Source organism: Marmota flaviventris, chromosome X, assembly GCF_047511675.1.
Source record: "Marmota flaviventris isolate mMarFla1 chromosome X, mMarFla1.hap1, whole genome shotgun sequence".
NCBI classification, from domain to species: Eukaryota; Metazoa; Chordata; class Mammalia; order Rodentia; family Sciuridae; genus Marmota; species Marmota flaviventris.
The window spans coordinates 65,468,043-65,540,131 of record NC_092518.1 but is presented as its reverse complement, the minus strand read 5'-3'; the positions used below and the strand labels follow the sequence as shown (position 1 = coordinate 65,540,131).

General features: G+C 33.3%; 1 protein-coding gene across 2 annotated transcripts; it reads right to left on the bottom strand.

Annotated features, from left to right (window-relative positions):
* Positions 1-21,390: 21,390 nt before the first annotated feature.
* On the bottom strand, positions 21,391-30,680 carry Tbx22 (T-box transcription factor 22). 2 transcript variants are annotated; one of them, XM_027934135.2, is made up of 9 exons: positions 30,503-30,680; positions 29,857-29,915; positions 29,669-29,793; positions 28,755-28,856; positions 27,163-27,337; positions 26,057-26,221; positions 25,624-25,688; positions 25,189-25,274; positions 21,391-22,004 (listed from the first exon to the last, which is right to left on the bottom strand). In XM_027934135.2, the coding sequence occupies exons 1-9, from the start codon at positions 30,678-30,680 to the stop codon at positions 21,391-21,393; spliced, it is 1,569 nt and encodes a 522-aa protein (XP_027789936.2). The 2 variants fall into 2 exon arrangements, with proteins under 2 accessions (XP_027789936.2, XP_027789952.2); XM_027934151.2 differs by having other exon boundaries at positions 29,669-29,798; positions 29,871-29,912.
* Between the last annotated feature and the right edge of the window lie 41,409 nt (positions 30,681-72,089).

Sequence of the window (72,089 nt, the reverse complement as noted above, 5' to 3'; positions counted from 1 at the left end):
CAACAGACACTAGTATGACAATATGTAAATCAATGGATGTGTAACTGATATGATTCTGCAATCTGTATATGGGGTAAAAATGGGAGTTCATAACCCACTTGAATCAAAGTGTGAAATATGATATATCAAGAACTATGTAATGTTTTGAACAACCAACAATAAAAATTAAAGAAAAAAGAAAAAAACAAACAAACAAACATAGAAATCTGGGGATGTGACTCAGTAGTTGAGTGCCACTGGGTTCATTCCCTGGTACCAAAAAGAAAAAGTCCCTCCCATTTGGCCCGCATTTTGGCACTTGCTTGTAATCCCAGTGGATTGGAGGCTAAGGCAGGAGGATCAACAGTTCAATTCCAACCTCTACAACTTAGTGAGGTCCTAAGAAACTTAGTATGACTTTGTTTCAAAATAAAAATAAAAAAGAGTTGGGAATGTGAGTCAGTGTTGAAACACCCTAGGGCCTATTCCATAATACCCCAAACAAAAACAACAACAATAAAGATGTTGAATAACCTAGTGCCTTACATTTCTACAATTTTGTGTATAGTTTACTGATCACAGTTATATGTATTATCTCACACAATTAAGTCTGACTTCTTCTGAAGTACTTAGTGTTCTATTTTTAGAGTTGAGAGGACTGAACATCAGTGGTTAAGTGTCTTACTGCTTATTCAGGCAAAACCACATCCAAACCCCACTTGTTTTCCTATAATTCCAAAGCTTTAGCTCTAATATTTCACTCTTTTCTGGTAAACCATTTAATTCTACCCATTGTTAACAATCATATTTTAAAGTATTATTAAAAATAGCTGAAAACATTATGTCATGCAACATTTTCTCATATAGAAAATCTAAGAAGCTGTCTTATGGAAAATATCACAAAGCAGCTATACTTGTTTTTCTATTTAAGTGAATATTGTAATGATTTGGGGGATGGGTTTATAGGAGAAAGTTTGTTTGGTTAATATTGTTTCTAAGGTAAGAGAATCCTTTCACTATTTATGTTTTGAAAATCAAATGCTTCGAATTAACACCAAAGTTAAATGGGTGTTGAGTTGTTGCCAAGGGATGATGTATCTGAATTTAACAGTTGCTTGAGGAATCTTTTCTTTTTCTAAAAAGAGGAACTATTTTTCACAGGATCATCAAATCATTTCTGCAGCTAAAGAGTAATATAAATGTCATACTTTCTTATATAATTCATAAGGAAAAACACTATGTGATAGACCTATGGATAATGGTGAATTTCCTGGAACATCTCCAGTGGCATTTAGCAGAAAACCTTGGACCAGTCTATCTACTACTCTTTACCTTAGTTTTCCCATCTGTAAAATAAAGGATAGAATTTACTAAATAACATTTAAATGGGCCATCCAGTTCTGATATACTATATTTCATTGAAATTCAAGCAACAGGCTTACTAAAGAGTTCTTTCTTTGGATATAAAAAGTGCCCAGCATTTATGCCCAGCATAATTCAATTTGAAAATTTAGAAAAGGTGAAAGAGCAGAGCTATCTTTGGCTTAGGCAGAGGTAGAATTAACCTTGTGTCATTTCTGGCCTTGAAATTTAATGGGGAGCACCTGGACCTTACATCAAGCCAGGCAGTCTACCTCTGAATCTTACTAATTCTAGGCAAGGGACCCTAGGATTTCCTCTTTGATGTTAGTGAGTTAACAATTGGGCTCACTTATATAAGGCTATTATAAAAAGGGATGAGTGAATGAATGACTGTGAAAGGGCTGAAGGTTCTCAATTGTGTAGGTGTTTTAAAAATAGTAGGTTCTTCTTCAATTTATGCATGGCTATATGTAAAATGCATTTCATACTTACTAACTCCTCATAGCTCTTGTGGGATAACAAGGCTTTTATAGGTTGGGTGAGGTTTTAAATGTTTTTATCAGATTTCAACTTCTACACAGAAGTAATGTGAAACAATACCAAATGATGAAAATAAGAGTATAAGCAAGTTATGCATTTTCTATCTTAGCTCCAGAGCTGACTAATGTCCTCAAAAATCTAATTCTTAAAATAGTAATGACAAAGGCCCTACTTTGTTCTACTGTGATCTTCTCAATTTCTTTATTTATTCCTAATACAATGTTAGTTTCATTTTAGATATTTAAGACATATCTTTCTTTTAAAATATTTAGCATTTATTTTAGTTACATGATAATTACTGCCATATTAAAACATTTTCATAAATATTTCCTATCTTTAAATTTTTTGACCTAGAATTTTTATTTTGATTTTTAGCTAATATTTTCTTGATATTAGTTTTGGAATCTATATCCATCTTTTCTGGTTGATACTGTAGTATTTATTGCCAACTATAGGATAGTCATTTGGTGCCATAAATATTCATCAAAGTAAATGTGTCTTCTAAACCTTCTGTACCTTGAATCACGCTCAAAATAGCTTAAAGTAATCTTGCAATTTCATTAGTTCTTTTACCTTTAAGACTTTTAGGGGAAAAAAAAGAAAATAAAAAACCCTGACTCAAAGCAGATGGTGCTGCCAAGGATCACTCACACAGGTGAGCTGAATTGAGCTGATTAGTTGTTAAGTGCTTACAGCTGTTAGGTTAAACTTTGAGGAAATTGTAGAAGATCACATATCCCAAATTTTACTGGAGAAGATTTGTAGAAAGCATCATAAAGGAAAATAGAATGGTTGTGAGAATTTGAATTCTTTGAATTTGAAAAAAAAAACTGTGAAAGACTTCATCAATTAACAAGTATAGCAAGACAGTTTAAATAGCTTTTCTTTAAAGCAAGTTTACGGTGTGAAGTAATTCAAGCATCATAAAGCAGACCCAGTGAAATATAGAGTGCTTTTGTGAAATTGCTAACATTTTACCTCTCAAATTTTGATGACAGCCTGAAATATAAAATGTCTCACTGAATATGGAAATATTGAATATTTTATACAGATGCATTGTGGCCTCCTAAAAAGTGATATACAGAATCCTGTGTGTAATAGATAGCTAATAAATATTAGGCCTATGAGGCATGTGGATGAGTTTGTTGAAAAGTTAAAAAAGAAAAAAAATAAAGCTTAATAATCTTATAACTTTCTCTGACCATACAAGTTTACTGCCTAGAAACAGAAATGAGCCTAGTAAAGTGAAAGTGACCATCTATTATTCAATATGTCCTGCATAGTTGCCACATAAAATACTGCTATTGTTGCAGTCTTCTCTTGCCCACACACTTCCAGTGGTTCTTAGACTTGACATCTAAGCCTTGTTTCAATAGACAAGACCCTCAAAGATCTTCAAACCACCTAATACTATTTTTCAGACACTGATAGCCCAATCAAACTGAAGAATTTGTCACTATAAGTAATTTTGTATTCATAAATTGAACAATTTTAAATAAATGGATCAATATTTCTAAAATTACAAAACATGAAAACCAAACTCAAGATAAAGTATATAGTGAAAATAATTACATAAACATAATAGAAACTGGATTTATAATTTAAAAGATCCTAATGAGAAGAACTTCCTTAATGGTAGAATAAGAGTTCCAAAAATCCACTCCTCCATAAACTGACAAGGACCCTGGAAAAAAATTATCAAAATAAACTTTCAATAATTCTCAAAAATAATCAAAAGCTTTCAATAATCAGAAGAACATTATTCTTTAATTTTCTGTCTACACACACACACACACACACACACACGCACTGGGAGAGTTAATGATTCAAAGTATTTAAGGAAATCACTGTCAATCACTAACTGAGCAGACTTCAATGGCAGTATAGAAAAAAAAAATAGAGACTTCACCAAATTAGTCCCTAAAGCACTAAGCCAACAGGTGTAACAGTAACAACAGACCGAATAAGCCATGGGAAAAGGGAAGGACTTTGATCATTAGAATTGCCACATTATTAAACATACCCAGTTATTAACAAAAGTGTATAACCAATGAAAAGAAATGCGAAATTGTGGTATATACACAAATAATTACTTAAAGAAAATAATAACTTAAAGAAAACATCACTGAGGTGACTCACATGTGGAATTTAGTAGATATTGTCTTTAAGTAAGCTAACATAATCATTAAAAAGAGCCAAAGAGGAATTATGAAGATGAAAAGCACAATAATTAAATGGAAAAAAATCATTATGGAAACTCAACAGAGTACTTGAAATGGGAGAAGAACAGTAAATTTTAAAATACAACAATTAACAAGTATATGGTCTGAGGAATGAAATGACCAAAGGATAAAGTGAAATGAACAGAGACTCAGACCTGTGGGACACCATCAAGTATAACAGTAGATGCATAATGAAAGTACCAAAAGGAGATGAGAGAGAGGTAAGAACAAAATAATATTTTTAAAAGTCATTGCAAAAAAATTTCCTGATTGAAAAAAGAATGTCATCTGTATGTCCAAAGATACTCAGTGAACTACAGAAAGGATTAGTGCAAGTAGATCTATATGAGGGCACATCATAGTCAAATTTTTGAAAGGCAAAGGAAAAGAAAATATTTTGAAAATATCAAGAAGCAAATTATTACATAGAAGGCCAATTTAATAAAGTTAAAGATGATGTCCTCATAGAGGAAATATCAGCATGTTTAAAAAGATTATAGGATTTTCTTCACATTTTTCCCTAAGATTCATTGATCACAGATATTATCATCTAACTAATCAAATTTTTGCATATAATTTGTAATTCCACCATCTGATAAAGATCTATAAAAAGATTGAGATTATAAGACTTAAACACGCCAAGATATTTACTGAAAATTAAGCTATATGTAAAACCAAATAAAATTATAATATAACAGTTTGAATATGAAAAGAAATAGCACAGTTGCAGAACTTTTTTTTCTTTTTAGTTATATATGAAAATACAGTATGTTTTGATATATTTGTACAAACATGGAGGATATCTTATTGTATACTTAGCATCCCAGTATTGTGATAGTATATGATGTGGAGATTCACCGTGGTGTATTAATATATGTATATAGGAAAGTTATATTAGATTTATTCCACTTCTTTCCCATTCCTGTCCCCGCACCTTTCCCTTTTGTCTAATCTTCCCCTACCCCTTGCTGTGTGTTAGTATTATCCTTGTGTATTTTGAACCAACAAAAATGCAGTGTAGAGTATGTCCAAACAACATTAACTGTGCAAAGTATAATGCTTAATAACAATAGGGCGCACTAGCAATTTTTAACACTTTACATACTGCTCAAATTTGGATCTGAAATGTCCACCAAAGACCCATATGTTAAAGATTTAGTACTCAGTGCATAGGGCTATTTAATAGGGTAGAACTTTTAACAGGCGGGCCCATTTGTTTGTGAGTATGTCCTTGAAGGGTGTTATGGGACAGTAGCTCATCTTACTCTCCTTGCTTCCACAATATAAATAAGCCTCCACCATCATGCACATGTGAGATGCAGAGTCAAATAATGAAAGACTGAAACCTCTGAGACTGTGAGTCCAAATAAACCTTTCTCTTACTAAGAAAAAAAAATGAAATATCATCAGAATCCATAGAGTCCAAAAGGTTATAGGATGATATATCCAAAGTGCTAAAATAAAAATATTTTAAACTAATGATTCTATCTCCCTAAAATTATCCCTCAAAAATTAAAGAAATGATATTACCTTAATTAAAAAAAATAAGTACTAAGATATGTCCATCAAGCTTAAATAAGTCATGAGACAAGAACTCAAATTTATACAGAGAAATGAAGAGTGTGGGTACAGGTAAGTACATATGTAAATATTAAGAGTGGATTTTTTTTTTTGGTACCAGGTATTGAAATCAGAGGTGCTTAACCACTGAGCCACATCCCCAGCCCTTTTCTATATTTTATTTAGAGACAGGGTTTCATTTCACTGAGTTGTTTAGAGCCTCCCTAAGTTGCTGAGGCTGGCTTTCAACTCCTGGCTTTGATCCTCCTGCCTCAGCCTCCCAAGCCACTGGGATTAGAGGTGTGCAATCACCATGCCTGGCATATTTTTTTGAAACTTTTGTTTTCCTACGTGATTTAAAAGATACCTCCATGAAGTAATATTTACAAAACTATGTTGACAGGCTAATAATGTATAAAGATGTAAATTATATGAAAATAATACCACTGAGGACTTTAAAAGGCACATAAGTATACCTGAGAAAAGTTTTGCCTGCTTTTGAAATTAAGTGAGTATTAGTTCAAACAAGATGATTTTAAGGTATTAAATTCAATTTCAAGGGAAACTGCTAATAAAATTAATTTTTGGTCAAAGATATAAGGGAATTAAAATGGGACAGTAGAAAACATCTAATTAACAAAAAAGAAGGTTTTAATGGAGTGATAAAGAATAAAAATGATGTCAGCTGTATAAAAAACAAAATAATATCCATATCTAATTATTACATTAATTTTAAATAAATAAATATTTAAATTGAAATAAGATACACAAAATGGTTTAAAACATAATCCACATGTCTGCCATCTATGGAAGTCATACTTTAGGGGCTGGGCTGGAAAATCATCTCAGTCGTAGCGCACTTGGTTAGCATGCACAGACTCTGGGTGTGCTCCCCAGCACTGCAAAGTCAACACCAAACCAAACACACACACACACACACACACACACACACACACACATATATATATATATATATATATATATATAGAGAGAGAGAGAGAGAGAGAGAGAGAGAATAAAAAACCCAAATAGAAAGAAAAGGATGGAAAAAGAAATATTATACAAATTGTGAAAAAATAAAATTTCAGTGTCTACACTAGCAGCAAAAACATACTTTAAGACAAAAAGTATTACTATAGTCAAAGAAAAATATTGTATAATGAGTAAATATCCATTCCATGAAGAAAATAAAAAAAATATAATCATAAATGCAGCAAAAACAGAGTTCCAAAATACAAAAAGTCAGAACTGGTAGATTTGAGGGGAGAAATAGTTGATTCAACAATATTATTTGAAGAATTCTATGCTTCTTTTCCAGTAATGGACAAAACAACAAGATGAAAGATTAACAAGAAAATTGAAGACATGAAAAACACTATGAGCCAGATAGACTTACAGATTTCCACAGAACTATCCATTCAGCAACAACCTAATACAAATTTTTCACATTTTTCTCAAGTAAACATGGAATTGGTTCTAAGATAGACCATATGCTAGATCATAGAAAGCACCTCAATAAATTTAAAAAGATTCAAATTGCACAAGGTATGGCCTCTGATCAAGACGAAATGAAATTAGAGAGTTGTAATAGAAAGAAAGTTGGGAAAAAGCAGAATATATTAAAATTAAATAACATTCTCTTTAAAAAATAAGTGGATCAAAATAAACAAATTCAAATTAGGACATACTCCAAGGATTCCATTCTTGTAGATATACATGGTGGTGGGGATCACTGTGATGTTTTCATGTATGTATATTATTTTGGATTCATTCCACTGTCTTTCCTTTTCCTATCCCCCTCCCTTCCCTCCATTCCTCATTGCCTAATCTATTGAAATATTCTTCCTCTCCCCACTTATTGTGGGTTAACTTCCACATATCAGAGAAAACATTCAACCTTTGGATTTTTGGAACTGACTTATTTCACTTAGCATGATAGTCTTGAGATGCATCCATTTACAGGCAAATGTCATAAAGTCATTGTTCTTTATGGCTGAGTAATATTCCATTCTATGCTTGTGTCATTCCATCAAAATGGATTCTACTGTCATGTACAACTAAAAAGAACCAATAAAAATAAATTTGAAAAAAATACATCAAGTTTAATGAAAACTAAACAGCATAATTAAACTTACAGAATACAGCTAAATATATATTTAGAAATTCATGACTGTAAATATATTATAAATGAAGAGAGAACTGACAGGGGCCATCTCATGGGTAAGGTCTCTGCCTTCAATACCAAATACCAAGAAGAGGAGGAAGAGGAAAGAAAGAGAAGGAAGAGAAAGAGGAGAAAAAAAATAAGTGGAAAAACAAAACGAGGAGAAGAAAGAAAGAAACAAGAAGGAGGAGGAGGAGGAAGGGGACCCAAGTAAATAATGTAAATTTCCCACCTTAAAAGAATGGAAAGCATATATGAACCCTAAAGAAAATAGAAAGAAGAAAATACTGAAAATCACTGCAGAAATAAATGGAGAAAAAGAAAATCGTGAAAATCAGTAAAACCAAAGTTACTTCTTGGAAAAAAAAAGATTTAAAAAATGATGATATTTTAACTAGACTAACCAAAGATAAAAGAGAAAATATATACATTGATGAAACCTAAAACATTACTATCAAATTTACAAAAAAAAAGTCATTATGGGGAATACTGTGAATAACTTTATGCCTGCCAATGAGACAACAAATATGAAGTGTTCAAAGTCAAGAGGAAATACAAAGTCCTAATAGAGTTATAAGAGACAAAGGGATTAAAATAGTGAAGAAAAAATGAACTACAAATAAAAGTTCAGTACCAAATGGCTTCCCTGGTGCTTTCCACCAACTATTTAAGGAAGAAATAACAACATTCTTAACAAACTCATCTATGAAATAGGAGGGAACATTTTCCAACTGATTCTTTAGTACTATTCTAATACCAGAACAAAAACTTCAAGAAAAGAAATACCCTTTATGAATATAGATGAAAATATTACCTCAAGAAAATGCTAGCAAAAGAAATCCATTGATATTTAAAGGGAATTAAGCACAATAATCAAGAGAAATTTAGCTGAGGAATGCAATGCAAGATCCAATAAAGATATGAAAATAAATCAAGGAACATACCATAATAAGACAACAGCCATATAGCAATAAACCTGAAAAATGTATTTGAAAACCTCTAAAAATTTCCATGAAAGCACTCAAGAAATGAGCTATGAACTTTCTCAATGAAAGATGACAAACATCATACTTACTGGTAAAAGAATAAACGCTCAACCCTTAAGATCAAGAATAAAGAAAAGATGCCTGCTCTCTTCAATTCAACTTGACATTGTACTGGAAGTTCTAGCCAGGGTATTAGGCATAAAAAAAAGCAATCCAGAGTTTATAGGGAGAAATTGAATTATTTGAGAACAATTAAATAGATCAAAAGTCACATGTTCATGCTTTGGAGAACTTAATATTGTTAATATGACAGACCAATGTCTTTCATGAAATAATATTTTACAACCCTCAGTAAAGTATTGGAAATAAAATCCATCAATATTTAAATGAATTATAACTGATAAAATGGGATCAATTTAATGTATACTAAGCTTACTCAACATTTGAAAATCAATTAGTGCAACTATCCATATAAACAAACTAAAGAAGAATAATCATATGATCTTTAAAAATTGACTCAAAGAACATTTTAAAAAATCTAACAGCAATTTATGAATTAAAACAATACTCTCAAAGGAACAAAAGAGAGGGAAAAAAAGAACTATAAAACAACAGAAAACAAGTAACAATGTAGCAATACCACATTTTGACCTATCAATAATTGCTTAGAGTTTGCCTGGGGGGAAGATGAAGGGACAAAAAAAATGTGAGATATATATATATATATCATATATATCCACACACATATATACACATATATATAATGTAATTTTGATTATATATATGATTATATGATATATACCTATATGTGATATATAATGTTTGTTTTCCATACTCAGCCATAAATAAGAATAAAATTATAGCATTTTCATGCAAATGGAAGGAACAGGAGAACATCATGCTTTGTGAAATAATCCTGACCCCAGAAAGTCAAGGATTAAATGTTTTCTCTTGTATATGGAAACTAAAGAGAAAAATAAAATATAAAAAAAGGGGCCCCTGAATATAAAAGGAAGAGCTCTAAATTAGAGGAGGGGAATTAGGAAAGAAGGACAAGAGGAGAACATGTGCAAGTACTGGGGAATTAAATCTGACATATTATACTATATCCATATACAAAAAAAACAAATTATGATGTGTTCATATTCATGTTTAAATATAATGTACCTATAAATTTACTAAAATGTATATTTTAATGGATTAGATCACCCTAGATAAAAATAATTACCTATAATATAAATAGAATAAATTCTCCAATTAAAAGACATAAGTAAAGAAGAGTTTGGAGGTTCCTAACATATAAAATGATAATATTTGAGGAGAGGGAAATGTTAGTTACCCTGGTTGGATCATTACATGATATATGCATGAATCAAAATATGGCACTGTCCCAATAAGTAAGTGTAAACATTATGTACCAAAAATGTTCAAAGATACAGAGTAGCAGAATGGATAGAAAAACAAGACCCAATTATATGCTGGTTATAAAAGATGCATTTTACCTGTAAGGACATGCATAGACTGAAAGTTAAGTGATGGAAACAGATATTCTATGCAAATTGAAATAAAAAGAAAACAGAGCTGAGTACAGTGATGTACACCTGTAATCCCAATGACTCCGGAGGCTGAGGCAGGAGGATCACAAGTTCAAAGTCAGCCTCAAGAAAAGTAGGCAGTAATCAACTCAGTGAGACCCTGTCTCTAAATAAAATACAAAATAGAGCTGGAGATGTGGCTCAGTGGCTGAGTGCCCCTGAGTTCAATCCCTGGTACTCCACCCAAAAAAAAGAAAAGAAAAAAAAAAAAAGAAAAAGAAAACAGGAGTAACTATTTTTAGGTAATACAAATTTTCAAAAAAATAAAAAGACCAAATTATGTTTTATGCATATATAAATATATCATGATGAATAACACTTTTATGTGTAATTATAATGAACCAACTACACACATAATTACATACATAATTACATGTATATAATTATAATGCACCATATATTATTTAATCAGTACATTATATTTATGTATGTGTGTATGTATATGTGTATAAACATACACATACATATATTTATGTGTGTGTGTGTGTGTGTGTATTCAGTAGAGTAGAAGAAAGGGATCAAGAGAAGAAAGGAAGGTAGTGAAAGTAGAAATATTGGGAACAAAATGGAATAAATTATATTACATGCGTATATAAATATTCTGCACCAATAAAAACACAAAAAATGTAAAAAAGTGAAAAGTGCCAAAATTTCATTCTTCTTTGTAGCTGAGTAAAACTCCATTTTGTGTATATACTACATTTTCTTTTCTGGTCAATGAGTGGAACTGTCATATAAACCAGACTCAGAATGTCAAGAGTTAAATGTTTTGTTTTTTTCTTCTCATATGCAGAAGCTAGATCACAATAAAGAAAAAAGTGGGGTCCCATGAAAACAGAAGGGAGATCATTGGAATAGAGGAAGGGGATGCAGAGGAAGAGGGAAGGGAGAGGAAAAGCAAAGAGCAGCAGAGTAAAATTGACAAAACTCTTCTGTATACATATATGAATATACTGTAGTTAATTTAATCTTTATGTATATCTGTAAAATACTAATTAAAAATTATAAATAAATAGAGAGAAGTCCAATAAAGTAGAGGAAGGGGGTGGTTGTTGTGAAAAGAAGAGGAGAGAAAGAAGATGTACTGGGGATTGATGGAACAAATTATATTCTATGCATATATGATTAGTCAAAGTGAACCCCAGTATTATGTAGAAGTGTAAAGGAACTAATAAAAAAATATATGACAAAAGGCCATTTTGTAATTTCAAAAGAGTCAAAATAACAGGAAGATATAGCAACCACAAATATATATACCCAACATCAAAAAGTCTAAATATGTATGGCAAATATTAATTAATCTAAAAAAAGAGGCAGCTGACAATGAAATACTACGAACTTCCACACCCTGCTTTCTGCAACAGATGGTTATTCAAAACAGAAATACTACAAGCAAATATCAGATTTAACCTGCACTTTAATTCAAATAGACCTAACAGACAATTACTGGGCATTACATCCAATATTGAAAAATTAACATTCTTCTCAACTGCACAAAGAATATTCTCCAGGATAGATTATACATTAATACACCACACAAGTTATAACAAATGTTTAAAAATCAAAACCACACCAAGTGTCTTTTTGAATACAATGAAATAAAGCTAAAAATCAATGACAGGAGGACTTTAGAAAACAAATACATGACAATTAAATAGCATGCCCCTTAGCAATGAACAAGTCAATGAAGAAATTGAAAAGATAAATTTAAAAACATTGACCCAAATCAAAAAGGAAACAAACCAAAACTTACAGGATATAACAATAGCAATCCTAAGAAAGAAGTTACAGCAATAAATTCTTGCATCAGACAAATATTAAATACCTCAAATAAACCACTTATTATTACATCTCAAGGATCAAGGAAAATGAAAGCAAAGTAAATCCAAAATAAGTAGAAGAAAATAAAGATCATGGTGCTAATAAACAAAACTGGAGCAAAAATAACTAAAAATAAGGGCTGGGGTTGTGACTCAGTGGTAGAGTGCTCACCTAGCACGCATGAGGCACTGGGTTTGATCTTCAGTACCACATAAAAAAATTTTAAAAATAAAGATATTGTATTTATCTAAAACTAAAAAATAAATTTAAAAAACTAAAAATAAAAAAGATGAAGAGTTGGTATTTGAAAAGATAAAATAAATAAATCTTTAGACAGAATAAGAAAAAAGAGAGATAAAGAGAAACAATCAGACATGAAAAAGGAGACTTTGTGACTGATATCACAGAAATACAATGGATCATAAAAAACTGCTATAAACAGTTGTTTCCTGACAAATTGAAACACCTACAACAAACAAGTAAAGTACTGGCTGCATACAACCCACCATGATTGAATCAAGAATAATAAGAAAATCTAAACATTAAAGAAAACTCAGTACTTGATAGCTTCACTTATGAAATCTACATAAAACTTAAAGAAAAACAAGTTCTGATTTCCCTTAATTATTTCAAACAATTGAAAAAGAAAGGGCTCTTTTAAACTCTTTATACAGTCCAGCATAACCTTAATACCCAAACCAGATAAGGACCCAACAAAAAGAAAACTACAGGTCAATGTACCTAATTAATATATGTGTAAAAATAATCCTTAACAAGCCGGGTGCTGGGGTACAAGCTTCTAATTCCAGTGGCTCCAGAGGCTGAGGCAGGAGGGTCACCAGTTCAAAGCCAGCCTCAGCAAAAGCAAGGTGCTAAGCAACTCTGTGAGACCCTGTCTCTAAATAAAATACACAAAATAGGGCTGGGGATGTGGCTAAGTGGTCAAGTGCCCTTGAGTTCCATCTCTGGTACCCCCCCCCAAAAAAAATCCATAATGAAACTCTAGCAAACAGAATTCAGCAGCACGTTAAAAATGTCTTTCATCATAATCAAGTGATATAATATAGCACATTAACAGAGTAAAGAGCAAAAAGCATACAAACATTTCAATAGATGTAGAAAAAGCACTTGACAGGGCTGGAATTTTGGCTTAGTGGTAGAGAACTTGCCTAGCATGTGTGAGGCACTGGGTTCAATCCTCAGCACCACATAAAAATAAATGAATAATTTTTTTTAAAAAAAAGAAAAAGCACTTGACGCATTCAACCTCTCTTAAAAAAAGAAAAAAGAAAACCTCACAGGGAATGGTGACACATACCTGTAATTCTAGCCTCTGGAGAGGCTGACACAAGTTTGAGGACAGCCTAAGCAACTTAGTGAGTCCCTCAGCAACTTAGCAAGACCCTGTCTTAAAATAAATAGAAAGATAGGGCTGGGGATGTAGCTCAGTGGTAAAGCACCCCTGAGTCAAATTCTTAGTATCAAACACACACACACACACACACACAAAAAAAAAAAAAAACATCAACAACAATATACTCAACATATTAAGTATAGAAAGAATAATTCTCAACATAATAAAGGTCATGTAAATACATGTTTAGCCAGTATAATACTAAATAGGGAAAAAAGGAAAGCTTTTCCTCTACGATCTGGAACAATGCAAAGATGTTCTTTTCATCACTGGTACTCAGGATAGTACTGGAAAACAGCCAGGGCCATTAGGCAAAAGAAAAAAAAAATCGAAAGGAATAAGTTAAATTGTCCCTCTTTTCAGATGGAATGGTTTGCAAACCTATAGAAAGCCCTAAAGACTCCACCAAAAAAAAAAAAGTATCAGAATCAATAAATGAATAAAATTGCAGTATACAAAATCAACATATAATATTCAGTAGCATTTTTATATGCCAACAGGAGACTTTCTGAAAAATAATTCAATAAAGCATTTTCATTTAAAGTAGCAACAAAAAGTATTTAGCAATGAATTTAACCAAAGTGATGAAAATTCTCTATAGAGAATGATAAAACATTGAGGAAAGAAATTGAGGAAATTACAAATATATTTAAAGATATTCCATGTTTGCAGATTGAAATAATTAATATTCTTTAAATGTGTATACTATACAAAGTGATCTACACATTAAATACAATCCCTATCAAAATTCCGATGTCCATTTTTTAACTAAATGGGATTCCATATGTATATATACCACATTTTCTTTACCCATTTATGCACTGATAAATGCTTACATTGTTTTCATATCTTAGCAAACAGTGCTGCAATAAACACAGGATTACAGATGTTTTTCAACATAAACCTGAAAGATATTATATTATAGTGTATTAGTCAAGGTTCTCTAGAGGAACAGAATCAATAGGAAGTATAATTATAAAATGGGGATTTATTAGGTTGGCATTGTGACCAGAAGCTAGATAGTCCACAATATCTGTCTGCAGGCAGGAGAACTGGAAGAACCATTAGCTGCACAGACGAAGAGGCTGAAGCCCCAGAACAAGAGGGATCTATGGTGTTACCCTAGTGTGAGACCTAAGCTTTCTGGACAATCACTGTCAGAGCCCACTTTGGAAAAGTGAAAAAGCGTCCGATATCATCAGACAATTGCAGCAGCAATCAAGAACCTGCTCAAGAAGAATCAAGCTTGCATCTGCTGCTGTGTCTTTGCTCTTCCAACTTTTATTCCATCCAAGCCATCATCCTATTGGTTGATGCTGCCCATGCTTAAGGAAGGTCTTCATTTAAGTTATTGATCATTCCTAGACACACCCTCACTGAAACACTCATAATCCTCTCAACTCCTAACATCTCTTAATCCAATCAAGTTGATGATTCAAATAAACCATTACATTAAGTGATATAACACAGGCACAGAAAGATAAGTACCATATTATTTCACCATATTCAAGTTTTCAAAAGTTGTTCTTATAGGAATAGAGAATAAAACAATAGTTATTAGTGACTGGTAAAAATCAAGGAAATTGAGAGGATGGGCGAAATTGGGTCAAAGTTTAAAAAGGTACAATTAGAAGAAATAAGTCCTGATATTCTATTATACAGTAGAGTGACTTTAGTTCACAATAATGTATCAATTATTTCAAAATAGATAGAAGAGAGAATTTTGAAAGTTCTTACCACAAATGACAAATGTTTAAGGTGATGGATATAGGATATACTAATTATCATGATGAGATTATTATGTACACAGGTACCAAAATAGTGCTTTGTATCACCTGAGAATGTACAGCTATTATGTATCAAATTTAAAAATCAGAAAAACAAAAATATGGAAAAATCCAATTTAATTCTTTACAGAATTTTTTAAATCCTAGAGTTCATATAAAACCATTAAAGACCCAGAAAAATCAAATGATTACAGTTACAGATAGGTTTAGTATATTCTTGGATTTCAAAATACTTCTTTGAGACCTTATATGAAAAGAAACCTTATAATACTATATGAACTCAACCACACAAAAATGTATGCCCAGTGTGTGTAGACATACACAGTAACTAGAAGTCAAACTGTAAACTGCTTGTGATTACAAGCAGTTTTTATGTTCTTTTGTATTCTTTGTGTTATTTTGTGTTCTTTTCTGCTTGCTTTTTAGTTTTAAGTAATGCATTTATAAATTTATAAAATCTGGAAAACAAATAACCCTTAAAATATACCATTTCTTTCTCACTCATAGTCTAGTGGAAAAGACATCCATATGAAGAACTAATCTAAAATATAATTAGTGTGTGGGAAGTTTCACGTTTTTGATAGCAGACACAGCCACTACCCACAGGAAGGCACTGTATCTTGACTAACCGAGGGCTCAGGGCAACTTCCGTGATTCATCATACACAGGGAACTGCTGAATTTGGTTACAACCCTTGAGTGAAAACACCAGATTAGTTTATCCTAATCCCATGTGTGGTGCTGGGTTCCATAGAGGCTTTTGTAATGTGACACCCTACCCCCACTTCACTAATGTTACAAGAACAGACAAGAATCATGGTGATAGGTTACAAAGTCATGATATTTTTGTTCAACAGTTCATTCTCTTCTGTAGATTCATGATTTGAAGAGGATATAACCTAGGTTTTGCATAACCATAAATCAAACAGACCCTGTTTGGCTTGTTCATGAGTTCCTCTAAATAAAGCCAAATATAATGTGTAGGTGCTGCAATGAGTAACTTTTCTCCTTCAATATGGGTCTTACTAAGAAACCATGCCTGTTTCACAGGGCAGTCTATTTATCTGTGTTTCTAAGAAACTGTTCTTCCTAAAATCTACAAAATTCAATGAGGAAGAAAACTTGTATAATTAAACATTAGTGTAATTGATAAGGTCATAAAATAATTTCACAACAAGAAAACTCAATTTCAGCCAAATTTTCAATAAAGTTAACATATTAATTTTCAAAAAAACACCATAAAGTGGAAGATAGACTAAATTATGTATTGAATAAAAAAGCCTTCAAAGATATAGCTTTTATCCAATACAAACTCATGATTTTATTACCTTTGTGTTCTAGAAAATTTTTGAATTATTTATAACATTTCTACAACAAAGATATTATATTTTATCATATGCATTAGTATGTGATCTTAAATCCAAAATATTTTTTTTTAATTTTCTGCCATCTTTAAGAATAACAAAAATATGACTATTTAAATAAAAAAGTCTAATAATACAATTTATTGTAGTGTAATTTCAAGATTTTCTATGATAATTGACTTTAAATGCTATAACTCTTTTAGGCAGTTTAAAAAATAAAGCAATAGATATGTATATACATTTAAATGAAATAGATCTTGCAACTATTCTCTATACATCTGTTCACTATAATGCATGTTTACATATTAATGTGCAGTACAAATTTGTAAACATGAATATTTGAAACTCTGAAAGGAAATGATACTAGTCCTTTTCCTTTCAATATTTTATTGAAACAGTATGCCAAACTTTGGCCAGCACCACACATGTAAATAGTTTTAATAGGGGATAGGTTTCGAATGTTCTATACATCTATTTGTTCTGTTTTATGTTGTCATCCAACCCATGTTTATTTACACAGTTTTAATACAAATTATCATTTAATTGCAGACCAAAACTAAGAAGATTAAATGTATACCATGGCACTTACTTATATCAAAGCAACTGCCACCAATGCTTCAGCTATATATTTGGTTTGTTTAAAACTGTTCCAATAAACATGTTAAATTCCAGTGAAATCAACTGGTAAACTGTTGCTGTATACCAGGATATTATGGTTATTTTGGCTAGTTGAATATTTTTCAGCACAAAAGCAGCATATCCCTAAATTGGAGTAAAAACATTACACTACCGCCCTGTCAATTGAGTTCACAAAGTACAGTATATGCAACTAGACATTTCTAAGTATATTTAAATCTGCCTTCCCACACAAATGTATGTATAATTCATAGTGTAAGTATACAATCAGTAGGTGCTCTTTGTGGCATCTCATTTTAGAAAAGAGAGGGACAATAAAAACTCAGATTAAATTATTTTAAAACAAATTTTTTAAAAACCCTCTGGAAATATGTGGTGTGTGTGTGTGTGTGTGTGTATGTGTATGCACATGCACAAGGATAAAGTAACATACATACACACATATTATTAATGTGGAATCTGGAACTTATAAAATTGCATATTCAAATAGGGAAAGGCTTAGTGAAATTCAGCAATGAGACAACCACTGCATATTATCCTACTGTATACATGGACATATTATCTCAAAGCATCTAGATTTGTCACAAGTATGTATGTGGACTATTGTAAGACACATCTTATGTATTAATACAAACATTTAGTTCAGCCATGTTCTGGCTTAGCCAGAAATACTGATATACAAAGTGGTATATAAAAGATAAACATAACCTGATTTATGTGTGCTATGATTTTCCCCAAAGCATGTAATAGAAATGATAAAGAGAATGAGTAGGAAACTCTCCAAAATGCCCAATGCATATGCTTGCCTCTACTTCTTGTTGGCACCTTGTCATGTTCTCAGCACATAGAACTCTGATGTTCAAAAACTGATCATTCACTGACTCATCACTTGTTGATCCTAATAGTTCATTTGTTTTCATGCCACAGATATGCTTCAAACTCACACAGAGTGAAACCATGTCCATTCCTGGACCATGGGTAGAACCTATGTCTAACAGCAGTGAAATATTATGAACATCTCCCATCATAGCTTGGGTAAAATAAACCTCTTTCATTTTGTGGTGCAGTAAAAAGGAGCAATGATATTAATGAATTTGAAGTTTCTAATATTGTGTCTCCTAGTTATATTTTGGACTTAAAACGTAATGTTTAGAAGGTTTAGATACTCTGCACGGTGGCAAGAAATGATAGTATTGAAAAGTTCAATGTTATAAGTTATGTTACCTAAGGTTATATATTGGCTTTTAAAATGTTATGAATAGAGAATTTATCCACTTATACATATTCTGCAATCAGACTCAAACTTTAAGACTTAGATTTCAGCATGACTGATTGTTCTACAAAATGATACCTTCTTGATTCCCTAATCTTAGCAGGTCTGAGCTTGATTAAAAACTATGCAGTATCAAGTAACATTTACTTATTTCCTGAATTAACATGTAAATTTTCATTTGATGAAAAATTTATTTTTTCCAAGTTTTTTGGAGTAAGTCTTATAACTAGGTCAGATTAAGTATCAGATTTATAAACGGGGTGAGGTAGTGCACACCTGTAATCCCAGCAATTTGGGTGGCTGAGGCAGAAGCACAGTGAGTTCAAAGCCAGCCTCAGCAGAATAGTGAGACACTTAGCACTCAACAAGACCCTGTCTCTAAATTAAAAAAAAAAAAAAGAATCAGATTTATAAATTTAGTCTGCTGAATTAATATATTCTCTTTTAAAGGGGACACACATGTATGCATCATTAAAAAAGTCAAAAATTAATTGAAGTCTATTAAGTATTATTTGGTCAGCTACATTGGCCAACAATTTCACATTTTGTCTAACCAGAGTGGCTTTTGATTTTTGTAAGTTTTAAAAGAAAGCTTAAAATTTGGTTGAGCCAGTTAAAAGTGGAAGAATTTCTAGTTTTTATTCCATATCCATGACCACAATTTACTAACTTACTTGGGTTTTGCACCATCTTTCAATGAGTTAGAATTTATTTTACAGAAAATGGTAAGAGCATTAAATATTTATATGCTTGAATTAGAGTTGTTAGCTGATTTCTGCTAATGAAAAATTTTCTCAGAAGAGGGCTACTGATTGCACTTCTTGAGGTTTCTTGTGTTCTATGAAGGCTTTCCTTTGGTCATTTCTTCAGTTAAAATTGTAAAATGATAATTTATTACCATATGTAAAATGACAGCATAAATGCTTAGGTTCTAGAATTTAAGATTTTGCTTCTTTCTATTAATCATCATTACTAATGTAATTCCATATTACTGGTTTTATGTGAGGAATATGTCTGAAAATTGTATGAAATATAAAGCACAGGGTATAAGTACTCTGTAGCAGCCACAAAATTAATAGGTTCTCTTAAATAATCAAGGTAACCCAGAGGTTTTCTGGATTTTTCAGCTAAATACTTTCTCTTGGCCAGTATTGAGGTTCTCTCATGTAAGAACTTAGGATAAGTATTTTATAATCTGATATGGCAGCTTCTACTGAAGTCATAATTAATTTTACTAATTAAAGTTAGCATTTAACCTTCATATTTTGTAGTAGACAAAACTAAAGTGTCCCATTGCTTTTAATCCCTGTTAATCAAGAGAAATAATACATATTTTAATGACTCAAAGTCCTGTAATAGGTCTCTATTTAGTTTAAACCACAAGTAATATTTCATCTTTATCAGAATATGTGGTTTGAATGCAATCATGTGATTTTCTAGCCAAATCTCCAGGAGTGAAGCATATATAATTTTAATAGGAAGGCAAATTTATAAGGCATATTGAGGATGAAGTAACACTTTGAACAAAATAAATAATAATTATGTTCTTACTAATATGTTTTGGAAAAGTTAGTAAAAGCCAGTTTAGCAGATTGATTAGTGTGTCAAAAGACAAATCGTGCTATTGTGATTTGAATGGCCTTGGCTTTGTAAAATGGCTAGAACTACTGGTGAAAAATTAAAATCTGATTGATCATAAAGATATACAGGTTATTGTAGGATATTCCTCATAATTACTTTCAGAAATCTAAGGTCTGGTGATGGGAAACTATTTGATTTCATAAACTAAAATAAAGTCTTACTATCCATTTTGTCTAGTCTAACTTACCATGACTGATACAAATATTGGAATTAAATTGTACCTATGACTCTATTTTCATATTTATGAATTCAGTTGTGTTTTCCCTCTTTGATAATAATATCTTAGTCTTCTTGGAGAATTGAAATAATTTGTCTTTGCAAACAGTGTATAAAATACCAGGTTTTAATGGATTAACTAATAAATAAACTTCATATATAAATGATCCAAAACTAAAAGGAAATAAAAGATCAAATTTATTTAGAATATTTTACTTTTCATTTGATCTTTGTGTTCCTTCAGAATTAAATAGTTGCTTAGTTACAAAGATTAATAAAAGTTACACTTGAAAGTTTGTGTTCTTATTTGCACTTCAAAATTGAGATTAGTATTTTCTTCAACAGCATAGTATAAAGGAATAGAGCAAAATAAAGCAAACAATTAAAATTTCTTCTATAATAACTAGCTAGATAAATACAATGCAGCCGATCTTCACAGATAACTGTTTCAACACTTTCACAGTAATTCCATCCATCTTCTATTGGTCATTATCAATATGCAAATGGCAGATGGCATGGTAAGCTGGCTATTGTATAATTGGAGACCACACCATCTGACAACAATTTTCACTGATGGGATATTTTATCAAATAATATTTACTGAGAACCTTATTTTAAGGCCCAAGGCTTCTATAATCAGAGTTTATTATAGGTCACATTTGCATAAACATTGTCTTATAAAGATTTGATAAGGCACTTTAAATGTATAACAAAGCAAAGTTGTCTGGTAATGAAATTTTTGAAAACATAACAGATGTTGATCTTTCTTTGGTTACAAATAAAGAAAATGTGTGCTTACATGGAAATTGTATTAAAAATGTGATTGTTCCATTAAAGGCAATGGTTGATTGTTGGATACCAATGAGCATGATTACATTTGCCTTCTCTGAAAGAGACTTGACTGTTGTCACTTGCTTTGAGGTGGCTGGCAGCGTTTACCAGTCTGGATGGCATAGAGAAGTTATACCTATAAAAGCCATAGGAAGGGCGGAAAGAGCAACTGAGTACCTCTTGGGTGATGGGGGTTGGTGGGAACATATTTCCAGATGCCTGCAATCCATATAACATTTGATTGGCAGAATGAGGTGCATGTAGACACTGCCCATTGAAGTCTTCAGAGGAACCACCTTTTGAATTGGTGACCCCCAGAGAAGATAACATGGGCACTTCCATCATGAGTGGGGCTAAAGATTGAGATCTGTTGCTGCTTGCTAGCCTTTCAGAAGCAGGTAAGACAAGAGGTTGCTGTCGCCAAAAATTAGTTGGGCAAATCTTATAGCAAAGGGGCAGGTTGATACTGTGTAGGTATGCCTCTGGACAGGTCATTCCAAGGGAGCTTGTAGGTAAGTGAAATGTAGGTGGAGAGCAAGGTGGAGAAAGTAAGGAGCTCAAAGGGGAGGGAGCCCCTCCACTAGAGGTCACTGGAGAGGAGCCACTGCTTCCACCTGTGAAAGACAATTCAGTCAATGAACAAAGAACTTCATGTTCTTGCTAAATTACTTATCAAATACATCACCATTCATGCTTCATTCTTAGATCAGTTTTCCTGCAAGTTTATAGTTCTTTGAGCTTCTTTGGGAAAGGTTATGCTCATTCCTCTCACTGAAGTTGAATGTAGTGTCTCTACTATTACTACCACTATTACTTTTTTTTTAAAAGAGTTTAGCCTCTATTTTATTTATTTATTTATTTATTTTTTAATGTGGTGCTGAGGATTGAACCCAGTGCCTCACCTATTCTAGGTAAGCCCTCTACTACTGAGCCATAATCCCAGCCCACCACTATTACTTTTAACACTACTATTGTGTATTGTGTACTGAACATTCACTATTCTCAAGGACTGTACAAGACACTTTAACAATATTTATCTAATGAATTACAAATACAGCCAAATATATAATTCCTAGTCAATAATATGAACAAAACCTGGATTTTTATTTTTCACATTTAAAAAATGTACTAAAAATTTGTTAAGTAAATTGAAAAAGTTGGTTCTTTGGGATTCTATAGGCATCTTCAGTCTGATAAATATAAATTCATATGAAAAAAATCTTTCATAAGTAAAAGCAACATATGTAAAACCATTAGTATTTTTTTCTCATGAAAATCATGGATGATAATGCTTCTATTGCTCACTATGCCAGGGGTTAAAGATATTTTTTCCAGTTAAGAAACATCAACATGAGAATGAAATAATTCAGATAAATGATGTCCAGCATATACTAAATTTATGGTTGCCTAGCATATACTAAATTTAAGAAAAATTAAAAGGTCCAGGATGATCTAGACTCTAAATCTTATTTGATTTCAGCTTAACAGTTGGATATTCACTAGACTTAAGGAAGTTATTTTTATGTTGCTGTCGTTTTTTTAACTATATTGTATATGTAGATATAGTCTAATCTTTCATCAACAGGTTGGAAAATATATTTTAAATAAATTATTAAAACTTATCAGGCTGTGACAGAAGAATGGCAAGTTTAGAAGCCAGTCTCAGCAACTTAATAAGGCCCTAAGCAACTTGGCAAGACTCTGTCTCTAAAAACAAACAAACAAACAAAAACTGCAGATGAGGCTCTGTGATAAAATGTCCCTGGGTTCATCTAAGGCAGAGAGGTGGGAGGGAAAGGGAGGGGGCAGGGGGTTAGCAAGTATGATGGAATGTGATAGACATCATTATCCAAAGTACATGTATGAAGACACGAATTGGTGTCAATATACTTTATATACAACCAGAGACATAAAAAATTGTGCTGTATATGTGTAATAAGAATTGTAATGCATTCTGCTGTCATTAATTTTTTTAAATCAATAAAATAAAATAAAATGTCCCTGGGTGATATTCTTTATCTTTGCAATTTGAGTATCTTTTGGGTACCTGAAATGAATGATTAAGAAGCCTCTATCTCTTAAATTATAAATGAATGATCATGTTAAACTTTCTTCTTCATTATTTCACAATGTGTTGACTTAGATATTTTAAAAGCTTGTTGCCTAGATGTTATCAGTTAAATTGATAATGTAAAAATATTTTATATTTTATCTATGCAACTTCATAATCCACATTTGTATAGTCAAGCCAATGAAATGATTCAACAATTGATTAAACTTGATTTGTCACATTTCAATTAATTTTTATGGCATCCTGTTCTGGAAAATGCAACTTAAGTATGAGGTTGATAATTTGCTCCATAAGTCTAACTTTGAATTAATATTTAAAGATAAGCAGCTTCAATGGAGTAAAGGTAATGGGGAAATTCCATGTTACTTGCAATTAAAAATTCTTCATTTATTATTAAATATCATTGTAAAGGAAGGCATACATTATTTTACCAGAAAACCTGCATTTTTCAAACATTATAGTTATTTAGTCAAGAAATGTACTATCTGGAAGGTAGTTATAATTAGGTAAGACCAAGAAGTTCTGTTGTGCTATTACACAGTTTGATGACAAATAGCAATAATGTACTAAGCATTTCAGAAAGCTAGAGAAAAATATTTTGTATGTTATCACCATGTTGAAATGATAAATGTTTACAGACATAAATGTTTAAATTGACTTAAATATTATGAAATGTATATATGTATCAAAATATTGTTTGGTGCCTCCTAAAAATACAAATTTTGTTTTCATGTATCAGTTAAAAACTTTTCAAAGATTAAACATTAATAAAATAGGCAAAATTTACCATACAGATTCGCCCTTATCCTACTTTTGTATGACTTTTGTAACAGTTTGTTTGTTTTATATTTATATTATTCATCTTTGAATTATAGTTTATCACTTCCAGGATAAAATGTTATAGTAGCTTGCATTTTTCTCTTCCCATCTTTTGTACCATGTTTATTATACAATCTATTTTCTGTTAAAACCTTCAGTACATTGTTATTATCTTACATATATTCTTCAATAACTTTTTAAAAAGCTTGAAAATAAGGCAAAATATACTTTTACTCACATAAAAATAAATATATTGGGGCTGGGGCTGTAGCTCAGTGGCAGAGTGCTTGCCTAGCATGTATGAGGCACTGGGTTCGATTCTTAGCACCACATATAAATAAATAAGTTAAAGGTCCATTGAGAACTAAAAAAAAATCTGTAAAAAATCTAAAGTCTATCCAATTACTTTGTGTGTCTGCACCAAAGTTTTTTTTAAAAATAAGTAAAAAATAAATATTCCATTTGGGATGACTTAGTATTATTTTCAACATTTTCCTGTTTAAAAAAGTAAAATTAGAGCTAAGTGGTGGTGTAATTCAAAAGAAATCACTTTAACATGCACTGAAAAGTTCCCATAAAATATAAAAATATTCATTACTATAGTTACAAATCAGGCCACAAATGGACCATAGGCAGATTCTAAATATGAGACAATGAGATGCTGAAGAATCCAGGTGAGCTCTGGTGATAAGGGTATAAAATAACTCAAGAAAACACCTGTCTTCATGCCAGTTGTCTTCCCTTTTTTCATCTTTCTTCCTCACCACATTAAACATAAACACGTATGCTTATAAACAAATATTTTCTGGTATATACTTATTCCCGGTGTAACATTTGGTACAAGGACTCTGGCCTTTGTTATTTCATTAACATGTAAAAGTAAAACTAAATATTATGAGTTTTCTTACTTTGTGTGTCTGCACCAAAGTTTTTAAAATCCAGAGTAAGAGAAGGTCTCCATGAATAGGTCTCTAAAAGTCCATCCAATACACCCCTAAAAAAGAGATTCAACTTTTAGCGACCTCAGAATGCAGTTCTAGAAAATACTAATTTATACAAACTATTTACATCTTTTATAGGCAATTTTCTGAATTTTTTTTCTTTTATAGGTAGACTTTTGAATAATATTCAATCAAACCCAGAGTTCTAGAATAATAAATAGCTTATAAGTGAATAAAAAAGAAAGTAGGAATAAGCAAAGTTTTTGAGACAAAATATCTGGTTAATTTCCTCCCACCCACTAGTTACAAAACATACAGCTTCTGATTCTCTGAGCCATAGTTTCCTTATCTTTTATACTTGTGAAAAGGGCTACATAAATATAAGGTGTGACTGTTACTTACCTGTTTCTTCCTGGATCTCTAAAACCTTTAGCGAAAGGATTTCTGTCTATTTTGAGTTTGGTAATCTATGGATTCAAAAGAAAGAGAAAGAGAAAGTCATTGCTCTCAGTAACCTCAGTTCTCTCACCATTGCTTATAATGGTTATAATAACCATACAAGACTGTAACCTATAATATATCACTGTAAGAAAATGTAAGCATATAGCTAAGTCAAATTTTGAATGATTATGCCTTCATCTTCTGCCACCCCTTTTCCCTTTTCTCCTTTCTAATGTAAGAATCACAGAATGTATTATCAATTTGACTTACTGACAAAACAGTAAAACCATGATTTTTAAAAATTTTTATAAAGCAATTTATAGAGTGCAGCTTGCCTCTATCCCAAAGTCCCTGTGAGGCCACTCCCACTTGCCTGGGACCTGGCCAGCTTTACCTGCTGATTTTGGTAAGCTGTCACTGTGGTGAATTCAGTTTCTTTAAAGGAGAACGTTTTAACCCCTTCAGCTGGCAGGGACTGAATCCGGGACAGGTCAACTCTGCTGTCTTGCTCCATCACATGCACGCGGGGCTTGTATTTATGCATGGACTGCAGAATTATCTGGGGGAGAAATGGTCAAATGCTGCCAGAAAAACTGGCTTCCCTTCGCAACATAGTTGTCCTCTAAGGACCACCCCCAATGTGGTCACACACAAAGAAAGAGGTAAGGTTAAACTGGGAGAGTCAGGTAACCACACACAAAGATTTGTTATGCCATTTGGTCCCCTATAGATAACCTCTTGCCTGAAGAGTTTCCAGAGTAAACCACCTCATAGACAAGAGACAACTGTTATTCCTTTTCCAGATTGGGGCCCCTGTTTCCAAATGTGGCTGACCATGTGTGGTAGAAATATAGTCATAGGGATTTGATCACCTGATACAGGTTCCCTGTACAGTAACTGATGGCCTGAATATGATGGGAAAACATCTGACACTTACCACCTTGTAATTCTGGATAGTTCTCTCTCCCTCCCTCCCCCTCCCCTCTCTCTCATTCTGGATCTTGCTTCTCTCCTTTTGTGGCTGGCATAGGGCCAGCTAGGCAGAAAAGATGAAGACTTAAGATCCACAGGACCTGAAAACAGGCAGGGACTGTCTATGGGAGCAGATTGTAGGTGAGATTTCCAGTCTGCATTCCAGTTCCCCTGCTTGCAGCCTCCCACCACATCACATGGAAAGTACTCATCTAGCAACTCTGTTGACTATAGGGAAGGCAGGCACCAACAGTGATTGCTTCTGTGGCTAACTGTCTAACAGCCCCTTTCCTCTTGCTCTTTCAGACCAGGCAATTCTGGCTTAATTAATTAATTCTTAATTCTTTTGGTCTTCAAACTCCCTGCTCTCACTATTCCCAAAGGCCAGCACTTTTGGTTTTCAAACAAAAGTTTCCTGAACTCTAGTTTGGCTCTTTAAGTCACAGGTCCAGAGCTTATAGACAGTTCCACCCATGGGTGGAAGCATTGGCACCACCCTCTTTAGCAGATAGGATTGTGTTCACTTACATGGCCTTTGTCGTCCATCTCATTATTTGTGAGTTTCACCCGATCAAAGCTGATGATTTGCCGCATCCAGGTCTCTCCTGAGCAGGGGGAGTCCGGGTGGACATAGAATCTGGGAGTGATGCACGAATGGTCAGTATTCCCAGCTACCATCCACTGAGAGCTGTGATACACGTATCTGAAAAGGCGCAGAATATTGGCATTAAGCTTAGCCTGCCAAAGCCAATTGAATGGAGGCAAGCTGATGAATTCTGGTCCTAAGGGCCTGGCCAAAGGCTAATTTGCTGACTCCATAGGCAAATAACAGAATATCAACACTGATTTCCAAAAAGTGTTAAAGGGCAGAAAACAAACAGTAAATAAACATATGTTATTAAAATGTGATGGAATGCCAGGGGAAGTAAAATGTCATGGGATTTACCAGTCTAGTTTATGTTTCCTCACAGAAAACACAACAGAAATTGATCAAATGAGTTTTACCATGCAGAAATGCCTGGGGGTGCAGGGAGGGGAGCAAACTCCACAAGCTTAGGGCTACAAGTATCAGAAAGAAGTGGGGATTAAGCAGTGTGTCTGTCTAGCCCACTGTTACTAGTCTTAGTGGAACCCCCTTTGACAATAAGGCTTCACACCAGGAAACCCTTAGGATCCCCACCCTGAGCAGCCTCTGGGGGAAGATTTTCACCCAGTTTTTAATCACAAACTCTCAATAATGCTCTGTATTCCCAAACCAACTGCAATGCAAAAAGCAAGCAGTTTGTTCTGCTGTTACTAAGCCACAGTTCCAGCATCTGAGTTTCACTTTCTCCTTGCTCTCAAGAACAGCACTGGGTTCCTGGTAGTTGTTCTCCTTGGAGGGCAGGGTTCTGCACCCACCTCCAGGTGGAACACTCACAGCCCAGTATCAGCTGCTCTCTCCCAGTTCCCTCCCCAACCCCGCTAGGGTCCATGAGTCAAAGCCATAGGCCAGTGCATCTGGGCTGCTAGCTTGGAAGATCATATTGACTTTAGAATAGTTTGACCATTTGTAGCATGCTCTTAGAGGAATACTTAAAGAAAAGAGGGTAAAAAGTTTTCTCTTGCCCTCTGGAATGTGGCCACCCTTTCAAGAAAAGGGCAAAAGAAGGGAATGAAGATGTACCTAGGTGTGATGACCCTCATCTAGCCTTGGAGAAAATCAGGTTATAATTCTGGGTGCCTTTTGCCAAAGTCCAGCATGTCCTCAGAAGCCTGGTCCCACCTAGAGCCAAAAGGGCTTCCAAATTCCTTCAAACTACTTCCCTTTTGGAATACACAGCCCATGCCCTTCACAGTTTGTGTACCTGAGGCCAGAACAGTGGGTAGGATAGAGGCCTGGGGGACATTAAAAATTGGCTTGCCTGCATTTCAAAAGAAGGGAGAAGAAAAAACCCTGCTATTCAGTTACTCTGAATTCCCATTTAAGTAAGGGAAATTCTACTCCTGAGATCAAAGGAAGGTCCATTCTCTCTCCCTATATGTTAAGGTTTTTAAAATAATGTTGTGAGGTTTAGATCTGAAGATCTGAATCCCTGCCCCCAGGCTGAGCCTGAGGTATCCTCATATGGGCCAGTTACCTATAGCGTTTGGAATCCACTGGTACCACATCTATGGCAACATAGTACTGCTTCCCTGGGTCCAGCCCTTTCACCTTGACCCGAACAGAAGGGAACATCCGCCTGTGAGAAATAAGTAAACCTAGTTACTTTCAAATATTTTGGAAAGGGGGAAGTCATGAACAAATATGCATGTCACTAAAAAGTGAAAGGACTCATGATACCCTTGCCATTCCATGACAGTTTCAGGGAATGGCATTTGCTACACGAGAAAAGATTGTTGGTTATATGGTTAATTTAACAAGTCTAGGATTTCTGAGTAGAGCAGAATATCCTTACCATAAGTCTTTATCCATGACTCCCCCCCACACACACCATAATAAAAATCTATGAAAGAAAAAGGAGAAAAAGTTCTGTTCCTCCCCTGAGTTTTCAGCAGTAAATTCTGCGTGGCAGATTTGGGAAAAGCTAAAATTTAAGAGACTCATAAAAAAAATCATCCAGCTGCTATAAGGGGCTGCCCCACACCAAAATGTGCCCATAGGAAAGATCTACCTCACAGTGGCTTGGACCAAGGGTGGTGGCCTTGGGGGGCTTATTAAATGGAATATTTTCCACTGGTCTGTGAGGCTTAAATTCAGAGGTTTGACCACAGCCTGAGACATGGGTTTGACATCTGGCACCTGCCTCAGATCCAATTTTTGTCATCATGGAGTCAAGGTGTAGGGGAAAGGAAAACCGAGTCATTTATGTTGGGCAAGGTTTGTCTTAGCCCAATAGATTGAAGAGCCTGTGGCTGCTTTCTGATGTATGCCAAGGAAGGGGGAGAGGAAAGAGCACCAGAGCACAAAATCAGAGCCTCCACACATAAGGAGAGGGTTACACTGAAGTCCTACTCTGAATGAATATTATGAAAAGCTTGGTCAAAGCCTAACCTGCCAGCCTTGGTAATGATCATCTCAGTCCCGATGTCATGGAATCTCTTCCACAGCTCAGATCCTTGAAGTTCCACTTGAATAACATCCTTTTCTTCCAGACTTTCAGGACTGTTGCCATCGCCCTTTCCTTCCCTGCTGCCGCCGCTACTGCCCACAACGCCACGGCTGCCCCTGCCTCCACCAACATCACCTCCAAAGCCCGAGAAGGCAGTTGTTAAAGATTCTGTCTTGAGTCTTTTTTCTGCTGATCACAGAGACACCCAGGGGTTGAGAGAACTTTGAGGGTTGTGTATGCCCTTCTCTTAAGCGCCAATCTTGGAAAAAGCAGCCCCAGTTCCTTCCCCAGGAACCCTAGTAGCAGATCTCGACTCCACACAACAACTTTTGGAGTTCCACAATTAAGAGAGAGATCCAGGCTGCATCCCGCAAAAGACGCGGCCCTTTGGATTCGCACTTCATCACCCTCCAGGAAAAGTTCATATCTGAGGCTGGATCCCCTCAGGATTTCGGAGCGCACTGAGCTTCCTACTGCCAGGAACAACCTCTGGCTCTTAGGGTTTGGTAAGAGGTTTGCGAGTCGCACTTTTCCACAAGTCTATGGGACCCTCCCCTTCCCTGAAAAGGAAAAGGGAATCACGGAGTCTAAAACTTTGTCTGTGGTCAGCTGGACAAGGAGTTCAATGGCTCACAGCAGGGCTGTAGGGCTGGCCAGGACATCCTTGGTTATGTTTAGCGGCTCTCCCACAGCGCGGCTAACTAGGCTGAGGGACACTGGTCCAAGGAGCCCGGGGGGGCGGTCTCAGTGAAATGGGGTTGCTTAGGGGTACTCACCCGGCTGCTCACTCTTCTTAGCAGCAGCGCTGCTTCTTCTCTCCTCCTCTTCCTCTCCGCCCTCTTTCTCCTGCAGCTCTGGCTGTGGCTCCTGTCTTGGGTCTTGAGATTTTCTTTTCCCAGATCTCCCCACCAAGGCTTCCACGGAGAAGGCGTGAGCCCGAGAGCTCAGAGCCATCCCTGAAGGGCACGAAGTGACTGTGCACCGCAAAGTTTCAACCTTAGCTGGGTTAGCGAGGTGAGGGAAATAGGGAGGGAGCTGATGGTAGTCTAAGAAGGGAAAACTGAAAATATCCCAAATCCGAAAAACAATTTGATCCTGCACTCGCGAGAGAGCGTGTGTGTGGGTGTGTGTGTAATTTTATATATACATATATATTTTTTCTTCAAATAGACAAAATGAAAAGAAATTCAGATTAAACTGGAATCTAAAACCTCCCAAGCCTAGTCCTCCTTCCTTTAGCAGTCTCCTCCCTCTCTGTGGACATGTGCGGACCATCAGTCCTCAAATCCCTGATTACAGGACCTGGCAGAGCGCAGAGATTGGCAAACGCTGGCGTTTTAGGGAATGGACCTGCCGCCAATGGCGGCTCAGGCCGCTGGGATTGGGAGATATTGTTGCATCCCAGAGTGAATACAGGATCGGTCACAGCCTCCAGTGTTTGTTTTGGAAACTGTTGGAAGAAAAAAAAAAAGGAAAGAAAAAAAAACACTGTGAGTGACACTTCAGAGTCTGACTGGGAGGAGAAGTTGGGGGTTGGTTGGAAAGGGGCTCCAGATAGGCGGGAGGGGGAGGAGAAAAGGGAGACACAAAGTTACTGTTTCACATTAAATTGTAAAACTCAAAGACATGTGAAATAATTGCCCACGAGGGGCCACTTTTCCAACAAAAGTGCAAATATTATTTAACCAGATCTAGAGAAATGGATCTGGGTCTTTTGCTTTGCAGTGAGGCACTGGGGAAACAGTAAGGAGTATAAGTTTTCTGGGTGAGTTTGCTGTGGAGTTGCAGTCTCATTCTGGGTGGTGGTTATGTCAGTCTTTGGTAGAAAAGCTCAGGTGAGGTTGGGCAGGAGGATCTCAGTTGCCTCTATCAAAAATCAGAGCAGATGTGGGCTTTCAAGGCCTTTCTCTGGAGCTGAATACTGTCATACATAGCTTTTTCTTACCCAATTTAACCAACTAACATCAAGGCACGCCTGTAGTCCCAGTGGCTAGGGAAGCTAAGGCAGGAGAATCGCAAGTTGAAGGCCAGCCACAGCAATTTAGTGAGGCCCTAAGCAACTTAGTGAGACCCTGTCTCTAAACAACAACAACAACAAAAACCAATTGAAAAGGACTGGAGATGTGTCTCAATATTTGAGTACCCCTGGGTTAAATTTCCAGTACCAAAAAAGAAAACAAAACAAAAACAAAATAACAACCCAAGGGCCACCAACAATGCAATAAAAGGATATTTGCTCCAAAAAAATGCATACATCTGAAAATATTGGGATTAAATAATTGATTCCAGTGTCTCCTGAAATATCATACTGGATTGGGTTTTCCTTTTCCTTCATATGAATAAAGATGTTCTTTGTGCCACAAGAGACTTTCTCATTTCCAAGGAACATGTTTACACATGCAGATGTGAGAAGTCTGTCTTTATGCATGGATTTGTTCACCCATTTTTCATCAGAAGTAAGAAATCAAGAACTCCTGGATTCTTGTAGACTGCATTTTATCTAATGATATTTTCATATTTCTAGAAAGGTCCTCCTATTATCTTTTGACACATTTGTTCAAAGAGCATTCAGAGCCAATTTATCTCCATCCAAAATGGAACGGAACTAGAAATACCTTATAGTATCTTATTACTGGAGTTTGAGAATAAGAGACTTGTATAACCTTTTAATTTCACCCACTTATCTGCAAGTATGCCCTGCCCAGATATTCCATGTGATAGTTGTGGTAGTGGTAGTACTGAGGTATCCAGTCAAAGTGAGAACAACTTTAGGTATTGAGTATAGCTTTAAGTGCTCTAACCCATGAGTATCATGGCATAGGGATAGTTACAGTCTGAATGCTGATGAAAGGTGTGGTTCAATGATTAATTATGCACTGCTTACCATGTACAACTGGGAAAGACACTTTCCCTATCCCAGAAATGCAGAGTGAAGCTCACACAGCAAAGTCAATTCCAGTATACAAAGCACTTGGACTGGAAAACAGCCAGGTCTGGATGTGATCTTTGTGCCCAAATCTCTATGGGCATTTGTTTCTTTCTTCAGCCATTGAAGGAAGGAAAGAAGGGATATATTTGTTCATTCCTTCTTACTTAAAATGTGTATTGCTTTATTCATTGCATGTTCTTAGCCAAAAGACAGTGCAGAAACAGAAAAGTCAAGAGTTTATTTGTTAATTTTAGAGGGCTAATTATTATATAGCATATTCATTAGTGTCTCTTAATGTAGACATTTTCTTGCTTTTGAACCCTAGTTAATTTTATTGGTTAGAGATGGGACATTATCTTGTATAGCAATAGTAAATTTTTTTGTAAAACAGGTTTCTATTAACATGTTGTTTGTTACAATATTTCAGACTATCTACTACATGATGTGGTTTTCTTAAGTCAAGGAAATAGCATATCTTGAGATACAATTTTCTTTCTTAGAATAAATATCTTTCTTAATATTTAATACATGCATGTAGTATAGTCCTGAAGATTTTTTTAAATGTGTGTAATCAAAACTTTTTTATTCCCATTTTAGCAAGTGTCTAATGATATCACACTGGAAGAAATGTGGACCAGCACTCTCTCCAGTGTGCTGAACTTGTTAACAGTTAATTCCTGTTATCTCGTATATGAGAGAAAATAATTGCTTATCTCAGAATCAGCTTTACAGCCTGTTTAGCTGCTGAAGCTCAATGCTGTCAGGTACTAGGGACCCAAGGAACACATATTTTTGCCAAAAATTCATAATCTAAGTCTGGGAGTCACGTTTGAGCAGTCTCTATTTTTCATCCGGGAACACACATGAACCTTTATAATTGAGTTTACAACCCATGGAATGGCATGTACAGATAGGCTCTATGATTCACAGATGCCCACATTATAAAGAAGAGTAGTTTTTTTTTTTTTTTTTTTTTTTAATTAACAACAGGAAAATCCTTACAGTGAATCGTTGGTTTTAAATTACCCCAAAAACCTTCTACTATGAACACAACATTCTTTACTTGAAGAAAAAATAAATTTGTGTTTAACAAAAATAAAATCTGTTCATTTTCTATGAAGATAGTGAGGTGATAGATGTGCCTCAGAGTGTACTGAATTTACTAGCCTTCTTGTGGAATATGATTCCTGTGCCAGTTTATAAAACATAGAAATGAATTCAATCTTTAATAAAAGTCTATACATTTTATTAAAAAATATAAATGGGTATGTTCATTAACACATTCATGAAACAAAGGAAGCTATGAAAATAATGTTTCTGGTGAATTGTATGTACATAGAAGTATATTATCAAGATTAAATTATAGTGAACACTGTTACATTTATCCAAAATTTATAATATATAAAGGACAAAGATTCAGAGACTCTCTAGGTTTCTATAAACACAGTATGGGTTCATTGAAAAATTCTTTTTTTTTTTTTGGTACCAGGGATTGAACTCATGGGTACTTAACTACTAAGTCATATGCCAGCACTTTTTATTTTTTTATTTAGAGACGTCTTGCTAAGTTGCTTAGGGCCTCACTATGTTGCTGAGGGTGGCTTTGAACTTGGGATCCTCCTGCCTCTGTCTCCTGAGCTTCTGGGATTATGGACCTGCACCACTGTGTCTGGCCAAATTTATGTTTTAACGGAACTGTGTCTGTCTGCCTAGAAGAAGAAAAAAAAAGAATTGCCTGTGTTCTACAATACTTACTGATTGAAGGGTTCATCCCAAATATATATGGAGAGATCCCAATTCCTACTTAAATTATAAGGGAAGAAAATAAATAAATAAATAAATAAAGATTTTAAATATATATGGGGACTTATGTGCATATATGTATACATACATACACATACCCACAATAAAATAAGTATTTTGATACTGGTTGGGTACCTAATTTCTCTATGGCAGAAGCACAAGTGACTTCATGATGGAGATTGTCTCTTCCAATTGTTCCCCACAATTAAGGTATTTTGATGTAATTCTAAGGTTATGGAATGCGAATCTGAAATAAGTTGCTCATGACCATTTTTATTTTTTTCCATTACTTGGGAAAGTCTTCCTGTTATGGTTTGGATTAAAAATGTCGTCCAAAAGATCATGTGTTGAAGGTTTGATCCCCAATGCTGTGGTGTTCACAGTTGTGACCTTTAAAAGGTGATAAGATCATGAAGGTTCTCATTTCATGAATGGACCAATTTATTGAGGAATTCATGGATGAATGGGCTATTTGGAGGTGGAAGAAATTTTAGGAGGTGGGGCTTTAGTCAGAAGAAGTCAATCACTGGGAGGTGAGTTTGAAAGGTCCATGAAGACACCCCCTACTTTTATTTATTTATTTTTCCTTCCAAGCTGCTTTACTCCACCAAGTGCTCCCCAGCACAACATTCTCCCTCACCACAGGTTCATTAACAATGGGCCCAAACAATTGTAGACTAAAATTTCTGAAAACATGAGCCAAAATAAATCCTTCTTTAAGTTGATTATCACATGTATTTTGTCATGTAATGAAAGCTGTCTGATATACCTCCCTAGAATGAACCCTCAAGACAGAAGAGTCAAGAAATGCAGAGTCAGTTTCTTCTCAAAATCATTTGAGTACCTGAATTCAACATTACCTGAACTAGCCAAATTATATGAAGGACTAATTCATCTTTTTTTTTTTTTTTTTTTTTGCATAAGTGAGTTGAAGCTGGGTTTTTATCACTTATAGACAAAAGAATCTTGAGAAATAAACTCATGTAGATGAAAATTTGGAAGATCATGTTCTCCTGTATTTCTTCCTTTCCTCTTCTTTCCCTTTTCTCAATACTACCAGATCTTTGAACAGAGAAATTATAAGATAGCTGTTGGCTGTCCATGCAGTTACAAGCGCATGAAAAAAAAAAATCAAGAGTCAATAAATGAGATGGATTCAAACTAAAAAGCTTCTTCTCAGCAAAAGAAACAACAATGTGAAGAGAGAGCCTACAGAAAAGGAGAAAATCTTTATCACACACACATTGAATAGAGCACTAATCGCCAGGATATATAACGAATTCAAAAAATTTAACACCAAGAAAACAAAACCCTACCAATAAATGGTCTAAGAAACTGAACAGAGACTTCACAGAAGAATAAATACAATCAACCAACAAATATATTAAAAATGTTCAACATCTCTAGTGATTAGAGAAATGCAAATCAAAACTACTCTATTATTTCATCTCACTCCAGTCAGATTGGCATTTATAAAGAATATAAACAATAATAAGTGTTGGTGAGGTTGTGCATGAAAAGGCACACTCATACATTGTTGGTGGGACTGCAAACTGGTGCAACTGATCTGGAAAGTAGTAAGGAGTTTCCTTAGAAACATTGGAAAAGAACCATCATTTGACCCAGCTATCCCACTCCTTGGTTTATACCCAAAGGACTTAAAATAGTACAGTGACACAGCCACATCAATGTTTGTAGCAACTCAATTCACAATAACCAATCAGTGGGAGCAACCTAGATGCCCTTCAAAAGATGAATAAAGAAAACGGGGTATATATATACACAAGGAAATATTCTAAGCCTTAAAGAAGAATGAAATTATGGCATTTACAGGTAAATGGATGGAGTTGGAGAATATCCTGCTAAGTGAAATAAGCCAATCCCAACAAACCAAAGACCAAATGTTTTCTTCAATATGCAGATGTTAATTCACAGTGGGGGGAGGGCTAGGGAAGAAGAGAGTTCCTTTGATTAGGTCAAAAGGGAGTGAAGGGAGGGGTAGGATATAGAGGTAGAAAGGACAGTAGAATGAATCTAACATTATAAGCCTATATACATATATGACTACATGACTAATGACTCTGCATTGTATACAACCAGAGAAATGAGAAGTTATGCTCCATTTGTGTACAATGAGTTTAGATGCATTCTGCTGTCATGTACAACTAATTAGAACAAACACAAAAAATAAAAAGAAATTATAAAATTCATATCCTCTCAGAGTTGTAAATCCCAACCACAAGTTTGACTTCCTAGATGACAAATTTGAATTCCTAAATGAGCTACCAGGAAAATGATAATATATAAGTAAAACTAAACATTAGAAAAACAGACTTTGAATCCAGATGGACATGATTCAGATTTTAACTCATACTTTCTGAGTGACCTTATACAAGTCTCTTTTTTATAATTAAATAACTGTCTTCTAAACATCTAAGATATTACCTCTAATACCTTCATCAAAGAGAATGTTTCTGTAGTGAATATATCAATATAAGGGCCTAGTAAAATAATTTATGCAAAACACTTAACACAATGCTTAGAACACAGTAAGCATTTACAGTTGTTTTCAACCTTAAAGAGATGATGGAAGTTCATTCCCTGAATATGTTAATCTTTGTTTCAACTATATAACCATAATTCCTTTTAGGCAGATACAAGAAGGAGGAGGAGGAGGAGGAGGAGGAGGAGGAGGAGGAGGAGGAGGAGGAGGAGGAGGAAGGGGAGGGGGAGGAGGAGGGGGAGGGGGAGGAGGAGGAGGAGGAAAAGTAGAAGAAATAGAAATTTGGACCAATGTTGGATGGAACTCCCAACTTTTGGTTCAATTCTAAAGCAGATTCAAAAGGTCAGAAGTCCTTAGAGAATTCATCTTTCTTAACTCAATTTTAGAACTTGTTTAGTAAGTAAAATTAATGAATTAAACCAAAAGATTTCCTTTGAGTTTTAAAAATTCCCAGGAAACATGTCTTATAGAATATAAAATCTGATTTTATTAACTTAATTCTTGGAAAGATATTTTAGTATTTTACCAATGTAATATTAGTGTATGTTAGTCTTGTATAATTAAATAATGTTTGTTAATTATAAGCCCCTAAAACAAAGCTGTATTCTCACTCTAGATATTTGAGTGAATTGGCCTAAGTAATATTAATGAAATTCACACACTGGATCTTTCCATTTCTTAATTTAATATAATCTGTAAAGCAATCTGAGTTTTCATGTATCTAGCAGTTGTGTTATGCAAGTCAAACTCTGTCATCCTTGTTCCTAGAGTGCGGAAGAAAGGGTAGGGAGACAAATTTATATCTATGTTCATTTTGTACTTCTCATAGGTAGTTTGGAAGCTGAATGCTTAAGCTGTCCAACACATTAGCTGAAGAAAATTGAATTTAATCATGTGTTCCTACTATTATCATGTGATGAAGGCTTTCCTATAATGATTATAGTATTAAGTTTAGATTCATTATATTTCTCATTCTCACTAAAGGATATCAATAGCATGCAACAAATTTTTTCATTTCTTCCACTCATTTCATAATTTGAGGTTGGTAGATTGCTTTAAAATTTCATATCTAGGAGTTTCACCCCCAGAATTATGAGAATAATCCAATAATCCTATCCTTGGCTAATTTTAGGCCAAGTAGATGAATAAAAGAAAATAAATAATAAAAAGTGTAAATCCAGATGTTGCCCTACTCTATAGTGACTTGAGTAATTGCCGGAATAGTCATTGTGTAACCACCATTCAGTTTCCTTGGACTGTGATAGTGTAAATTACTTAAAACTGAAAATGCATTCTGCATCTTTCTATCCTCAAACACTTCTCATTAAAGCATTGAGCTAATCACTCTAGTTTTCCATAGATATTTTGATAGTCATATATTAACTGAAGGCCAAATCAACATTTCTAGAAATAATAGTTTGTTAGGCTCAAATTTGCATTACATGTATTTTAATGTTAAGCTTTTGTAATTTGCATTTTATGGCTAATATATTTCTCTTACCTCTAATCTTTCCTTTTTATCATTTCTTTCATACTACCTTTTTCTCTTATAAAAATGAGATTACAAATTACCTTCAAGTAAGGTTTATGTATAAGCTACAAAGAAATTGGGTTAGAATTTGAGAAATTGCCACATTTACCAGTTTGATAATTTTAAAATAAATAATTCAAGACAGGATATTGAAGGTACTCACCATAAACAATTGATAACAATTTAAGGTGATGAATATGTTTGATCAACACCCAATGTATACATGAATCAAAACATCATATTGTACCCCCCAAATATGTACTATCATGTCAATCAAAAGTAAATGGGTGTGAGGGTCAATGGTAGAGCAGTTTCTTAGCATGCACAAGAACATGGACAAAACAGTTAATTAAATATATAAATATTTAAATGAATTACACATCTAACAAAATACCACCAGCACAGTTTTCTTTTGAACAAGCAAACACCAAGTTTATTCCACCAATTAATTATTGGAAAAATGCTGTTTTTGAAGAATCGTAGCATCTCTCTGAAATTAAATAAACACTTGCTTTATACCCTCTCCCAAACATCTTTTCACCAAAAGACTTTATATGAAATGAACACAGTCAAAGACTTGATTTCAAATCAATGGGTCATATTCCTTTGGTTTGGTCTGATCTGGGCAGCCATGTAGCTGAAAAACTAAATTCTGCCACTAAGAAGGAAATCTTCATGAACTCCATACATTGGGCCCACCAAATCTCCTGTCCATATAATTTACTTCTTCTTGGGTATTTTCAATACTTTTCCCTCTTTTTACTCTAGAAACCTACATTGTAATGTCTAGAACATGTGAATAAGATATTAAAGGCCACATTATATATTTCCATAATGATCTCTGTTTGATCAAGGCTTCTCAATACCTAACATCCATAGAAGTACTGGTAGTGGTAAATATTTCTAAGAAGAGGTATTTTCCCTAAGTCTATCAGAACATCAAATAAAGACAAACATCTACATTGGCTATGCTTATGGCCAATCTGTGCCTACTTTCACCACGTCTGCTTCTCCACAGTTCCTACATTAACATTATGAGAAGAAAACTGCTTCTGCATGAAGTAAACGTTTATGGATTTAGGATACACTGAGTACTCCTAGTACTCCAAGATGAAAAATAGTGGCTTTAATAATAGAACAATAAAGATAAATAGGAAAGATAGAGAAGAGGAACTGTTAAAACTACAAAGAACTCACTATTAGAATTCACCATGTTTTAATTCCTGGGAGAGGAGAGTAGGAAAAGAAAGTAATATCAATGATTAAGTGTGTTAGCAAATAGAATGTTAGCACTGGGTCCTCAGAACAATGATGTAACATCTCACTCTAGTCACTGTTCATTTAAAGGGCTTGAATAAATCATCTCAGTACAGCCAGTTAAATAATTTCCATATCTCTTACTTGAGTCTTTGTAACTCCAGACTAAAACTTGACTCACATGACAGCACCAAAGAGGTTGTTGAAAAGTTGGAACACACATCCATTTCTATATTTTATGATTGTGAATCCATAAGGTTTTAAATCATGTGTATATGCACATTGTTTATGAAAAGTGATTATTTATTTTTTTCAAGATGATATTGCAAGAGACCTTTTGGCAAATAGTTGATTTAGAGAGTCTGATTTCCTAGCATTTTAGTATATACTAAAGTACTTGTTATCTGTTGTCACAATAGATTTCTGTTCTTAGATTGTGGTTCTGGTATATTTTATTATAAGTGCATGAATTTTGAAAAACTTAGCCTAAACTAAAATCTAGTCACTTCTTTACATTTTGGCAGGCTTAAACCACTAATCACTTACATTGGCACACAAATACATCCTTTTTCCTTTCCTAACAGCTACCACATAGACATCCCTACTTGTCTCTGTCTAGATTGTCTCTGGATGTTTTAATAAGCCTTTTCTCTTGAAAAGGTTTTCACAATGGCTATTTGTGTGTTTGTGTGTATTTTGAAAGTGCCTACAGGTTTCTATTTTTAAGTAAATATGCATGAAAGCATTCATATAGAGAGTGCTATGAGGCATTTTCCAAAAGAGTAGTTTCTCTTTTATAGAAGTTCTACCCTCTCTTCTCCATCATTTCATTTTGGCATTGGAAAAGTGTGAAAGTCAGTCTTGAATGAATTTTTTTTAGCTAACAGTGAGTTTATATAACATGTATTCCCTATCTATTGTGTTTATGAATGATGTATTGATAAACTAGAGCGATTATATTAGAATATAGGACTCCAGAAGTTTGAGCTGAGAATCTCAGTTTGAAAGTGATCCCACTATATTTTCTCAAGTTCTTTAGAAGCAACAAAACAGCCTGTTACAGAGGCATAACCTACTGATAAAACAATCTATTTCCCTCTCCCTTTGTCATTCTTCCTTTCTCTATGTGTATGTTCTCTCTAGCTTTTATTTTTGCCTCTGTTACTCTACTTGATTTTTTCCTGTGTGTTTCTTTGTGTCTCTCAATTTGTTTTTCTCTGCTTAGCACTCTTTCTTCCTTCCATCTTTATAGCTCTTTGTCTCTTATTTTTTCTATTTTGTTTCCTTTATCTCTCTTCCTCTCTCTGAGATGTGCAGAACCCACCACACCACCTTATAGCAATTTCCTTGACATCCCTTTATCCCTTTCTGTAAAAGATGTTTCTGTAGTCTCACTACCTTGGAGGTGTGTGTGTGTGTGTGTGTGCATGCGCACACACATGTGCCTTATAATTGCAGTGCTTGAGAAGTTCTGGTGAGAAAAAGGCAGGAAAAAATAATAGGTGTCATTCTGCTGTCCCCTCTAAAGTTAAGCAAATGCAAAGGGGACTCTGAAAAATCCTCCTGGATCAGTGATCTAGTGTTCCTTAGGGAAGAGCCTGAGGAGAAAACATCATGGCTTAGAGACTTTGGTCAGGTTTATCTTCTCACAAGACACTCAGCCCAGTGGCTTCCATACCAGCCATAGTCCTCACTTTCCAGGAAGGCACATGGGTGTCTTCTCCTCACTCCCTGGTTCTCTAAAAGTATTTTGTAAACCCCAACTATAAGGATGCATCATTTCCGTGACCTGGGATTTTCTTGCAGCATCTCAGACTAGAAGAGGGACTCCTCCGGTATCAGAACAGTACCCTCAACAGGTAAAGATACTAGTCTTCATTAATTTTAAGGTTTACTAATATTCCACATAGGATCACATGCTAAAAATAATTGATCTCAGGATCTCTGCTACAAAGCTTCCAGATGAACAAAGATGAAGCCAGCAATTTTGAATTTAGTGAGGCTTTCCTAATTTTATGCACTTGTCTCATTAAAACTAGCAGGAAAGACAGAGGCTAAGGGGAATCCTTGTGCTGTGCAGAAGATACCCAAAGAAAACCAACAGCCTGGAGAGTAAGCAAGGTTTTTTTCCTAAGAAGCAAGAAGCAAGGATGCTCATCTCTGTGTCAAGAAGTACATCCACAATATACTATTAAAAAAAAAAAAACTAAACTAAATAAATAGCAGAAAGATCTGTAGAGTAGAGGGAAGAGATCAAGGTGAGGGAGGAGGGGAAGAGGGAATACTGGGGACTGAATTAGAACAAATTATACTCCATATTTTTATCATTAGGTCAAAATGAATCATATTGTCATATATAAATAAAAAGAACCAAGAAAAAAAAAAGAAAAGAAAATGAAAAAGAATCCAGGCTATGTTGGCCCAGTAGAGGTAAAGTGGAGTTTCAGGCTGAGATATTTAGCTCCACAGATGTCAGAGTGTGGCCTCCAACCAGGGTGCAAGAAAATGTGATGTTTTAGTCAGCAGTGGCTAATGGAAGGATATTTCCTGAGTCCGACCCTTCCTACATCTTCTTCCTTGCTTTGACTCAAGGCCAGCCATGAAGGCTAAAAGGCTGTCTCTGCAGCAACCCGCATCCTCCCTGGGCTTCCTGTGCAGATTCTGTACAGTGTCCTGTTTTGAGCTGCAATATAACACACTTCCTGGGGGTAAAAAATATCTTGGAGAACCTGGAGTGAATTGCTCTTAAAGTGTAATGGATCTATTTCCATACCAATGGAGAGCACTAACAGTTGGAAACCCTTTCAATAGTCAATCAATAACAGCTCAGCAGGTTCTGCCCTCTCGGGCTTCAGCTCCCAATTTGTAGTGCAACAGCTCTCTCCCTAAGAAACCTATTCAGCCTCAGATATCAAGCAGACTGCCCAACCCGTTCCTTGCCCTCGGCAGCGCCGTAATTCTTGTCGACCGGTCCCCAGATATGCCAGATACCCAAACCTTACACCTCCCAAAGGAAAAGTCAGGCTAGCGCTCTCTCTCTCTCTCTCTCTCTCTCTCTCTCTCTCTCTCTCTCTCTCTCTCCAGAAATATATTGGCTGACAGATTATCCTGATGCAGACTAGAACATATTTGATTTTTCCTAGTTGATTTATTTCTCCAGGGCAACTAAGAGGGACTATACAAAAGGGCTATGGCCTTAAGCCAGAAAAGATTACTAGCACGGAGTGACCCATCAGAACGTGAAAAATGAATATTTGGTTTTACTCTCAGTGGACTGACTCCCAGAGAAGATAGATTACAGATCAGTGTGACTGAACGATCAATTGAGCATTTTTTTTTCCATTGCGGGAAGCACCATTTCAAGGAAAGCAGCGAAACCATGGCCACTCTGCAATCGGCTACCACGCCAGGGCATGTGGGTCAACAGAAAGAACCAGAAGCCCCTTGAACTAAAACTCTGAAACAGGTAACATGTGCGCGGACTCTGCATGGAAAACCAGCAGTCAAAGAGGGCCACCCATTGTTTACCAAAGTTGGACTCTAAATTGTGAGCTTGAGATGCATGACGGGTATATAAATGAATTCTCAGTTTGTGAGATTTCCAATTCACAGCCAACCACGCAAAAATCTGTTTTTCTTGACTATTTCCGAAGAAAGTTAAAAGTGTGTAATGGAGATTAAATACTCTTTCTAATTTTATGGCGAATATTTCCTCTTTTCTCCAGGAAAGTAAAAGGGAGAGTTGTATTTCATTTATGATTTTCCTTTGCATTTTATTTCAATTTTTATGCTCGAAAATTTTACTGAAATAAACATAAACATGTCCCAGCCATTTTTGAAGAGAACTAAGAAAAAGGATTTTCCAACATTGCATCTACAGCCCCTAAATGAAAAATGTGTGTCTGGGTGGGGGAGGGGGATGGGAGTGGGAGTTTCAAATAAGAACAGCATGCAAGCCCAACCTTAAGACAGACGAAGTGCATTTTAAAACATGGACAAATCTGTTTCTGGTCCTCCGTTTCATGTTGGGAAATGTGTTTCCTGTCGTAATTGGGGCTATTCACTTTTGGTGATATTTAAAACGGCCCAACTGAGTGGAGTTGATGTTTGGTTAACCATGAAGGAAATGGCTCTTGATCAGGCGGGCAATTACCAACCAAATCCCATCACTTCCCAAGCAAAACAAAGGAATGTGTAACTATTTTTCTTCCCCAGTAATGCACTAGGCAATTATTTATTAAAGAAGCTGTTTTTCCGTGCTGGAGAACAGAAAGCATTGAGGAGCAAGACCTGAGGTTGAGCCTCCCAGTACAAAACATTTTCTCAGAATGCAGGCTAGTCTTTTCATGTAGGGAGTGTGTGGGAAGAGGGCTGAATGCAAGTGCTGGCCCACCCTGAGGTGGCAAGGTCTTAGCCTTCTGGAGCAAAAGAGGTTTGTGTCTATGTTGTCACCAGTTACACTCTAGCAACTCAGCAGACCGGAATCCCTCTGCCTCCCTCCTCTGAACAGTATAGTGTTCCCTGACAGCCAGTTGATCCTTCATTTCCAACCTTTGGGGTAATGGCATGGTATATGATACTGGAGTAGTTGTCAGAGTGGCCATCTGCTGAGAGAAAATTTTAACATTTTAAAGAGGACCTTACATTTTCTCTTGACCTCAAAAGATGCAATAAATTCCTGGTGTCTCCTGTCAAAGTAGACTTGGGGATGCTGCTCAGTGGAGGAGAACAAGGGTGGGATTTCCCACAGCTCAGGGAATCATGACAGAGTTCTGGAGAGACACCAATCTCAGGTGAGGGGCCTCTAACCATAACCACTGCCATTTATTTTTGAAGCTTGCTACAGAAACAAAAACAAATGATATAGATAATTTCATTCTCCCATTATCCCTATGAAATAATCAAGGCTCAAAGAGATTACATTAATAGTGAAATGAATGGCCAATTTCAGAGTTACAGTGACTCTGCAAGATCACTATTCAAGGGTCATAAATTAAAAAAATTCTGAACAGTCTGAAATTTAGGTCCCTGAGATGAATCCTGGAGAGATGGGGCTGTGTAGAGCCCAGGAGAAAAGCCCAGCTGTCACCTCTGGCAGCCAGCAGAAAACATGTTGTTTAGGGTGATGGCCTTTGCTGTTTTGGCACTATCTCTCAGAGCAAACTGAGTGTCTTAGCAGTTAGCGGAAGAGGCATCTTTAGTGCTCTGCAAAAGCTTCACTTTCTTCCAGCCATGTGCTAGAACAGCTGCTTAATTGTGTCTAATATGGCCACTTACCTTTATTTTCAATAGTATAAGTAGCCAGTTCCAGGTGCATTCAGCAGCTAGGGAACACAATGAAATGGCTTTGAAAATTAGGATGCAAAACATTTTTTGTTTTGTTAATTTGCACACTTATGCTAGGCTTTAAATTAACATTATTTTGAAAAGATCTTTGAAGGTTTGTTAAAGTAGCTTTGAAATCAAAAGCAATTGTGGCTTTTTTTTTCACTATAGTAAAAGTTAAGCAGCAACATTTTGAGGAAACACAATACACTTTCCAACCCAAGATCCTGAATGACATTGCCAGCTGTTTTATTGCCTTCTTAATGTGATGTTTAAAAGATGACATTATAATATATGAGATTTTATGGTATATGAAGTATATAATATTTCTAAAATAAAGCTTATGAAAATTTAAATATTCCAATTTCTCTTCAACACATTCATTTCTCAATACCCAAGAAAAATGTATTGAGCTGGCTAAACTATTTATGCTTTAATAAAATTAGGCTTTATTCTTGTATAATCGTCTGGACTAGATTTTTTCAGTTAAAGTTTATCACTCTTTTTCAATGACAAGTTTAAACCCAGTTATGTCCATGTATTTTCTATTAATGTACTTTATTTTATATTTAAAAGCCATGTATATTTGAAGAAAAACATGGATTGAAAACTGACTGTTATGCTTAGGGCCATCTCAACAACTGAAGCAGACTAAATAGCACATCTAATTGATTGAGGAGAGTTGGTCATAAGGAGAGTTGTCAGAAAGTGTCTTACCAAAAGAAAAAAAATAAAGTAGACATTATTACTTTAGTTAAGAAACCTTTATTGCAGACAATAAAAGGATTGTGGGGAATCCAAAACTCAATAAAACTTCAAAATGGAAAATATACTTATTTTTACCCAAACTAGTCAAACTTCAAAAGATTTATAATCACACATAAATGATCTCTAAATTCTTTCTTTATATAACAGAAGGTATTTTATTATAATGTTAAGTAGAATGTTACTAAATAATATCACTCTGCTTTTTTTTGTTTTATGTTATTTCCCTAATTCTAAGTTTCCTGTGATTTGATGAATTAGCATTAAATTTTATTACTGTTTACTTGATTTTCTTCTTGTTTGTGTTAGCAAGAAAATAAAGAAAGTGAGGAACTATTTCATTATTTAATCTCAATGTCATTTCCAGTTTTAATTTCCAAATTTATGGGGTCCTTCTCCATAAAGGTGTAATTAAAATACACATACCAAATATGGTTGTCATTAGAGTGGCATTTAATCACAAATTTAATATTAAGAAGAACTATTGAATTTTCTATATTTCCATGAATTGATATTTTATTGGTATTGATAGAAGGCACTTGAGTTACCTTTATCTCTAATCACATGACACATCATTTTAAAGTATGTCAAATAATGTTTTATTTCTTTATTACAATACATTTCAAAAACTTGGACAAAGATCAACCAAATCATTTTAATTTTCTATGGTGAAAAATGAAAAGAACCAAAAAAGACAATTGAGGATCAAATAATCAGGAACATTTTAAATCAATGTGACTTTATTCAGTATATTTTCTGTTGAATTGGGGGAAAGTTTATGCATTATGGATTGGCTCTTATCATTACTGCATTTTGTAATCTTACTGAGTTCCAAGAAATTAGTTTTATGCTATTTGGTACACTCTGTTCAGTAAGCAAAAGAAATAAAATATAAACTGCAATGTATTTGAAACTGATCTATAAACCCTCAAAGAAAACATCTAATTTTCATATTTGTGAATATGTTCAATAACTGAATCATGTATTAATTTTTGAAACTCAAAAGTTAACTACAAAGTAAGTACTGCAACATAACTAATCTCAGCTGGCACGTGATTGAATTTTCTACTAAACACTTCATTCTTGCAATAACAAAAAAAAAGTGTGTCTAGATTTCTGGTAATTGTTCAGTTTGATAAATCCCCTGTATTTAATTTTGTAACTTTACTGTTGTCTTTTATATTTTATTATCTTAAAACTATAGCAATATGCAGTATTATAAATTTGAATTTTATACTAGCATGCTTCCCATTATAACATATATTGTAATTAATCCATTCCATATTTAAATAACCATTTTAAGGTAGAACACAAAACTTGTGAAAATCTGATAAAATTATTATTTTCTTATGATTATTATAGTTTTGTACATAATTATATAAAATAATAAAAGTTTTCCTTAGATAGTTTCTCAGTGACGGAATTATACCTTCAACATTGAAGCATTCTGGTTAAGAGAACTGGATTAAGAGTAAGACCTACGTAAATTTTGAGTCTACCACTTATTACTCGATAAGCTTGCAAAATTTTCAGCTTTTCATAGCATCAATTTTCCTGGCTATAAAATATGAAAAAAGAGTATTTCTTATTCATAAATTCCTGTAAGAATAAGACAATATCTTCCTGGCATCTAGCTAAACTCTATGGAGTACACATTAACAACAACAATAATAATCCTCATTAATTTATGTCCACTAGTTTAATAAAAATTTCTGGAATGACACCATTTCAAATGGTTCATTTGTTTCAAATTTAAGTTTAGGCTGTTTTATAATTACTTTATATAGTATAATCCTACCTAGATTGAAAAATCAAAGTGAAATATTTTGATTTCTGATGCATTCACACTGTAATTAGAAATGAAAGGTAGTATAGAATAGTATAATTTAAAAACCATGAATAATGTACCCTAGTCTCCTTTCTCATACATTTCTTAAGAACTTCTATTTTAAAATAATTGCAGATTACATGTAGTTTGATAAGATGAAGTAGACATTCTGTGTCTTCTTCACCCAGTTTTCCCCCAGTGGTAACATACTGCAAAATCATGTACAAAAGCAGAATCAGGATATTGACACTGATACAAACCATTTATTTTGTTCAACTTCCACCAGGTTTACACACTTTCATCATCATATGTAGGCTGATATGTGTATTTAGTTCTAAGGAATTTAATCATACATGTTTTTGTATGCTCACTGACATAGTCAATATATAGGACAATGCAATCAACACAAAGATTCCACATGCTTCTCTCTCTCCCATCCCACTCCCATAAATGGAATATACTTTTGGGGCTTGGGTTTTGAGCTTTTTCACTCAACATAATTCCCTAGAGATTAATCTAAGTTGTTGTGTGCATTGAAATTTGTCTTTTTTAAAATTATGGAATTTATTTAAATATTCACCTGCTGAAAGACAACAAATTTCCAGTTCTGGTGATTACAAGTAATATGATTATTTGTCTACCTGACAATTGCCTTTATTTCATCCATTTGACTATGTTCTTGGATTGTTAAGATTCAATTGCAATCTTGTCACTGCTTGACTAATCATTTATCACATTCAACTTAGAGGCATGGCAGAAACAGCAAATTTTTTGGATAACTTCTGGTTCATGTGATCATTACTGTGAAAAGAGTTACTCTGATTACTAATTGGAAATAAAAAAAATAGGATAAAGTATTTCCCCTGGATTGTTTTTTTTCTTCCTATCAGAATCATCTACTTCTACTGTATTTCTTTTTTCTTTCATATATATATATATATATATATATATATATATATATATATATATATATATATATAGTTTTCTTACTATGGAATCATTGGCTCTCCAGGCTTAGATATCTTTTGGCACATTTTCTACATAATATAATCAGTTATTGGATAGTTTTGTGAATGACTATGATGACATGGGCAATAGTTACTTATCTTACTATTTAAGTTAAAGTAGCAAATCATGTAACCAGATCAACAAAACATTATGTCTATGGACATCATCTGGGCCTTAGAAAATATCTTTGTTATAGTGGATTAAAATTATTAAAGACATTTTTATAACACATTTTATTAAATTAGCCATTTCTTGCTCCATATTTTAAAAACTCATCACAGTTATTTAGCATCTGTAGTGTGTAGATAAATCCCCTGAAGTTTGACCGCTTGAGTTTTTTTTCATTTGCCCTCATAAACATTGAGGTCCTGCATTTTGTCAATATTATATAAGCATAGGAGAATTAGCCCAGTTTCAATGGTCAAAAATTTCTCTCCTAATACAGTAATTTAGACTTCTGTGCTCAAACTGTTTACCTGGATACTTAGTTACACTTTTTTAAAAGACGTGTTTCCTTTAGGTACAAAGTATATTTTAGTCCACCCTGATAAAACATTGTTCATAAAAGGATTACTGTCATTTGAATACAAAAGTTTTGAAAATTAACGAAAATAACTGGTAGATGTATACTAAAGTTTGTTTCAGAATGTAATGATTTCAAAGATATATAAAAATGTATAATAAATAAATTCCATATATTTAAAGTTGAATTGGAAATGCCTGCGATAACTACTAGAACATTTAAAATAAATATTACTGACAATTTATAAGATGAGATACAAAGCTGAAATTTACAAATCATCTAAGTTTGAAGTGATAGTTCATGTACTGTATTTTGTGATTATCATAAAATCTTAAATGTTAAACTAAAAAGAAACTTTCATTTATTAAAAAAATCATTTAATATTTTGTCTTAATTTCTTGATATAAAATCTATTATAACAGAAATTCTTCTGTTAATTAAAGTTAAAAGAATATTTTTACACATGCTATTATCAATGAAGGAAGATAAAAATTTAGCATAGTGAATTTGTAATACTAAACATGGTGGAAATACTCTACAGGTGATATAAAATTTGTACTTGTATTGAAAAAACAAATACAATGTTGAAGGATTTGATCATAATTCACTAAAATACAATGGTTTATGTTAATATGTTTTAAAGTCGTCATTTATAAACACACCAATGATAGTTTTGACCATTTAAATTAATTACTGCCTATTATCAAATTTAATCATTAAAACATTTTAAGGACAAATCTTTTATTTCAAAATATTTCAAGGATTAAGTAAACATTGGCAAAATATCTAGTAGCTTATTCTGATCCTTGTGAGATAATTTCCCTCTCTATTCTCAAATGTCACATCTCTAAGCACAGCTTTAATTTCATCTTTAAGTTTATTTTTCCTCTAATGAACTTTTATGAACTTCTGGTGTCTTATTTATATATAATGTATGCTTAAGTGCAGAACTGTGGCTCCTACAAAGTGAGATTAAATTTGAAGTGAACTCTACCCTGAAAAGCTGGGGAAAATCATGTGCTAATGTGCATAAAATGAAAACAGAATTTTGAAAATTTCTAGTCTTCCTTTATGTTTTGGTTATTATCTTCTCACTCTGACATGTTGTGGGGGAAATCCTTTCATTAAATTCTACCTTTTTTTGAACTTTGAGAATTTTGCTTTCTATCCCTGTTGTTATTTCCAAACACTAGTTTGTATTCTTTTCTTTTCAATTAATGAATGATGAAGGTTTGAGAAATAAATCTCTTGCTTATTTGTTACACTTTCTTCTCTAAAAATTGACACACAGGAGGACAGCGGTGACACAGGCCTGTATCCCAGTGCTTTCAGAGGCTGAGGGAGGAGAATCACAAATTCTAGGCCAGCTTCAGTAATTTAGCAAGGTCTTAAGCAATTTAGTGAGACTCTGTCTCAAAACAAATGATAAAAAAGGCTAGGTTTGTGGAGCAGTAGTTAAGTAAGTACCTCAGTGTTCATTGCCCAGTACCCCAGCAAAAAATACCCCACATTAGTACAAAATTAGTGATAAATTATTTTGAGAGTTTTCCTCTCATTTTTGGTCATGTTATATAGCTGGGCTATACTGCAATCTTTGTAGTAATATATACTTTGTTATATACCTCCATTAATCAATTCATTCCTGATGTAAGATGTGAAAAGAAAGGAACTAAATCTCCTCTCTTACTAAAAAAATCAAACTGAACTAAAGCAAAAAAAAAAAAATGTCTAATCTTGCAATCAGAGAATGGAATATTCAAAACAGCTGGAAAAAAGCTTTTAGAAGTTAATGTTATAAATAGTGGGTATTCTTTCTGCAGATTCCTCATTCTTGTGGTTCATTGACCATGTAAAGTGGGTTCTATGTATTCTTTGACCTATTTTAATTACTGCTTTTTATTAATTTTTATTGGTGCATTATGATAGTCAATTACTTTTATAATGAAACTTAATGGTTATGTAGGGAAAGAGTCTAGTTTAATTTCAGAGAAATGTTTAAAATTTTGGCTCCAGGTATCAAGTGTACAAGTTGTTTTTTTTTTTTTTTTGTATATGAAACCTATTTTAATAAGTATAATTGTTACATCTCTATGCAAGTGTAGCCTGAAGACCTGTATACAGAAAACTATTGCTTCAAAGCTTCATATGCTTCATATTTTTATGTGTGTTTATTCATATATATGTATATATTCATGCATTTTTGTGTATGTTTAATTATTTCAATTATGTTTTTAATGTATATGCCAACTAAAAAATGTCTAATATTTTCTGTTTTGATCATGTCATGCACACAATTATTACCCTTTGTTTTTAATTTATTTTTATTGGTATGTTTAAAGTACACATAATAGTTGGATTCATTACACCATATTTAAACATGAACATAACAAAATTTGATCAATTTCACTTCCTAGTACCTTCATTTTCTACCCTCTTCAGTCATCATGATCTGTTTTTTCTACTCTGTCAATCTCCATTTTATTATTATTATTGTTATTATTTTAATTAATGCACTATATATATATACATAATGGTGGGATTATTTGTGGTATATAGATAAGGGGATATAGCATGATTTCTTGGATTTAGTTCCCAGCACTTCCACATTTCCTGTCCTCTCCTTCCATCTTGAACAGCTTCCATTATTCTATGGGTCTCATTTTAATTTTTTTGGCAATCTCTGTTTTATTCATCTATCTTCCTATCTTCCATGTATGAGAGAAAACATTTGGCCCTTGATTTTCTGAGTCTGGCTTATTTTACTTAGCATGATGTTTTTCAGTTCCATTCATTTACCAGCAAATGATGTAATTCTATTCTTCTTTATGGATGAGTAATACTTCACTGTGTATATATACACCACATTTTATATATCCATTTATATGTTGACAGATATCTAGGCTGTTTCCATAATTGGTAATTGTGAATTGTGCTGCTATAAACATTGGTATGTTTGAGTCACTATAGTATGCTGATTTTAGTTCTTTTGAATAAATACCAAGGAATGGATTTCTGAATCATAATGCTGATTTCATTCCTAGTGTTTAGAGGAATTTCCATACTTATATCCAAAGTAGTTGAAATAATTTGCAGTCTCCCCACTAATGTACAAGTTTGCCTCTTTCCCCACATCCTCACCAGTGACTACTGCTGTCTGTACACATGATGATTGCCATTCTATCTGGAATGAGATGAAATTTCAGGGGAATTTTGATTTGCATTTCCTTGATTACTAAAGATGTTGAACATTTTGTCATATACTTGTTTTCTATTTGTATTTTGTCTTTTGAAAAAAAAAAGGATATTTCTTCTTTTGAAAATAGACCATTTTTCTCTTTATTGGTTGGATTATTTGTGTTTCTTGTATTAAGTTTTGGTTTTGGTATTAATTACCTGTTAGAGAAGGAGCAGGCAAAGATTGTCTCCCATTGTGTAGTCTCTCCTTTCATGCTTTTATTTCTTTGCTGTGCTGAATAATAAGCAAATTTAGCAAAGTATCAGGATAAAAGATCAATATGCAAATACCAATAACTTCCCTATACACCAACAGTAAGCCTGCTGAGAAAGAAATGAATGAAAAAATTGCATTCATAATTGCCTCAAACAATATCTGGGAACAAATCTAGCAATGGAATTGAAAGACCTCTATAATAAAAATTATAGAACACTAAAGAAAGAAAGTGAAGAAAATCATGAAAGATATAAAGACCTCCTATCTTTTTGATAGGCAGAGTTGATGTTACTAAAATATCCATATTACCAAAAAGTGATAAACATATCACTGTAATCCCCATCAAAATAACAATGGCATTCTTCACAGAACTAGGAAAAAACAATCCTAAAATTCATATGGACGAATAAAATGCTCAGAATAGTCAAAAGAATCCTATGCAATAGGAGTGGTGCTGGAGGTATCACAATACCTGATTTCAAATTATACTGCAGAGTGATAAATCCATATAGATAGTCATCTGACCCTTGACAATGATACCAATATTGTGTGTTAGAGAAAAGATAGCCTTTTAAACAAGTAGTGCTGAAAAGACAGGATATCCATATGTGGAAGAATGAAACTAGATCTCTGTTTCTCAGCCTGCTCATAAATCAGCTCAAAGTGAATCAAAGACCTAGGAACACTGCAACTGCTTCAAGAAAACATAGGGTCAACACTCCAATATATTGGAACAGGCATTGACTTACATGATAAGACTCTGAAAGCTCAAAAGATAAAACCAAGAATCAATAAGTGAGAATATATACATTATAGCCCTTTATAATTGCTAGAAATAATATATCTGAGAGCCATATTTTACCCAGAAGTGATCTGATCACATAAACAAATGTAATATAGAATTTATTTCGGGAAAATTTTTATACATATTTTACTGCTTATTTTCCACATATCTAATTTTTAAAAATATTTTTTAGTTGTCAATGGACCTTTATTTTATTTATTTATATGTGGTGTTGAGAATCGAACCCAGTGCCTCACACATGCCTGGCAAGTGCTCTACCACTGAGCCACCACCCCAGCCCCTCACATATCTAAATTTATGGTGGAATTTTTAGTCCTAACAAAGGTTTTAAGCATGATTGAATACTTATTGAAGGTTTCAGTAATTATATTTTATTATTTCACTTTTTAAATTATATTTCACTTTTATTTGTAGTCCATAGGAATCTGGGAATTGATTTTATCATTTACAGCAGCACTGTATTCCATTTTTTGGATGAATTATGGCTATCTTTATCAATCCACTATAGATGGGCACTGAGTTCTTTTCATTCTTTTGCTATTACAAACAATGTTGCATTGAATAACTCTTCACATGTGTTGTTTGATGTGTTTCACTGTGTGAGTATTTTGTGCAATAAATTCCCAGAAGTGGCAATACTGAGATCAAGGACACAGGCATTTGAAGTTTTGATCAATAGTACTGAATTTTTCTCCATAAGCACCTCATTTTGCTCTTTCCACTATCTTTATATGAAAATAAATTTCCACACTCTCTTTTGGAAAGAATGTATTGTAATTTAATTGGAGATGGTAACTCAGTGTAGTTTCAATTTGCAATTCTGTTCTTATGAGTAAGCCTGAGCATTTTTCTATTACATATTCCTATTTCTTATGCTGTGAATTATCTCAGTACTGTGAATATTGTGCATAATTTTCAGTCATTTATGTTGATTCCTTTTTTCCTAATTTCTATGAGGTTTATATCTGTCATAAATTTTGTATCTTTTTCTGTGTCCCTGAATTTTCATTTGCCCTTTGACCTTATATAGTGTATTTTAAAACAGATGTTTTTATTTCTATATCATCCAGTTTACCAGCTTTGGAATGTTTCATGGCATAGGATTTGAGTTATCAATACACCTTTACTTATGTTCCAAATCTCTACCCATTTGCCCCAAACCATGTATTATAAAACCCATTTTTATTAGCACTGTTGCCATACATATATCTATTTATATTTATTTTATATCTGGACTTTGTGTTTAGTTCAAGTGTTTTGTCTATTTGTGTTATCTCATACTGATTTAATTGTTCAATTTTACACTGTTTTCTTATGTGTTAGAGATTGCACACCCTTATTTTTTATATTCATCAAAGTTCTGAATATTTTTGAAATTTTAATTTATGTAAAATAAATTATATGTTTTAATTTGTTAACAGTTCTAAATCATTCTTTTTTAAATTTTTTAATTTTATTTATTTATTTATATATGGTGCTGAGGATCAAACTCAGTGCCTCACATGTACTAGGCAAGTGTTCTACCATTGAGCCACAACCTCAGCCTTTAATTTGTTAATATTTTAAGTGTAGAATTTAATGAGTTTAGAAAAGTACTTACACCTTTGTAATAGCCATTCCAACTAATATATAGAACAATTTTGTCATTTCATTACATGTTCCTGTGGGTCATACAAATCAGCCCCATAGAATAAATTATTGTTTTATTTGTTTTTCACTAAGATTAGTTTAGCTTGTACTAGCATTTCTTATGGATTGAATTGTACAGTATTTCATCTTTTGTGTCCAACTTCTTTGACTAAAAATGCTTCTGAAATGTATTCACATTTTTATTATTGTCTAAGTGTGTGACTTAGCCTTTACACTTAGTATGTGGTTGTGAAAATCAGGTGACTGATTATATGTTACTGTATTTCTGGACTGTATTTTGTTCCACTGATCTATTTTTCTACTTTGATGACCATACTGTTTTAATGACAACAGTTTTATATTAAAAGTTTTTTTGGTACCAGGGATTGAACCTAGGGGCAATTAACCACTGAGCAACATCCCTAGGCCTTTTTATCTTTTTTTTTTTTTTTTTTTTTTTTTTTTGAGACAGGGACTCAATAAGTTGCTCAGGGCTTGCTAAATTGTTGAGGCTGGCTTTGAACTCACAGTCCTCCTGCCTCAGACTCCCAAGTTGCTGGAATTATAGGCATATGCCATCATGCCTGTGTCTAAAACATTTTTTTTTAATATTGTACATGTTGGCAGTTCAGTGCTTTTTACTGCTGAGTAACATTCCATTTTATGGATATATCACAATTTATTTGTCCATTCATTTTTTTAAGAAGCTCTTGGTTGTTTACAGTTTTCAGCTACTGTGAGTAAACTTATCTGGTGTAAGCTTACATTTTCATTTACCTAAAGTAAATTGTTGGGCAAAGAAGCATATAAATGAAACTGCCAAACTGTTTTTCATGAGCAATGTATCAGTGTTGGGATTTTTCCACATGCTCACCAAGATTTTGTGCAGCCAGACTTTTTAATTTTGACCATTCTGGAATATATGAAATTGAATTCCACTGTGGTTTTATTTCCTTTTTTATGACTTCTGATGTTGAGAATCTTTCATTGTGTTAATCAGCCATTCCTATTTTCTTTTCTGAAGTATCCATTGAAATATTTGACCCAGTTTAATTGATTTGCTTTTTGTAACATTGCCAAATGATAGAAGTTAGGTATACATTCTGACTATGTGTCTTCTGTTTGATATTTGCATAGCAAATATCTTTTTTAAATCCATGGTTTGTGTTTTCATTTTGTAAATACAATAATTTGATCATCAGATTTTTGGTTTTGATGAATTACTACTTATCAAATTTTCATTTACATTTGGTGCTTATGGTTTGTGTTTTCATTTAGCAAATACAGCTCTAGTTTTAGTTTTATGTTTAAGTTGATTATCTATCTTGAATAAACTTTTCCTTGTGGAATGAGATGGAATTTAGGGTTAATGTAATGTTTTTACATATAGATAGTAAATTGTTCCAATATCTTGAAAAGTCTCTGGTGTTTCTACTGAATTAATTTGTAATTTTGAAAATCAATTGAACTATTATATGTCAATCTATTTCTAGAATTTATTTTATTTTCTATCTTGATACCATTACATGCCATCTTAATGACTCTAGTTTTATAGTGAGCTTTGAAAGTAGATACTACAATTTGTCCAAATTTAGTTTTAATTTTTAGAATCATGTTGGTTATTCTAGCATCTTTTCCATTGCATAAATTCATTATCCATTGCATAAACAATTTGATAATTGTTTTCCTACTTGCCAAGTTTATTCCTTGTCTTGGTCAATTTGTTCTGATATAGCAAAATACCAATGGGCATGGGCGTGTAGTACAGTGATAGAGTGTGTGCTTAGAATATGTGAAGACTTGCATTAGAACCTCAGAATCAAAACCTAATGACAACAACAATTTAAAAAAGAAGAAAAAACCCTAAAGGATGAATAATTTTTAAGAACCATTTTTTTTTCACAATTCTGAAGGCTGAGTTCAAGAGCAAGTTAGCAACATGCTCAGTGTCTGTGTAAGGGTCTGGTCTTTACTTACAAAATGATACCTTGTTACTCCATTCTCTGAATGGAATTAACATTATGTACTCAGATAGTAGAAGAGAGAGAATGACAGAAATAATATATCCTAAAACTTCTTTTATAAAGGCTTTAGACCTATTCCAGAGGAAGGAACATTCTTTACCTAATGATCACCTAAAATGTGATATCTCTTAATAATTCTACAATGGAGATTCAGTTTCAACATGAATTTTGGAGGGGATAAACAACCAAAACAAGCATTTCTATAAGCATAGTTAAAAATTTATCAATTTTGGTTAAATTTCACACTTTCTATTCATTTCCAATACTGTCACCTTGGCCTCATCAACTCATGGGTATATTATTTATCAAGTTAAACTAGCTTTATTCCTTAATGTCTATTTGTTTCTTGAATTAATCTATTCTACACAGTGTTGTCAGAATAATCCCTGTAGAATAGTACTAATTCATCTCATCAATAGCCTTAGAATCACATGATTATCTTAATTGATGCAGAGAAATAATTTGACAAATCTTAGAATCCATTCATGCTCAAAACACTAGAAAACTTAGGCATAGTATAAACATATCTCAACATTGTAAAAGATACATATGTTAAATTCAAGGTCAATATCATCCTAAATGGAGAAAAACTGAAAGCATTCCCTCTAAAAACTGGAAGAAGACAAGGATGCCATCTTCCACCACTTGTATTCAACATAGTCCTTGAAACCCTAGTCAGAAAAATTAGACAAAAGAAAGAAATTAAAGGGATACAAATAGGAAAAGAGGTACTTGAACTTTCTCTATTTGCTGAAGACATGATTCTATATTTAGAAGACCCAGAAAGCTTCTTGAACTCATACATAAATCCAGCAAAGTAGCAGGAAACAAAATTAACACCCATAAATCAATTGTGTTCCCATACTTCATTGATGAATCAGCTGAAAGAGAAATCAGGAAAACTATCCCATTCACAATCACCTCACAAAAATAAAATATTTGGGAATCAATCTATCAAAAGAGTAAATGACATCTATAATGAAAACTACAGAACACAAAAGAATGAAATTAAAGAAGACTTTAGAAGATGGAAAGATCTCCCATGTTCTTGGATATGCAGAATTAATATTATCAAAATGGCCATACTACCAAAAGTGCTATACAGATTTAATGCAGTTCTTATTAAAATTTCAATGACATTCTTAAGATAATTAGAAAAGCAGTTATGAAATTCATTTGGACAAATAAGAGATGCAGAATAGCCAAAGAAATCCTTAGTGAGAAAAGTGATGGAGGAGGTATCACATTTTCAGAAATTAAGTTATACTATAAAAGTATATTTAAAAAATAACCCCAGTGTGATGCTGGCACAAAAACAGACATGAAGATCAATGAAACAGAATAAAAGGCACAGAGGCATACCTACATAAATACAGTTGTCTCATACTAGTCATCATAAACATACATTCGAAAAAAGATAGCCTCTTCCAGATATGGTGCTGGGAAAACTGGAAATCCACAAGTAGTAGAATGAAATTGAATCTCTGTCTCTCACCCTGCATAATATTCAACTCAAAGTAGATCAAAGACATAGGCATTATATCAAATACTCTGAGCCTAAAAGAAGAAAAATTAGGCCCAGCTCTCCATCTTATATGCTTAGAAACTGATTTCTTGAATAAGATTCCTAAAGCACAACAAGTAAAATAAAAAATTAATAAATCAGATTTTATCAAACTAAAAAGCTTCTTCACAGCAAAGGAAAGAATCAAGAATGTGAACAGAGAGCCTACAGAATGGTAGAAAAGCTTTTTTTTTTTTCACCTGTACTTCAGATAGAATACTAATCTCCAAGATATATAAAGAACTCAAAAAACTTAATACCAAAAAACCCCCCAAATCACCCAATCAGTAAATGTGCAAAGAAAATGAACAGACATTTCACAGAAGAAATACAAATGGTCAACAAATATATGAAAAAATTTTCAACATCTCTAGTAATTTGAGAAATACATTTCATCTCACTCCAGTTAGAATGATGAATAGAAGTAATAATAAATGTTGGTAAGAATGTGGGAAAAATGTACATTCATATACTGCTGGTGGGAACTGAAACTGGTGCAACCACTCTGGAAAGCAATATGGAGATTCCTTGGAAAACTTGAAATGGAAACACCACTTGACCCACTAATCCCACTCTTTGGTTTATACCTAAAGGTCTTAAAATTAGCACACGAGTGACACAGCTTTATCAATGTTTATAGCAGCTCCATTCACAATAACTAAGCTATGAAACTAACCTAGGTGTCCTTCAACCGATGAATGGATAAAGAAAATGTGGTATATATACACAGTGGAATATTACTCTGCCATAAAAAAGAATGAAAGTATGACATTTGCTGGCAAATGGATGAAACTGGAGACTATCATGTTTGGTGAAATAAACAATTCCCACAAAACCAAAGGCCAAATATTCTCTCTGATATGTGGATTCTAACATAATAATGTGAAAAAGGGAAGAATAGAAGTTCATTGGATTAGACAAAGGGGAACAAAAGGAAGGGATAGGAATGGGAAAAAGAGTCTGTAGAATGAATTGGCATAGCTTTCCTAAGTTCATATATGAATACATTACCAGTGAACCTCCAAATCATGTACAACTTCAAGGATGGAATCCTAATTAGAATATGTTATATTTCATGTATATATGTCAAAATACATTGTACTGGGGCTGGGGTTGTAGCTCAGTGGTATATCACTTGCCTAGCATGTGTGAGGCACTGGATTATATCCTTATCACCACATAAAAATAAATAAATAAAGTAAAAGTATTTTGTCCATCTACAACTAAAAAAATTAGAAATATACTCTACTGTCATGTATGCCTAAAAACAAAGAACTAATTGCTTCATCTTTAGTGTAGAAATGGGGATTCAGTATAAATGGGCATGAGTTGATGGAAATATACTAAAATATACTAGATTGTGGTAATGAATGTACATTTCTGCAAATAAACGAAATGTATTGACTTATATCTTTAAAATGAGTGAATTTCATGGTATGTCAAGTATACTTCAATAAAAGTTTAAAAAACTGACCTTACTTACCAGATGGGAAAAAATCAATCTTTCCCCACAATATTATTAAATTAACATTCTTCATTTTGTGATAGTTCTCTATGAGCTGACTTCAGATTCCTTCACCAACATTTTCTGCCATTACATACATTTGACACACAGGAAAGCTTATATTTTAACCTTCTTGAAATATGATTATTCCACATCATCCTTTATAAAACTATTTGTTAGATTAATTCTTTTTTCCAACTTTGTGTTTGAGTAAATGCTTTCTCTTTGCTAGTGTAAACTCTATAATTTATACAAGGCTATGTTTGTTAATGCAGCCTCTCCCTTTCTCTGTCTCTATTTCCCTTAGAATGGTTCAGTGAACAATGAATTTTGAGTCACATAGATTTAAGTTTTATTCTTACCTCCACGACATTTTATTTGAGTGACTTGGACAACCTATTTACTCTGATTCACAATGCAAATGACATGTAGGTTATAGGACTTTTTTGATGATTAAATTAGACTCTTTCATTCATTCAAAGTGCCTGCATTCATAAAACTGATTTTTGAATGGAGAAGGCACACGACAAGCAATAAATGAATAAATAAATTGTACAAATTTCACTATAAGTGTTATGAAGACCATGAAACAGAAGAGTGGAGAATTTCTGAAGGTAATATTATTTAAGATAGGATGATCACAAAACAACTCTGACACTGACATTTGACCTGAGCTTTGAAATAAATGAAGGAGTAAATTATAAGAAAGGTTGTGGAAAGAGAATTTTAAAATAAGGGTATTTCTAGAGCAGAGGAAATCTAAGTATTGAAACTGTGAGGTAAGGTGTATTTGGTTTGTTGCAAGAATATCTGGACAATCACTGTGGCTGCAGTAGAGTGAATGAGGTAGAGAGACAGAGAATTATAAGACACTGGAATATTCATCAAATTCAGACTAGGCAGAGTCTTATAAATCATAGTAAAAATTAGATTTTCTTCTAAATGCAATTTATTATACCCGCTCCTATAGAAACTTAGTAAATGTTAATTACATTGCCACCTTTCTTTCTTAAAATACCTATAATATTTATAGTTTACAATAATAAATTATAAGGAGAGTTATGCATTACTTCATATATTATTATATAACTGAACCCTCTGTCTCCTTAATGATAGGATCTGTTTCCCCTCTGTTTCTTAACAACAATGCTGAGTCTTGATGGATTATTGCATACAAATAATAAAGTGTTTATTTCTATTACATAATTACAGTGTCATTTATTAACTAACTAAATCACTATTTATCAGTATTTATGATATTTATAACATTACTTTTAGATGTAATGTTCTAAAATTCTCTTTCCACAACCTTTTTTATAATTTACTCATTCATTTATTTCAAAGCTCAGGTCAAATGTCAGTGTCAGGGTTGTTTTGTGATCATTTATTGGGAATATGTTCTATACCAACCACTGAGCTAAGAATGGGGATATAGTATGGAAAATGACAGATATAGTTCTTCCTCAATTTAGTAGACATATATTCAGGAGTCACAAGGTAATTCAAGTAGTCCTCCAAATTAGTTGCTTTCTCAGAACATTTGGTACTGAGGTAACTATGTCTTTACTCAGAAAATAAACTAAATGTTATATTACTAAGCAAAGTTTCATCAGGAACAGAATTCATAATTTGAACATATAAACCTGCACTATTATTAATGCTAGGGCAGTGTGCAAACAGTTTAATTACTTATTTATATTTAAAATGTGGATTTAATTTTGGGATGGCACTTTTAAAAATACAACAAAAATCACTTAGAATAAGGATCTCACATTTAGATCTTTCATTAATGTAAAATTAATACAAGTTTCCAGAAATTTTTTCTCAGTTTCTATATTACCTTATGGACCAGTAATCATTGGTAATCCTACCCAGATAACCTGGTTATCTGGTTTACAGACCACATTTTGAGTAACAATGTTCTAATGGATAAGGTGATGTGTATTATAGAGATTAGTTGGTTGTTGCTTGTATAATAAAATTGAAGCATTAAGCAACTATAAAATGGAAATAAAAAATAATTAATGAGTAAGATGAAAATTTAAATAAATTAGATTAATTTATGTATTCATTCAATATTTTTTAAATGATGCAATATGCTACTACCTTCTTGAATATCAGATTGAAGTTCTATTCATTTTTCTACTCTCAGCACTTTTCATATTGGTTATTATTCCCTAAGACTCCAAAGGAAGAATGACTTACTTAATGAACATATAAGGGTGTAAAATACACATTTATTTTGAAATTAAGATGTTTCCTTTTTTGAGTAAGTTTTTAGATGTAATGAAATTTATGGACTCAATTTTGTAAAAATAGTACAGGAATTCAAAAATAGTGACTTTAAACAATTAAACAAATGGATTCTTTTGGAAATAGAAATCACAAATATACTGGATCAAAATACAGTACTCATATTATTTTCTCTCAACTAAACACCTTAAATACTTTATAAATATCCAATATTTGCAACTCACTTACAATGAATGTATCAAAATTTCACAAGCTTTGCACCATGATTCCAAATGTATTAGGATCTTTATGTATTTCACAGTGAGATAATCCTTTCTGTCTCACAATAGGAGATTTATGGGAATAGTAAGAATTTTGGTTTTCAATGTTACCATTAGGACTTTATTCTATTTGAACAAGCTCAGTGTTAACATTTTATTTAATGCAAAACTTCCTTCAGACCTCTCAAGAAGGCAATTCCAATGTTCTCACAAGAATAATGAATCAGCTGTCAGTAAGATTTGGTTTTCTGCTGCTATTTTGTATTTTAGATTGGTGACAAGGCCAAAGGATTTACTATCTTTGGACCACAGTTTCTTCTCTTTTAAAGTAAGGAAATTAGAATACTACTGAGGGCTTAATTCCATTCTACCATTAATTCATCAACTTTTTAATCATTACAACAAATACTTATTAAGCCTTTATTATAAAAATGCATCATTCTAAGCATTGATAAGATCATTAATTTAAAAATAAAGTGTTCTGTCTTCAAAGAGTTCACTGAATTTTAAATAAACAGACACATGAATAAAGACTACAATGTAAGAGCAATAAATGATAGAAGCTAAATACAACATAACAAAGTACTGAGAAATAGTGAAGGCTTATCTGAAGAAGTGACATTTGTATAGATATTTAAATGAAAATTTAATTTTCAGATAACTGCAAACTTACCTGCATTCATTAGGATTAATACAGAAAAATTCTGTTTCCATTAATGACCAAATCTTTCCAAACTATAGTATATTACCAACCAAGGTTGCTGACACTGAGACAATCTATCAACCTTTTTAATTTCACTCCTTTTTAAATGTGGTTATTGTTATATGTGTACTTTGTTATATGCAATTTTTTCATGTGTGTAGGTGATCCCCACTATGGTCAGGTACAGAGTGGTTCAATCCCTACGTGGATTTTTCCTTGTTGCATTTGTGTAACTACATCTAATTCCTACAACTCGAATTAATATATGGAACAATAAACTATGTCAACTTGTGGGACTGGCTATATTTTTAACTCACTATAGCTCATTGGTTATTTGTCCATGTGATACAATTTTTCCTTCCATTTTATTGCTGAGTAATATCCCATGGTATGATGTACCATACTTTAGTTGACTTGTTGAAGGACATTTGGACCATTTTCATTTTTGTGTGTATAAATAATAAAGCTTATATAGAGTTACAATAGTAAGATGACAGAACGGAAAGTTCTAGTCTCTTGTTTTCCATAGATATATCAAGTATTAAAAACGAGACTGACTAAAATAAGTTTGTGAGTGCTCTGGAAACAAGTCAAGGATCTGGCATGGCCAAGAAACTTCCAATCAAGAAAAAGACAAACTTAAAATTATAGGAAAATTCTCGGTCATTTTTGTTCATTCATATCCCACCTCTTCCTGGTGGGGAATAGTGGGTAGTTTATAGCACAATTTCCAGTTTACCCACATCAGATAAAAGAAAGCAAGTTCAATTTATTTGTGATCCTCCATTTTGTCTGTGGGGTGCCTGAGTGACTGACTCTTATATACTGTCTTGGAGCTTAGATAAGAAGATTAGTATTGATTGAATCTTGGATTTGAAGCTGAAGAAGTCAGTGGCAATTGTTATGACATTTTAATACTTCAGGGAGATTGTAGAAATGCAGTTGCTTAGCATAAGGAAGTATGAGAAGTGGGATGCAGTAGAATTTTTGAGGAGCCATGAAAAAGCAAGTGTAACAATTAGGGAAACTATGATATTTAAAAGCATTTGTATAAGAGAGATATTGGGAAAAAAACACATGCACGGAGCCTGAGATGATGCATATAGAGAACATGTCCCAGAAAACTTTGAGTCTCATGACAGGCTTATTAGAGAAGATTTTCATTCACAAGAATCCAGTCTTCAAACATTATGATGTACCTGTTTACCCAATGTTCATTTCATCAAAAAAAAATCGCAAGGCATGTAAAAAAATAATTTCAAAATGTGACTATTGAAAACAAATAACAGAAGTACAAGAACACAGTAATATTTTTTCAGCAGGAACCTTAAAAATCATAAGGAAGTAGGATGATACCTTTAAAATGGAAGAAAAAATGATCAAAAGTAGACTTTAAGCAAAGGATCCTGAAAGCTGCTCAGTTGCAGACCCTCTATCTTAATACCCACCAAAGTCTTGGTACAGCTGAGTGTGAGCTGATTTTGGAGAGTAAAATAATGATGTAGGAACAGAGATCATGAATAGCTCAGGGCAGTTAATAGTGCAAAAAGAGCAGAGCTATGTACTGTAGGCTTTGACCAAGACTCCCTCAGCTACTCCCCTCAGGTTGGAAATGGAGCTTTGACTGGAAGGCTAGGGTGAATTCCACTGCCTCCTCCAGCACTAACCTACCCAGGACCAGCCCAGCTTTCCTGGTTATAATTAGAAGAGAAGCTAAGCCTTCCTCCTCTAAGTCTGAAGATATGGAAAATGGGGGGGGGGATGTTGCTATCCTCACCCTGAATATTTGGCAAAGTCTGAGATTATGGTATCATTTGATAAAGACACCCATGCCTCCTGAAAAGGTGGGGAGGGGTGATATGTGGTAATACTGTCCTTCAAAAATGAGGGTGAAATTAATACATTATCTGATACACAAAAGCCGACAAGTTATTTATTATCAGTAGATCTACCTAAGACAAATACTAACAGGAGTTCTTCAAGTGGAAATGAAAGGAAAAGACTGTATCTCATATACAAATATAATTGTTAATGGTATATACATGGACAAATATAAAGAATAGTATTATAACTTTGGTTTGCAACACCACTTATTATACTTATTATACTGTAGAATTCAAAAGACAAAAAGATAAAAATAATTGCAGATCTATGTAAAAAGAAGTAAAATATAGAAAGATGTAATTTGTGATATCAATAAAAAAGTGGAAAGACAGAACTGTAAATAAGATATTTATGCAATTTAAGTTTAATTGGTATCAATGTAAAATAGGTTTCCACAACTTTAAGATGTAGTACATAATCCCTATGGTAAAGACAAACACAATATTTATAGAATATACACAAAAGGAAAAGTAAATAATATCAAAATGTGTCATCATTTACACAGAAAGAAACAAACAAATGAAAGAAAACCTAAATAGGGAATAAGATAGTTGGAAGGAAATAAGGGACAAAACATCTATAAAGCATATAACAAGATGGAAATTGTAACTCATTCCCTGTCTTTAATTATGTTAATTATAAGTGGATTGAAATGTACTATCAATAGATATGTATTGGTTGAATGAATAATAAACAGCATCTAACTACATGTCGTTTTCAAAAGACTGTCTTTAGATCAAAGGAAATGCAGGGTTAAAATTAAATCAAAAAAAGATATTCAATGTAAATAATATCAAAAGACAGCAAATGTGGCCATACCAATAGAAGACTCAATAGAATTTAAGTAAAAACACTTTGCAATAGACAAAAATTACAATATTGTGAAAAAATAGTCTATTCACCAACATGAAACAATTATAAATTAATGATGAATCATCAGAATTCCAAAATATTGGAAACAAATGTTTACAGAATTGATTTGAGAAACAGCTCAAAAATAATACAGAGAAACTTTAATACATTGATTTAAATTATGGATAAAAGTTCATTCAGAAGATTGATAGTAAGATAGAGGATTTGAAAAATATAGTAGACCAAATAGATTAAAAAGACAGAGAAAACTCAACCAGCAATAGCAGAAATAAAATTTTCTCAAGTCCACCTGCAACAGCATCTGTAATAGATAAGATGATATTCCACAAAACAAGTATTAGTTGAGGTAAATTATTAAAATTAATAGGATAAAACAAAATTTCCAGTCCCAATGAAATGAAAGTAGAACTCCACAACAAAAGGAAAACTGGAATATCCACAAATATGTGGAAATTAAATAACACACTCTTAAGTAACCAATGTATTAAATAATAAATCATAAGATAAATTGCAAAACATCTTGAAAATAATGAAAATAAAACCACAACATAGAAGAACTTACATGATGCTACAAAACCGGTGGTAAGAAGGAAAATTACAACTGTATATGCTGACATTATGAAAGAATTAAGATCTTAAATCAATAATCTAAATTTATAGCTAAGGAAAAAAGAAAAGAAGAATAAACTAAACCAAAAGTTTACAGGCAAAAATAAATAATAAAGGTGCTGAGGATATAGCTTAGTGGTAGAGTGCTTTCATTGCACACATAATGCCCTGGGTTCAATTCCAGCACCACAAAACAAACAAACAAACATACAAGCAAATAATAAATGTTACATCAGAGATGAACAAAATAGAAGAAATATGACAGAGAAAATATAGGGAATCATAGGATGGTTCTTTGAAAAGATCAGCAATCAGCTAGATTGTCTGAAAAAGAAAAAAATAATAGGAGTTTCATGTAATGAAAGTTCACAACAAAAGAGCAGACATTATTATAATGTAATAAATACAGAAACAAAAGTTATTTTATAGAAGTAGGAAACAGTGAACAATAGTACACTGAAAATTAGATAAACTGCATGAAATATAATAATTCCTAGAAACAACTCACCAAGATAGAAACATAAATAATAGAAACTTGAATATAGAAAAGAGATTGGTAAGCAAAAACCTCCAAAGACAGACAGACACAGGATCACACGACTTCACTAGTGAATTCTACTAAATATTTTAAAAAGTATTAACACCAATACTATTCAGATTCTCCCAACCATTCAAAAGTCTTAATAATTCATTGTATGAGGAGGCCAGGATAATCTTGATACCAAAGAGAGATAAAGACAGCATAGGTATAAAAAAATACAGATACAGGCTGGATATATGGCTCAGTTGTTAGAGTGCTTGCCTTGTGTGCACAAGGCCCTGGGTTCAATCCTCAGCAACACACACACACACACAAATATACAGACAAATCCCTATTGAATACGGATGCAAATAAAAATAAAAACAAAAACCATTACCAAACAGGGGCTAGCATGCAAGAGGCACTGGGTTCAATCCTCAGCACCACATAAAAATGAAAAAAAGATATTGAATCCACCTATAACTAAAAAATAAATATTAAAAAACCACTACCAAACACAATTCAACAGCACATTGTAAGTAATGTACATTATGAGAAGGAGCGATTTATTTCTAGAATGCAAAGATGTTTTAATATATGAAAATAAATTAGTAAAATATGCTACATTATCAGAACAAAGAGGAAAAACCTAAATGATAATCTCAGTTGATTTAGTAAAGACATTTAATTAGTGAAAGTGTTTAACAAAATCTAAGACCCTGTTATAACAAAAGCACTCAATAATGTTGCAGTAGAAGCTGCCTCACCAAGCTAGGTGTGGTGTCACATGACTGTAATCCCAGAAGTTGGAGAGGCTTAGGTAGGAGGATCACAATTTCAAAGCTAGGCTCAGCAACTGTCCCTGTCACCCTCTCTATAAATAAATAAATAAATAGCACTATGAATGTGGCTCAATGGTTAAACACGCCCGGATTCAATCCCTGTTTTTTTATATATATAAAAAATCAACCTTGAAAAAGAAAAAAAAATGAAAGTTTCAGATGTTCTGATTTTGAAACTTACTATATAAGGCTTCTTTGTTAGTCAGCTTTCTGTTGCTGTAGAAAATAAAAACACATCTGAGAAAATCAACATAAGGAGGAAATATTTATTTTGGCTCATGGTTTCAGAAGTTTCCGGACATGGTCCTTTGACCACATCACTCAGGCCTGTGGCAGGGTAACATATCATAGCAGAAAACATGTAGTGGAAGAAACTTCTCTCACTTCATGGCAGATGGTAAGAAAAAGTGGGGGGAGGGAGAGAGGAAGAGGAGAAAGAAGACGAGACAAGAGGGAAGAAGAGAGGAGAGGGAAGAGGAAGGGTGGCAGGGTTGGGGGGGGGAAGAAAAAGAAGGCATAAAAGTCCCCAAATTCCCTTCAAGGGCATATCTTGACTTAACTTCCTCCAACTAGGCCCCACCTCTTAAAAGTTCTATCTTCTTCCAAAAGCACAATAGTCTGTTAATCAAACCTTTAACACATGAGACTTGGAGAGACACTCCAGATTCAAACTATAACAGTTACAATAGTCAAAAATATTTGGTATTGATATAAAGACAGAGAAATAGAACAATGGAATGGAACAAAGTGGTCACCATAAATCCACATATCATATAGGATCAAATAATTTTTGACCAGGATTCCAATATCATTCTCTTGGGGAAAAGAAAATTTTAATCAAATTGTATTGGAAAAACTATATGTGGACATTGGAAATAATGAAGTGGATTTCTTACAAAAATTAACTAAAGTGAATTAAAACATCACAAAAGAACTAATTCTTATTCTTACATAAAAAAACATAGGGGGGACATTTTCACGACATTGGACTTGACAATGATTATAGTGTGTATGGCTCCAAATGCAAGGCAACATAGAAAAATATTTAAAAATTACATCGAAATTTAAAAAAGTTCACCAAACAATGCTATCAAAATAGTGAAAAGATGATATCAGGCACGTTCAGGGTGGTAATAAAAAATTAGTGAAAAGATAACACACAGAATAGAAATATTTGCATATCTTACTGTCTGATATATTTCAATACCTATCATATAAAGAACTCTTACATCTCAACAAAAATGAAAAAAAAAAGCTCTCATTTTAAAAATGTGATTAGGACTTTAATAGACACTTGTCTAAAGAAGATATATACATGTCCAGTAATTACAGGAAAAGATGCTCAGAGTCACTCAACCTTAGGCATACCTAATATTAAAACATAGCAATGTTGGTGAGGATATAGAGGAATTAGAGCCCTCTATACTGTTTGTGTGATAGTGAATTGGTACAGTTGCTATTGAAAACTGTATAAAAGTTCCACAAAAAAATTAACAAAATCGCATATTATCCAGATAATCTACTTCTTGATACATACACAAAACAAAGAAAACAGGGTCTCAAACATATTTGTACACCAAAGCGAAGTTCATAGCAGCTTTAGTCACAATAAACAAAGGAATTAGTAACCAAGATGTTAATCACAAAATGCATGGAGAAGCAAAATGTGAGATACACACACACACACACACACACACACACACACACTCATACACTGGTATATTAAAGAGGAAGGAAATTCTGACATATAATACCATACTTAACGAGGAACTTAAAGTAGTTAAATTCACAAAGAAAAAATGTAGAATATCAATTACTAAGGACTAAGAGGAGAGGGCAATAGGAAATTTTGGATTAATGGGTACAGATTTTCAATTTAATTATTTCAAAATTCAAAATGGTGATGATGGTTGCAAAATGTTGTCGATGTAATGTGTGTCAAGAAATTGAAACATAAGTATTTTTTAAATGGAAAATTTTATGTTATGTATATTTTGCCACAATTAAAACAATGAGTCTACTGTCTTTCATATATAAGTTTTTGAATGAGAATAATGTTTGATTTTTCTGAACTATCTAAGTCTAATTGCTGAGGGTTTTTGTTTTTGCTAATTCCATATTTAGTGTTCTTAAAAACTGTTAAACTGTCCAAAGAGTGGCTATTCCATCTTACATTCTCACTAGCAGTGTGTCAATTTTCCAGTTATTCTGAATCCTCACCCACATTTGTTGTTGTCAATAGTTTTTATTTTAGCCATTATGACAGATTTCAAGTTTTAAATTTTATGGTTTTATTTTGCATTTCTTTAGTGGTAAAATAAGCAGCCAGATGAGTAATAATCTTTATTGTATATATTAGATAGTATACCCTTTCTGAACTTGCAAATATTTCTCATAGTTTATAGCTTATATTTTCAATTTGCTTTGTATAGGTTTGCAGAATACAAAATTTTAAATTTTGGGACTCGGGTTGTGGCTCAGTGGTAGAGCGTTCGCCTAGCACACATGAGGCACTGGGTTCAAACCTCAGCACCACATAAAAATGAAACAAAGATATTATGTCCACCTACAACTAAAAAATAAATATTTAAAAAGATTAAATTTTGTTGCAGTCTAAACAATTATTCCTTTTATTGATAATAATTTTAGTATCAAACCTAACAACTTATTTCCTAGCCTTTGTTTGAAACATTTTCTCCTATTTTATTCTAAAAGCTTGGTAGTTTTACATTTTACAATTAATTCTACCATTGATTTTGTGTTGATTTCTATACAGTGTAAAGTATAGGTGTAAATTTATTTTTTTCTCTTCACTATGGATGTCCAATCGCTCCAGTGTCAATTGTTGAGAGGGTTATCATCTCTCCATTGACTTGCTTTTGTACTTTTGTTAGATTCAAATAGGTGTATCTTTGTAGTTTATTTCTGGATGGTTATATTCTGTTCCATTGATCTATGTATTTATCACTCCACCAGAACTCCTTGATTACTGTAGTTACATAGTCATCCATAATATATGGTCAAGGGCCTCTCCTAATTTATTCTACTTTTCCTTGTTGTTTTTGTGAACCTAGCATTTATGACATTTTATATACAGTAGTGCTTCGATTTATGGCATGTTTACATCCTAATAAACTCATTGTAAATTGAAAATGTGTATATGACACCTAACTTACTGAACATCATATCTTAGCTGCACAATGCTCTATATAGTATTGGTTATTCACCCTTCTGATCATATGACTGACTGGGAGCCGTGACTCAGAGCTGCTGTTCAGCATTGCATGCTACATATTGTTAATTTTGGAAAAGATGATATTTCAAATTTTAAAATATGGTTTCTACTGAATGTTTATCACTTTTGCATAATTGTAGAGTCAAAAAATCATAGATGAACCATCATAAGATAGGAACCATCTGTATGTTTAAAATAAGCTTGTCTGTCAAGAAAAAAAAGCTGAAATTTCAATATGAATTACTTATTTCTTTTAAATAGTTGGACCCAATACCTTTATTTTACTTATTTACTTTTATATGGTGCTGAGGATCGAACCCAGGGTCTCACACATGTGAGGCAAGCACTCTCCTGCTGTGCCATAACCCCAGCCCATGAATTACTTATAATGAATAAACTTCTAATAAATTTTAATCAATGTATAAAAATTGACATTTGATTTCATTGAATATCTCAATGTTTCTCAACATCTACAGGTTTTATATTTATTTGATTATTATGAAGGTAATTCACCTCATTAATAACAATTTTCCCAAGTATCCTTTATGTTGTCATATAGATGGATTATTTCCTTGATTTTTTTTTTGATAGATCAGTTTTGGTTCACAGAAATAACACTGATTTGTTTGTGGTTGTTTTGTATCCTGAAACTTTGTTGCATGTATTTGTTAAATATTAATTAAATATTTGTTAAGTGTAGTCATTGGAATTTATACACATAAGAAAGATCATGTT

Coding starts and splice junctions, on each gene's coding strand:
- Tbx22 (XM_027934135.2), bottom strand. CDS start 30,680: ATGGCTCTGAGCTCTCGGGCTCACGCCTTCTCCGTGGAAGCCTTGGTG. Junction 29,916..30,502: donor TAAGAAGAGTGAGCAGCCGG/GTGAGTACCCCT, acceptor CTCTGTGATCAG/CAGAAAAAAGACTCAAGACA. Junction 25,275..25,623: donor AGAGATCCAGGAAGAAACAG/GTAAGTAACAGT, acceptor TCTCTTTTTTAG/GGGTGTATTGGATGGACTTT.